This window comes from Uloborus diversus, chromosome 6, assembly GCF_026930045.1.
Source record: "Uloborus diversus isolate 005 chromosome 6, Udiv.v.3.1, whole genome shotgun sequence".
NCBI lineage: Eukaryota > Metazoa > Arthropoda > Arachnida > Araneae > Uloboridae > Uloborus > Uloborus diversus.
The window spans coordinates 14,085,281-14,157,369 of record NC_072736.1 but is presented as its reverse complement, the minus strand read 5'-3'; the positions used below and the strand labels follow the sequence as shown (position 1 = coordinate 14,157,369).

The window sequence follows — 72,089 nt, the reverse complement described above, 5'->3', positions numbered from 1 at the left end:
TCATCAAGTGTAAGTGATTTTATTGACTATTTTGTTGTATTTTTAAGCGATTTCATGCCATTTTAACGTGTTCCTTGTTTTTTTCTTTCCTTGAATGATCTTAAAAATATGAATAGTTCAGAGCTTTTGGTGATAAAAATTCGTATGCATTTTGATTTATTTCTTTAGTATAGTAAACGAAGTACTAACAAGTATTGATTTCCATTTATGAATTTGAGCATCTTACTGCCATACTGTTGTTTCAAGTACTTTAAAGTTTATTCTTAGCATTATTTCAATTCTGGCATAAGAACAATTAATGATTTTGCAACAGTTTTTGAATAAATTGCAAAACTTATACAATTTTAAGGAATTTGACTAAATAATATTAATAATAATAACAAATATATATTGATGTAAAGAGAGAGAGAGAGAGAAGGCTGATAGAGTCTTGTGAAAAAAAAATTGTGCCCCCCCCCCTAAAAATATTTTCTGCTTGCGCCCGTTATGCATATTACAGTTTAGTTCAATATATAATTTTTTAAACTTTTTTTTAGACCCAGAAATCACAGTATCCACCAGCTTATGGTTTTTGGAACCCCTCACGCTGGCTTTTATCAGTATCACGGGCCTTGCCGTGCTGTTTGCAGTCCTTTGCGTAGGATTCTGGCTCTGCAAATCGAGGCAGCGATATCGAGAGAAGCTGGAGAGACGCAACTCCATCAGGGCGTCCATAAGGTCCAACCGATCACTGACCGGTTTCTCGGAGTTGGGGTACAAGAGGCGACTCGAGAGGGCCTTCGAGACCGAATCCGCACCCAAAACGCCCCAGCTCAAAATGAACGGAAGCCTGGACTCCGTCGAGAAGACTGCTTCGAGGTTCAGCTGCTCGATGGATGAGAGTTATGAGAATACCGTGGGAGATGCCAGCTCTGCGAGGGTTCCCAATGGAGATTTCTCTGCCTTCGTTGGAGGGTATGGCTACTTTTGTTTGTTCATTCCAGGTCTAGTAAGAGATAAAGTCTATGAAAAGTAGAGGGATTGAGGGACACTTATGAATCCAATGTAATCAGGGGCCCGATTAAGATATCAGGGAACCGAATGCCAAAACATTTTTTGGGGTCTCTTGCATTCTAACTTCACAATTTTAGCCACTGACTGATTGACCATTCAGGGCTCCTTAATAGCAGATATGCTAGGCCAAAGCCTAGTCAGTAATCAGGCCTTGAATGTACTCTAATATATATATATATATATTTATTTGAGAAGAAAATTGATGATTAAACATCAATGAGCGACCAGATATTTGAAAAAATGTGGAATGTTTAATAGAAATCTTTTATCAATTATTTGATGTGGGTGATGACAATCAGTCTTGAGTTTCAAGTTCTATAATTAATTAACTCTGATTTTTTTTTTTTTTTTGCAGAAAACAAATTGTCAACTCATAAAAATGCTTCTATATTTGTACTGAATAACCAGCTGTAAATTAAATGTTCACTATTATTTTTAACACCTTTACAAGCTTATTGAATGCATTGAAAATCAGAAATACGCCTCAAGAAAAGTCGAGCAAATTTTCATTCTTAGTATTTTAGATTACAACTTTGAAGGGTTGAAAATTTCTTTAAATAAAATACTTGATTTTAATTGAATAAGTACCTTTGTGCTGAAAAATTGGGATAAAATCTATTTTACCATACATTTGACTTATTTATTTTAAATACAAAATATCAAATATTCTAACTGTTAAGCTAATGAAAAATACCATGGTACATCTGGTGACCCCATTTGCATGCATCTATCAGAGTCTTCCCACCTGGAAAAATCTGGCAAATGTTTCTGGTAAAAAATAAAACATATCTACTCTTTTTACTGAAAATATTTTTATAATATATTTCAAAGGAAAAACTTTAAAACACTTTTCAACACTAGCTGTTATTTTCTTGCAGATACTCCCACGATGCCCAGCACGAAAACAGAACTGCCAACCTAATGGTCCACCCGACGTTCGACCTGACTTACGAGAACCAGTGTTTCGTGGACCGCTCTGCATCGCGAAACTCCCACGAGATATCTCGCGATTGGAGTTCCTCGACTGGCTCCACTCTGGACATGAAGAGGTCGTTGGAGCGAGAAACGAAGGGAGGACAGGCTTACGTGGGACCCTATCAGCACAGCCCGTCGCTCGCCTCTACGTCAGAGTCAAACGACGAGAGCACTCGCAGCAGTTGCAGGCAACCCCCACTAGAGACCGCCATGTGAAGTGCATTTACTCAAAGTCAATCTATGTTCCTAGGAAAGGCTGTAAATAACATTCGAGCTTGTATTCGTCTTTCACACAAAGGTTGTGTTTGAATAAGCCAACCGGTTAGCCCGGGCTCGGCGCACTCTGAGTGAAAGTATTTTAATAGAGCCACTGGTTGTATCTCAAGCCGTTCTAATTCAGTGGTTGATCAACGGGTTGTCCGCTGAGGTACCGCAGGAGAAGACCGGTTGTGAGACCATGTGGTATTTTATGCCAATCAAAAGTCAACAGCTTGAATCAAAGTTCTGAAAGAATGTTCATGTGCATTTGTCTGCTCAAGCAACACCGATTTAACCATAAGGGGTTGACAAAGCAACCAACATCAAAACTTAGTTACTGATGTCATTAAAAGTCATGTAACCAACGTCATGGGTTAACCGGTCATCCTATTTGAACACCACCAAAGACAATTCTTCAAAATTATTCGTTCAATCAGGGGAATGATCATGTGTGGTGCAAGAACTATGAAATATAGTGACCCTGACCCACTTAGATAAATAGAACAGGATGCGGTATTGTGGTAATAAAGCTAATACTCAATGGAAATGAAGCACAAATCGTGAGAAAAAAATATTGCAAATAGCCCTTTTTAATGACAGCTACAGTGGAGCTCGTACATCAGTTCAAAAATACTCAACAGCAAAGTACCGAGTGTTCTTGTGTCATAAAATGAACTCCACCATAGCCTTGAAATAGCTATTAGTAGTATTTTGTTCCCTATGTATGCTTTGTTCAAGTCTATTATTTGCTTTATTCACATTTTAACTCAAAGAATCGTAATCTTTCTAAAGTTTGACTTCAACAACAGTATTAAAGTTCCTTTGATTTTCAATAATCATGACTTATTTACATTTGTTCAACAAGCATGTTGAATTTTCTGCATTTTATATGTTATCCATGTAGAAATATGAAAGGTTTGTCAAACGGGTAATTCCACAGAGTTGACTGTACTATGTTTTCTAGTTACACTGGTTTACTTCTGAGTTAATACTTTTGTTTCTAGTTAAAAGATCTCAAAAAACTATACAATATTTATTTTGTTAGATAAAATAAGGGAGATTTCATTGCTGAACAAATAGTTCTTTTACACTTGTGCCGTAGCATGAACTTTACTCCATACCACTTTAACATTTCATTCCCCTATGTTTATCGTGATGATATTTAAACTTCACATGCATTGTCATCTATGAGATTTAAAGTTCATCCTGTTTTAAACAAAATACTTAAGTCTCTGCTGAAGCAACTACGACGAAAATGCAAAACCTGAAAAAGGACACGACAGATGTATAAGTCACCACTATATCATCAGTATTTTGTCTCATCATTCATAAAAGGTGCCAATGAATCAAACGGACTTCATAATGCTTCATATTCATTTGAAATGAACTTTTGATAATATTTTTATATATATTTATTTATATTGTAATAGGCAACTATGTTTTATGAAGATGTGCCTGTGATGATGTAACTTACAGGAAGTCATATACTATTGAACGTGAATGAAGTATTTTATACCAAAAGTGCCTAATTCCTTTCTTATGCTCAAAATAATTTAAGACTGATTTATTTGATTTTTAGAAGTAGCTCAATTGTGTTTTTCTGGAGAAGTGTTATGCATTTTATTTTGTGTGTTTGCCAAAATGCAAACTAGTTTACTGCATTCATTTTTTTAAGCATTGTATTATGTATTTTTAGTATTTTTAATAACATTTAATTTATCAATTAAAAAAAAAGAGTATATTAGTTAATAATGCATAAAAACACTTTATTTTACATTGAGAAGAGTACATGTTGATTTGAATTTTGAACTGATGTTTAAATGAATGTTTACTCCAATAAGTAAAATAAGCATCATGCATTTATTTCTTGTGCAATACTGATTCAAAATGAATTTTCATTCAAAAGCAATATCATTACTGCTAATATATTATAATTCCTTTTTCTGTCCCGGTTTAGTTCATTGTAATATATATTTTTATATGAAAATAAATGTAAATACCTGATGTTTTCATCTGTTTTTAGAATTTCAGTATTGCAAGGGGGGGGGGGTCTTAAAGTTAAATATCAGACAAAATTTAGTAACTTGAAACATTAAAAAAAAACATGCTGCACCACTTCACTAACAGCAAAATAAGAGGAATGAAAGAAACACGATGGAACTGCAATAGAGTAGAAAAATTGCAACATAACTCCCCATTACATTGAACTTTTTCTGCATCTGCTGTAGAATAACTAAACTTTGTTTTAACAGATAAGGCCAACAGTCTGTCAAAACTAAAAAGCATTTTTGGTCATTGTTTTCATGTAGACTAGTATTAGAAAAAATAAATAAGCAAACAATTGGGCAGCACTTTTCTTTAAATTGTTTTACGGACAACTTTTTGAGAAATTGAGGCAATGGGAAGAAAAAGGACGCGAGAGGACGTTTAAAAGTTTTGATTAAAACATGTTTAAAGTTGGATCTGAAAATAATTACTTACTACTGGTAACGTGGCAACTAAAGGCCTTGTTTTGGCCTCAGATAAAATAAAGGGTGTTTTTTTTAGAGGTATAGAACTTTAAATTGGCAACACTGTTTGATATGTGTGCCATTTTGATAGCTGTCACTTGTTTTATGTTCAGTTCGGTTTGCCATTTCATCATGAATAGACAACAAGGCGGTGCAACATTCCACACAGCGCGCGTCACAATTGATTTATTGAAAGAAACGTACGGTGAACGAATAATATCGCTTAATGGACCCGTGAATTGGCCTGCAAAATCATGCGATTTAACGCCGCTGGACTACTTTTTGTGGAGCTATGTGGAGTCTCTGGTCTGCACCGATAAGCCGCAGACGATTGACGCCTTGGAAGAGAACATTCGCCACCTTATTACTGAAATATGGCCTCTATTGCTGTAAAAAGTGAGAAAATTGGACTTTCTCTGAGGTTGCCATATGCCAAAAATCATATTTAAATAAAAATGGCAAAGAATCATCTTTCGAATGAAGCAACATTCATAGCAATTAACAACATTTAACTGTGTTCTATTTGAACCTAAAGTTCTCTACTAAAAAAAACACCCTTTACTTGGCCGGCCATATTTTAAAATACCCTACCTCCCACAGATAATTATTACTGGACTTCTTTTGACAAGTCGTTTCTATTTTGTCCTACTTAGTATGTAATGTAAAAGCCAATCCCAAGCTCTCACATAGTATTCCCTATCGCCAATGGACAAGAAAAATCACACATTCACTCCACATTTTTTGAAAACCATTGATGGTGAAAGTCCATTTTTTATAAATATTCATACAGGTACTTATCAAAATAATGGAAACACTCGGTAATATGTGTAAAAGGAATCGCTACTCTGTCATAAACGTTCTGTTAATAAAGGTTCCTTCTGTCTGTAATCATTCAAAATGGTGAATCCAGATAGTGATCGAGTTTTCTGGTCTCTTCTGCTGCTTTTGTTCACTTTTTAGACATTACAATCCGCTTTAATACCGGATGGTTTCTTTCACTAAGCTTCTTTCGCCCACTATTTTGCTTTGCCTAGCTTGTCTTACTGCGCTGTGTGTATGCTGTTTTGATTTTAGATACTGTACCTCTAGAAACGTCAAAAAATGAGATGTTAAGGTTATGCAACATTCACATTGCGTCTGCACATCCGTCACCGACATATACTTTTCTCCCCCAAACCAGTTTTCGGCCGCCGTTGCCATGACAACAAGCCGTATTATGTGGGACCCGTCAACGTGCCTAGAAGCCAGATATCTGACGGCTCTGACGTCCGTAGAGTTGGGAGTCGCATTTCATTGGTCTCCACGAGATGAGCGCGCTCTCGCTATTGGGTGAGAGTATCGACATGTGCTTTACGCGCGTTCGAATGTATGAATGCTTCCCACTGTTCGGAAAACGTAAGTGTGTCCGCTTGACGAGGCGAACGTGATGTGCGGACGCTGTTTGAATGTTGCATTACACTTGTTCCAACTAGACACGCTCCAAGAATTTGGTCTCTTGAAATTTAAGAGGTTCGACATTTCACACGCTTGAAAAAAAAAATCCAAGCCTTCCAGAACTTAAGCCACCATATATTACCAGAATGGGTACATTGCTACTTATAAAAAAAACATATCTAGTTTTATTCATTACTTACGAAGCACATTCAAAAATGTCACTTTTATTCACAGGTGTTTCCATAATTTTGATAACTACCTGTATGTGTACGTTACAGTAAAATTTCCTGAAGGGGATACAAAAATGCACATGACAAATGTTACAAAAGGGCCCCCTAAACTCGTAAAACTACAAGTGGATTAAGCGGCTACTGAACTTAAGGTATCCGACTGCGTCAAAATCGACATTTTCCATGAAATATTCGTAATTGTTTTTATGATTTCATTTTATAGTCTGATTCATTAGCTTTCCAAAACTGTCTCAGTTTTTACTCTATGGGACTTACAACTGGAGTTATAGCTGTATTATTACAGATTCGTACACTGAACTCCAGAGCGGAAGTTGCATTTAAACAAGTTTTCTGAAGAACAATATTTTTGAAGAAAGTTGTCTACTGTAACAATATCTCAAAAAGTTATTCGAGTATTGATGTGAAATTTTCTGAGATAGTTCTCTGTAATATGCTTGATGTTTTCCTCTAAAAGCTAAGCTGAATTTCATTATTAAGTAATATTTTCATGCAGATAAGTTTAAACAAAGGCGTTTGTTTACGAAAAAATACAGGTGTAGGAACTTTGTTCGGCTATATTTCAGTACGTTTTTTAAAAATAATAAAACTGTTAGAGCAAAACACACATTAATGTCATACAAATGTTACTACAAGGGTTTGTGTGTGATTAGAACTAAATTTTGTCCATAGCTGTTAGCGTAAGAGACTTTTTTTCGCTATTTTTCTTCAAATTTGTCCATTTTCTTAAAAAATTATATTTTAAAAGCTTGTTTTTACATTTTTTTCGTAGTTTTGAAACATATGTAGTTAAAAAATAACATTTAAAAAAATGTTCAGGTTATTTTTCAAAAAAATGTCTTCGAACGCAGTCGGGTACGCTGCCTCTTTAAACGAGGCAACTTAGTTGATTCAACTTTCGAACAGGCGGGGTAGTAATTAGGAATTTTTCTTTTTTTTTTACAAAATGTAGCAACAATTTCAATAAATATATAACCTTTACTTCGTCTTAAAAAACTATTACAAAAAATATTTACATGTTAAGAATAAGAAAAGAGATTATTATAATAATCATACAGAAATTATAAACATCGCTGTAAAATCATAGAAAAGTACAAAAACTAATCACAAAAGCTCATGTAAAAGATATCGTATAGAACTTTGTTTACTATTATCATGATTTTTTTTTTGAGAAAGGAAATGTGGACTCTGAAAAGTCTCTGAGGTTCAATTTTTCTGCGGACCAGTGGCAGGACCATCAGTTGAGAATCGCTGGTATAAGGGATACTGTCTACTTACTATATTAATATTTTAAATTGTAAAAAATATTTGTAACACAGTGTAAGAAATAAGCTTGAGTGAATGGAGAGGGAAAGCAAAACGTCAGCTTTCATATGTACAAAAAGTTTATTTAAAAGCAAGAAAAATTTGTTACACAACTTTTACAAGAAAATTGCATATTTTTCTTCATTACAGTTCAAATTTTATTGCAAATTGATTCATTCTTTAACATTAAATAAGTAAATGAAATGTACTTGCGAATTCATAGCATTTTTAATATCACCCATAAAATTTTCATTTAAAACAATCATGACAAATTCTTCACAAAAAGTTAAAATTTTAAAGTAAAATACTCCAAAGGAAAATTTGGCTAAAGAGCATGTTAGCAGCAAATTTTTATTAATAAATCAAAAGAATAATAATTTTGAATATTTTATGTACAATTATCTCTAATATTTAAATTATTTACAGGTTTAATGCTCAAATAACTCTTTGCTAAGATTGAAAAATATCAGTGTTTTATACATAATACACAAAAGCCCACAAGATATTTTACACTAAGAATTTCGATTTTTTAAATATTTTTACAACTTTTTTTTTTATCACACAATAGAATTATCCCTCTGACTGTTAGTCTTTAGTTTGTTTTTTAAACTCTTGCTTTGCTTCAACTTCTCTCTTAGTAGTTAAGATGAGATACATCTTTTGCTACTCTTTTTCTAATTTTACATTTTAATGGAACTTCCAATGTTATTAATGTAGATAATTTTAATGGAAATTTTCATATTATTTAATGGCCTGTTTTTATGAAATTATTTTACTTTTTAATAGGTTAATTTAATTGTCAGATTATTTTTCATTTTGATGAAATTTTTAGACTTGTTTTGTTAAAGTAAATTAAAAAGACAAAATGATATAAAGTATCACCAAACAAGTAGTTTCTGTGTATTTTTGAGCACACCTGGCAGCAATAAATAAAATGAAAAAGAATAGCCAAGATTAAAAATGCACCTATAACAGAAAAGTACATTTTATTTTTATCCAAGGAAAAAAAAAAAAATTCTTCCAGAATTGGGAGTTAAAACTATTGAAAGCTTTGTCTAATTTCTAAAAAAAAAGTTTACTTCAGAGCTTAGTTCCCACATAAATAATTTGAAATTACCATAAAGAACTATTAACAAAAAGGAGCCAAACTCTATGCAAATTAATCCCTGGTTGAAAAATACGTATTATCTGTTTGACCCACAATTTTTCCCCCCAAGATCATCATAAATAAGATTTGAGGGGGGGGGGTGGATAGATAAGAGCATTTTTTTAAATAGTAGTTTGAACTAAGAACTGCTCAAGTAAAAAATAAAACATGAAGGATTACACCATATAATACAATTTTAAAACTAAACTTACCTTTTAAAAGTGGCTTTTTTTTAACGGATGGAGTAATAACAATGCTAGTTATAAAAATATTTCATAAAAAGTCTCAATTATCAAGAGCCATTGATACATATATTACCTAAATAATGCTTGGTAATTTCTTGTTTTGATTGAGCTACTGGACATTGCTTGCTTTCAAAAAAATCTAAGTGATCAAAACACAAATTATTTTTGTAAACATTTAATTTATCTTTTGAAAGTTTTTTTTTTAATGTGTGGGGGAGGGATTATGTTCTTATAAACCACCTCCTAACATTTGCATGATAGAATACCTTAAATGCATACAGAAAAGCTCGATCATCTAAAAATGTAGGGTACTAATTTAAAAAAAAAAACCCGAATATTTTGGATAATTGCACAGTAGGGTGAGCCGAAAAAACTTTTTTTGGAAATCTTTTTGGATAGTGTGGAAAAGTTGCTATATGGGTGTTATCAATCTCAAAAAATTTTGCTAAATTTGCTTAATATTTGGCCTTGAAAAATTGGAAAAAAAGTGCAAAAATGTACTTAAAAAAAAAAAAAAAACAGGTGGCTCCAAAAAATAAGTTTATTTAAAACTAGTTCCAGCAAACAGTAGAAGTATCGTTCAGTGAATCAGTTGTAACACTCAAAGATGTTTACCCATTTCCTAGAATACTTAGCTGCGCCCCTTTAAGACTGAAACATGGAAAAAAAAAAGAAAAAGAATAATTTAAAAAGTATTTTTGAAATAAGAGATATGAAGAGTGGATCATTGGACCTTTTTGGTAAATTGGACGTTGGGGAAACGGCACTCTACAGTATTAAAATAAAACTGCTCTAGAGTTTGAAAAAAAAAAAAACATTGTCATTCGTTTCATCAAAGAAGAATTCTCATTGATAAAATTATTGGGTTTGTCTATCCTTCACAAATAAGGGCGACATATTCACTGCACAAAGGACAACACATCTAATTGCTTCGAAAACTATTTAAATAATAAAAATAACAGCCAGAGGGTTAATAAACATTAAATATTATGGGAAAACGTTTTCCTGTTCTTCAAAATAAGGTAAATTATTTTCAACACGAAATATTTAGCAAAACTGACTGCAGTGTTAATACTTGTCCCAGAAGTATCTTTCACTAAAAGATTTAAGGCCACTTCGAACTGCGTGAGGCACAATCTGAAAGTAATCCTATTGACGGTAAACTTAATTTGCTTTTTTATTGCTCCTTAAAATAGCACTAATGTAATTGTCCCCTATCTGAAGGAAGAGAGAAAAATCTTTCAACAAAGAGATTTGGCAAATGTTAAACAATTACTCAAACAAAGTTGACATGTTAAAAGACCTCATAAGGTTAACCCATTAGAATACGAAAACAATTCATTGAGCAATGATTCTATTCAGACAATTGAACACATGTTGGAGTATTAACTAAATGCAAAGTATAACACATATATTTACAAGTATTTCAGTTACATAATAAATTTAAATTGTGAAAAATCAATTGCAGTAAATCTAACCGAAGAACCATACCATAGTATAATAATAATGTAAACATCCAAATAGTAAGAGCATACTGAAACATGTTTCTGGATGCACAAATTATTTGCCCTTGTGTCCCTATTATTGTTATCGATATATGCCGTCTTGTAGCCTGGAGAAATTTTAAGAAAAATTGCCAAATTTACGAGATTTAGTGAGAGATAGACAGCATCTTTCACACGCTTTGCAGATGATGTCCTGTTATAAATAGAAAGGGAAGTCACGTGGTATCTTGCAATTTTCGCCAAATCTTCAAATTTGGCGACTTTTCTTAAAATTTTGGCAGACTTAAAAAGTTTATATCTCTATAATGGCATAAGAGAACAAATAGATTATGCATAAAAATATGTTTCACTACGCTTTTTCCAATTACTACCCCTATAATTCCCTCCCCCCCATTATTACACAATTCGTATGGTACCATGGTAAGGAGTTTCCAAAGGCAATAAGTTAGCAACAAAGAACTGAAAGGCAAAAAACGATTTTTCAACAAATTGAATTATCATATAACCATACTACTTTTTTGCACTTAAAAGCAAAACCAATAATCTTTAAGAACAATCCCATTATTAACATAATTTACTCTCAATTAATATTTAATCTGTTGTCTTTATGTTCTTATGCGTATGCCGCATATCATTATACACTGTGAACAAATATACTTGCATTATGAATACAAACAAATGCACAGATTATAAAACATTTTTCTTTAAATAAATTTCTAATATATGTGTTTAAATTTTTCATCTAGCAGTTTTAAGATATATACATTTCTGCAACCTTGCATAATTAAATAGCAAGCTGCAGGAGGGGGGGGGGAGATACAAAATATTTTTTCAATCGGATAACAAACTATAAATTATAACCACCACATTAGAGACACCAGGTATAATAAATGAATATAAAATTCATAAAGTATTTCCCTTATGCAAAATCTTTCATTATTCAATTTTTCACATATGCTTTTTAAAGTAATGATGTTCAAAAATCAAAAGCAATTTGATTGGTTAAGAAAATGAAAATAAAATTGAAAAGCATTCAAAACTAATTTCACTTTAGTACTAAATTGTTTATGAATTATGGGATATCATTGCGATACTCTGCTATTCCAATGGCGTTGTTTCCTTCAGTCAAAAGTAGTACTTTTTGTCACTGAAATTGATAGAATAAGCAAAAAAAAAAAAAAAAAAAAACATGAACCCAGAAAATACATTCATTTTCCCAACAGTTATCTTTTAATTAATTTTTTTAAATGTCCGATTTTTCAAACAAGGCGGGGTTTTGATGACGTCACAAATGATGCACTTTGCCGCATCTTTCTATCGCCGTTCCACGTTATGATAATCAAGAAGCGAATTAAAATTGCGCTCAACACTTGCTATCAACCATATCATTGCCAATACACGTGAGTAAAGATGCGAATTAAATATTTTGTTCTGTGAATGGCATTTCATCATCTGTGATGTAATCGGCAGAAGTATAAACAATGAAAGCACACCGATTTAAGTAATTTTTTAAAAATATTAAACTTAAACAAATTACATAAAAAATGGTCAGATCCTATGTTTTTAAGCATGCTCTTTCAGAAAAAAATACTGTTAAAATTTTGGAAACCACCCCATTATGAAAAGACATTAAAAAATCTTCAAAAGTAACATTAAAAAAAAAAAAAGCAAACATGTTTCCTATCAGGAGTACCTGTCAAATTATATTGCACTAAAACTCAAATATTTAAATAGTTAATAGCCGCGAGAGTAGTAGGATTTCAGGAGGTTCAATTAGAAAGCATGGAAAACAAACTTGTGACATAATCTCCCATTTTTTATAGGATAAGAATTGATCATCACACTAAATGTTGTTTTGAAAAGGGTTTGAGGAGGGGGGGGGGGGCTGATTTTGTTTTTCTGTTTGTTCATTATAGAGAGTACTCTAATTGAACAACTAAATCAAGAAACAATATTTCATAAATGGCATTTTAACATTAATTATTCCGAAAAATAAACAGCTTTGAAAACCTTGAGTATGATTTCATGGAAATGAGAAGGGAGTGGGGGTGACATGCTTCATGAAATGTCAAGAGTTGAAATGACTTTCTACTCTAAAAGTCATCTAACTCAGATATAGTTTTTTAGAGGGTAAGATTTAGAAACGTTGAATGCTTAACTAATTTCGATGTTGCAGAACAAAATTCAGAAGCCAATTTTTTTATGTTTAGGGTACTAAGGATTCAAATGTAGAGTTACTCATTTTGGTATTTATTTTCTCTCAATCAATAAAATGGCCCACTCTTCAAATGTTACGGAAAACCCCAAAGAACAAGATATCACCAAAAACCGCCTAAAATTAACCACCCTAAAAATTTCAGTGGTACCAGAAAAAGTAAAGTAAAATTTGCTGAGGATACCTATTATTTTATTAGATAGGAGCAATAAATGTATTGTAACACTATCACACACAAATACATAAATTATGTAATGAATTATAAAAGAATAATCTAAGTTTTAGTATTGTTAAATAAAAAAAAATAATAAAACAGGAAAAAATGAGTAAATTCCAAATCAAAAAGCAATGAGAAGTAGAAAATCCAATTTCATACAATACATGCTAAAGTTTACTGAAAAAAAAAGAGTAACTCCTTTTCAATGCTTGCAAGCTATTTAATTGCTACTCTTAACATGATCCGTTTTTGTTCTTTTTAAATTAATTTTATTTAAACAAAGCAAATAGCATACTTTATAAATTATCTAAATTTTGGAGGCCTACATTGCATTATAAAAGAAAGGGAAATAAATCACAGCAAATGTTAATATCATACTCTGTTAGACACTAATCACAAATTCCTCATCAGACTATGAATATCATAGCAAATTTTTTCCTAACGCACAAACTTGGCATCCGCTAACATACCAACATAATCATTCTCAGGCTGCGAATTATTATTGTCGATTTCTTGCCCGTTGTTTCTCTCGTTATGCACAACCATTATCAACTGGATTTAAAATATTATTTGAAAGAATGAACAAATTTTGGAATTATATAACTGCACTTTGATTTTTTTTATTAATCTTAAGAGCTAGGGGAACCAGAAGCATTTCCACTACAGAAGATGGCACAGTAAAGAAGCATCTTCAGTGACTGCATCTTAGTGTTAAAAACTGCATTAGCCAAAGAAGCCGCTTAAGTATTTGACGTTGTAATTCCCAAAGAAGCAGCTTTTTTGGTAACTGCATCTTAGTGCCAGAAGCTGCAGTTGCAAAAGAAGCAGCTTCACTGGTAACTGCAGCTAAAGTGTTGGAAGTTGTAACTGCCAAAGAAGCAGCTTCTTTGATGACGGCAGCTTAGCCTTGGAAAGCTGCATTTGCCAAAGTAGCAGCTTCTTTGGTGACTGCAGCTTAAGTGTTGGAAGCTGATGAGTGGCCACAGATGTTTAATACAAAGTAAGGTTCAACAATCTTTCAGTGTGATGAATTTTTGGAAACAGAAGTGACTGAGTTTCCAAGCTCTTCAATCTCAAGCGTTGAATTCCTTGGAAAGCCAAGTTATTGAATGCTAAGTATACAGCAATGCTTTTCTGAGAAATATGAACCCCCTCCTCCCATTATATTTTACTGTTTTCACATTTTTATTCAGACATATGCAACCTGACTGGGATGTTAAAGGTAACTATGTTATTTCAAATTTGCTTACACTTTCTCAATTAGAGAATAAGTAACTTCAATATTTTGTTAAGTCATAGTTTTTAAAATCTATTTTGATTGATAAATTGAGACAAAAATTAAAAATAGTTGTTTTATATTAGAAAGAATAGAAGATTTAAAGCTCTCTTTGTATGTTCGCCACTAAGCTCACAGCTGTCAATTCATGACATATAGACAGTCTATTAAACATGGACCAAAAGCAGAACTTTATAAGAGACAAAACTTCAATACAAATCAGATATTTTATAAATTGTTTTAATTTTTTGTCTTCTAATTTTTACAGTGCCGATATATTATTGAATTTTCTAGAATGCAAAGACTTAATTTGAAAGATAACCAGAAATCTTTTTATACCGCTACTCCTGAGAAATTCTTGAACTTTTCTAGAGCTTTTTTGAGTTGAGTTTTAAGACTCTTAAAAATTGATTTTAAACGTGTGTGAAGAAAAAAAACTTTTAAGTTCAGTTTAAGAGTAAAATTAAATTTAAACAAGAAAGTTGTGTTTATTGAAACAAAAATTAAATGCCATATTATATTTTAATACTGCATTGCGCATCTACATCGAAAAAAAAAAAAATATTCCCTAAGTACTATATTCTCAACAGTGCAAAAATTACAAAATATTTCAATATCAATGACTTAATAAAGGTTCGTCCTGCCCCCTTCCCTGTGGGCCTTGTAAGATGGTTATAATACAACACACATTTTAAATAAATCTTTCAAACCTGAAATGAACAAAAATATTGATTTATAATAAGTAGTCCATTGAGATGTAATTAAATAAATGAATCTATTGAAAAGAAAAAGAAAAAAAAATACAGCCCTATTTTTTCCTACAACAACTTTTGAAACTTTACAAATAGCTTTCACAAGCCTTCGCAGAAAGCATTGCATAACTTTACATATCTACATTTTATGTATAATATGCTCTTTTCCAAGCGAAGCTTAAATACAATCTATGTTACATCAAGGGCAGTGTATTGTACTTTGCAGGAGGAGAAAATAAAAGCAACAAAAAATGAGGTATCAGGTTGGGTTTGACTGTGTATCACACAATGCCCTAAATTCAATAAGAAATGTTTCAGAAAAAGTACTCATAAATCTAGGAAAACTGGACAACACAGATAAATATAGGATTTTTGCTTTTTAACAACAAAAAATAAACTTCTAGTCTCTTAATTTGTCTACCAACATTTTTTGTTCAAAAAGCTGAATAACCTGATGAGCATATAAAGATCAAATTTTCTTTTAGCTTCACATCACCATAATGACATATGAGTAAAGGTGCATATTCAAGAACTAAGTTGGGAACCCCTATGCTCATTAAATAAAAGAAGAAAAAGTAATTTTTAGTCAATAAAATGCATTTGAATTTCAAGCTGAAACAACACAATGTTTTACTGAAAGAAATTTAGAATTATTTCACTTGAAAAGTCCAAATTATTTGGAAAATATGTAATATCCATCCATTTTTTGGTGCATTTTTTTAATGAAACTTTTTCAAGCAAATTCAATTTTGTGCTTGGGGAGGGAAAAAAAGTAACAAAAAGTTTTTTTAAGGCATAATTTAATTGAAATTTTTACATATTTAAAAAAAATACACTCACAAATAAAAGTGAGTGATGGAAATAAATTGTTACTTTCAAGTAACCCTACCTATGTGTGAATCACCGATTGGAATAAAACTTAGCACATCGATGAAACACTTAAAAATATTGAATTTTTTTAAATCCGCAACAAGCACCTTTAACGGGGTGAAATTTGCCCCTAAATATGGGATAATTGGGAATTAGAAGGTACAATATATTCTTTTATTTTAAATTTTAATTAATAAATTGAAATAACGATTGAAAACTTGAAAAAACTAAACAAGCTAATGTTGACATGTTTCAGGATTTTTCTGAAAACACTATTTATAGGGGTAAACCATCCCTCGCAATCTTAGCCGTCGTGCGACCTATGAGCAATTCTATGTCGGAAAAAGCACCTTCTTGACATCACCATTTCAGATTTCAATTAAACTTGGGATGAAGGACACATATGACAAGATAAGTAATGCAGCCAATTTAGAGATTTCTTTTATGAAAATTGTCCAAAATATAAGCCAGTGAAAAAACTCAAAATTTGCGAAAAAGAAAAGTGTGTTCTTGCAAATGACTGTAATTTCTCAACTAATTATAGTAGAATGAAAATTCATAATATATTGTAAAGCTAAAAACTGGAGCTTTCTATTGATATATAACATGACCTCCTTACGATAAATTTCAGTTTTAGGATCATTCACCACGTTGCGAAAGATGGTTTACCCCTAATAATAGTATTTTCAGAAAAATCCTGGAACACATCAACTTTATTTCAGTTTTTTCAGATTGTCAACCATTATTTGAATTTTTTTAATTAAAATTTAAAATAAACAGAATATATTGTACCCTCTAATTCTCAATTATACAATATTTAGGGGTAAATTTCACCCCATTCAACGTGTTTGTTGCTGATAAAAAAAAATCAGGGGTTTAATTTTTTAAGTGTTTTATCAATGTGCAAAGTTTTATTCCAATCAGTGATTCACACTTGAGTAGGGCTACATTAGTATCAAGTCACACACTTAATGCCTTGGCTATCAAAATATATTGTAGCATTCATTGTATTCAAAAGTATACTTTTGAATTTGTATAATTAAAGATCTAAACATATACTGTAACAGCATTTATTTTGACGGGGCTTTAATTTTTGAGAGCCCATCGTAATGGTGAAAATTTAAGCTGAGCTGAATATTCTTTTAAATCATTATTTACTTATTTTTTGATTGAACAAAATACAAGAAACTTTTAGCCCCAAAATCACCGATATCTTTGTTTTCTTGAAAATTAGGGCTAGTGAAAATAAGTGCTTTTACAGCAGTAACAAAAATCACTAAACTGAAACATTTGTAATAACTAAGACAACGATTAAATCTCAAAAGTTATTCTTTTAACAAAAGTATTAATGCAATTTTCAAAGGAAAACCGTAAAATATTGGTTATTTAATGTACAACATATCTGCATTTCTTACTAACATGATTTTTAATCCCCCCCCCCTCCCGACGAAAAGAAAAACATTTAGCAATAAATTTACCTTTTCAATTTCAGGTTTTAATAAGCATAGGATTTTGTTTCTTTCTTTTTCAATTTAAAATCATGGGCAAGAAAAAAAAATCATTCCGTGTATTAAATTATTAGGGGGTCATAAAATCTGTTTGACACTTCATTGGAAAATATTAAAAATAATTTAGTGACACTGAATAGTACACATATTAATAGCAGTTGCACAAGAGTCACAAATGACCAGCTGATTTAAACCTCTGTCTGGCACCTGAATCGCCAAAGAAAGCCTTCTTCAAACAATAAGGCATCCAATGACAGTTTGTAGGTTCAAATTGGGTTCGACTGGTAGTTGAACTGAGGTTCGAATTGGATCGTGAATACGACCGTAAGTTCACAGAATGCAAGTTAATGGATTACTATTGCATGCTAGATATTCAAATTAGATGGTTCACGATATCAGTCAGTTACTTAACAATCCGTACCTAATTACCGTATTTTCCTGCGTATTATCCGCGGGCGGCCTATAATCCGCAGGTCCTAAAATCGGCCTGAAGAAAAAAAAAGCTTCGTATAATCCGTGGATAATACGTTGTAAAAGATAAAGTTTGAATTTAATATACCATTTGAGCAACTAAACTAAAAATGTGAAAAGGTAATTACTTTGAAGGCATAATCAAAATTAATCTGAAATATAATGATTTCTTCTTGAAATCTTGATTGTAGTATGCTAATTATTTGAAAAACAAAGAGTCAAGACAAAGGAGCAAATGGTCTAATCTTGTGCAAATGGCTTCCTAATGCACTGTAATCTTGCTTATTTTACATGACCTGAATCGCCAAGAGGAACATTCAAGCAACGTAAAATAACCGACATACAGGCAGGCAGCAAAGAAGAACATGCATGCTTCGTAAAACAAACAACATTCAGTCGGCGTACGGTCTCGATCGGTGAATCCTACTTTAAATATATTGAGGTTCAATGCGTTGGTTTTAAGGGGAAAAAAAATCACAGGTAATCCGCGGCTGCGTATAATCCGCACCTCACAAACTTTGCCTTTTTTAATCGACTTCAAAAAGGAGGCGGTTATCAGTTCATACCGTATGTATGTTTTTTTTTTTGTTTGTCCACTCATAGCGTCTCACCTAGTGAACCGATTTTGATGATTCTTTTTTTAATGGATAGAGGATGGCTCAACTTAGGTCCCATTACTTTGTTTGACCATATTTGTTCTTTAGAAAAAAAGTTATGGGCAAAAAACAGTAAATTTCCCTATTAAATGATTAAAATGATATTCTAGCAAAGTTCGCACTTGTCATCCGTGGATAACGGTAGCTCAGTGGTAGAATTCTCGTCTCCCACACGAGCAACCTGGGTTCAAATCCCGACTAGGACAAAGTGAATTTTACTAAAATTTCGTTTCTACTGTTTTCCGTATTTTCTCGAATATTCTATTAATTTCTGTATCTTTTCAAGTCTGGAAAGTTCCAGCACTTTTTCAAGTTGTATATAAGGAGATGTAACGTTCATTCGTGGTTCTGAATTAAGATCTCGAGTTGAGACTAACGAGTATTCGCTTCATTTGGCTTTCACATTTGTCTTCGCTATCTTCATCTACGCGACAATATGAAACTCATTGTTATAAAAGTTTGGTGCCATATAACTGTAACATTAATAGTAATTGTAATGATAATTTAGAATAAAGGCTTTTCTAAAGCAATACAGTGATATAGAGCCGCACTTCTTACTAGGTAACTTCTTACTTTTACTGAAATATCTACATTTACACTAAAAAGAATGAAATAAAAAAATTTTGAAAAAAAATTAGAACCGACTTCAAAATTGCTCTAAAAAGTGAAAAATAATTTTATTCTTTAAACACCATCGATAATACTTTTAAACATAATTTTTGAAGTTGGCGCAAAAACAAAAAGTAAAATCCATTGTAACCATGCTTCGTTCATATTTTTATCAAAAAATCATCCAAACTTAGGAACGAAACATTTATATCGTTACTCAAATATGCTGTCATCAATGCGTAATGCATGTGGTAGTGAAGAAACTGGACGTGGTTAAATTTATACTTGTAGTTGAGTTATGGCTGTGAATGGTTTTATCGATCGTTTTTGCGCCAACTTCAAAAATTATGTTTAAAAGTATTATCGATGGTGTTTAAAGAATAAAATTATTTTTCACTTTTTAGAGCAATTTTGAAGTCGGTTCTAATTTTTTTTCAAAATTTTTTTTAGCAGATAAGCGGTGGATTATACGCAGGAAAATACGGTAAGGCAAAATATGTAAGCCTACCGGGCAGCAGACTTAATTTTGAATTATATTGTGTGAATGCTGACAATGTACCCACACATAAATAGAACATTTAAAGAATGTGAGTAATATTAAAGCTTACTTCATATGGGCCCTTGTACACCACAAGTGCTATTAAAAAAAATGTGCTATAAAGGGAACCATTTTAAAAGTACGTAACAGAATCAGTTCTCTTTTTTAAAGGTAAAAGATCAACATGCTTAACAGAAGAACAATGTTGCCACGCCAATGCTTCAAACAGTAATTTTTTGGCTCAAAACTAGTTTTGAAAAAAGGTTTTACATACAAATAATCATGCTGTCAACTCAATTGCAATGCAATAAATTTGATTCAGTTAGAAATTTCCTAAAATGTAGCTGATTTAATAACTTTGCTCACGGAGTATTGCATAGTTTCAAAATGTAAATGGCCTAAAAATATCTGTAGAACAAAATACTCTTGCAGTGCACTGCATTACATGGCACAAGTAGGAGACTTTTTGTTCATATATTGCTGATGCCGTCAAAAAATTTCCAGATGACAAACAGTTTAATCTAAGCAATAGTTTCAGGAGAATTGCAAGTCAACAAATGTACAAACCTAAATAAAGTCCAAACATTATTTTATTCAATAATTTCAACAATAAAAACAATTTTAAAGAAATATCAAACACAGCATTATAAAAAACAACTAAGAATATGATAAAATATAATCAATAAATATCTTTGAAGCAAACATTTTCTCTTAGAAAAACTAATAAAATCCAAACAAAACAGCATGCTATATAATTTTAAAAAACTTTCACACTCTAAACATATATCATGACTGTATAAAAGTTTTTTAGTACATAAAATCGAAATACCGTTTAAAGACAAACACAGTAATGAGAAAATATTTTTAATCTTTAATTACACAATCACCAATAATACAATATCTTAATAATTGTTTATGTTTTATTTTGTATCATTTCATACAAATAACCCTAGCTCAATAATCTCTTCTTTATAGAGTTATTAGGCAGAAACAAAGCTCAAATTTGGTGTCAAATTATGGGTGTGATTGCTTTGACTGTAGTTATAGTTTTTGAAGCACTGAAATGGCAAATGATTTGTTTAGAATTTTAATAAATTAAAAGTTTGTTGTCGAAAATGTGAAAATTAACTTGAAAGTAAATCAAAGACATTTTATCATATTGCAGTGGCATTCTGCCTTGGGTCTCAGCCCACCCCACCATTTAAAAAAAATGCTTTTTGAAAACATATAATTTCCAGAAATAACCAACTTTTATTTTTGCAGTGAAACAAAAGTTTAAATTACAAATGCATTTTGTGTAAAATTTGCCCTAGATGCATATGTAACCGCCTTTTCCCCGCAATACTGTGCTCTATTTTCGTTGTAATTTGGCAGATTAAATATAATCTAAGATATATTGGGGGAAAGTTTCAGAATTAAAATACTATAGTCTTTCTCTAATTCTAAAAGATTTCATTATTGAAATTACTCACTAATTAGTTACTCTCATAATAGTTTAACCATTGGTTTTGAAGATGAAATCATAATTAAAATATTTCTCTGGTTGAAAATATGAATCTTATTCTTTTCCAAGCAAAAACTGTTATACGATAATAGTTTTTTAGTCCACAGCTCACATTTTCCACCGAAAAATTTCAAGAAAAAGAATTACTATTACACAAATAACATGGCTACTTAAATTTGAACTTTTTGCTTAAAATTTAATAAAAGTAGTTAAAAGTTTTAAAAACATATATGCAATATGCTAATTGTTTCTCACTTTTCTAACAATTATATTTCTAAGTCGTTATAATTTCCACTTGCTGAGTCGAAAAAAAAAAAGAATAAAAATAAATAAATAATAATAATAAAACATAGAAAGTTTTACAGAATAGAAGTATACTAGAATTCTAAACAAAATCACGTGCTCTGTTTTGTTTGCCAAGGGGGAAAAATAGAAAATATATAAAAGGGAGACATGCCCAAAATAAAAGAGGCCCTGAAAATATTGAATCTTATATATTTATCTATTGCTTGCCTCTTTTATTTTGGCTATCCTGTATATACCTCCAAAAGGTAACAAGGGGAAAATAAAGTTATAAATAAATAAACAATTAATAGTATGCACTAATGAAAAGAGAAGCAAAAAGAGATATGAACGACGCAGGTGGAACATCATCACAGCTGTTCTTTCTTTAAAAGTTTACCGTTTGAACAAATTTTAGGCTAACAAGAATGTTTTTTATCATCTATTAACGATGATAACTACATTTAAATAAACAGCTATTAACTTTTAATATGGAAGATTTTGGATAAAAGAATAATGAAGCATTGAAGAATTTCCAGTCAACTTCCGACAGAAGGCAGCAAGTTTCAACAAAAACCTTTTGCATTAAAATAATAAAGTCTCGATTTTCAATAAAATTAAACGTCAAGCAAGAAAGAGTTTTCAAAGACACATTCCTCTAATTTTGATTTTACTTTGTTTTTCATATTCATTTTTAAGTAATTTTGAGAGCAGGCATTCTTAAATAAACTTTCTTTACTATAGCATCAATAGAAACGTTCAAATGTATTTGATAGTCTGGAACAAACTCAGGATTAAAATTCTTCTTGCACTAATTTTAATTAAATCAGGTAACTTATAAGATTATCAGATGTCTTTTATTTATTGGGCATGTCCAGATGAACTAAAAGGAAAAGGACGCAGTTGCTGCTTCCACCAAAATATAAAACATTTTAAACATAACAAAAAAAGAACAAAAAATTTCTGCAATTTTATCAAACAATAAGTGGATGGTGGATTTTAAAACTTTGAAAACTCAAAGCAGAATAGACACCTTCATGCTAATAAGTCAAAATCTGCAACATGAGAAACTAGAGAAATCTCTGCTGTCATGCAGGCCTATGAATCATGATGCCACAAAGTTTCTACCATGACTATTTGGGATCTCCTCCCAATTCAATAACTTGATTCGAAAACACCGGTGGCAGACATTTTGAGTGACTTAAGCTGCTCACAGACTTGAAAAATTGGGTCAACCGCTCTAGGCTGATTTTGGAGGTTTTTGTACCTGATAGAAAAGATCAATAATTTAAGGTAAAAACTTGGATTTCGACTCGAGAATCAGGCTAGCAATTTTTTTTTTTAAAGGCAATTAGAATTTTACTACTGCTATTCTGTTCTCAGCGCTACACAATAAGAACCGTTGGTGAAAGTGAATTAAGTGAAATGAATCAATACTAATCTTCGTAAACTATTATTCAGAAAATATATTTTTTTAAATACAAAGTTTATTTTTTTTTCATAGTATGTGAATTTCATGAAGCCCCCCCCCCCCCCCCCACTCACCATGAAAGAGGTTCAATTTAGGAACTGGCAATTCTTCTTGCATTTTGAGCTGCATAAGCCCTTGCTTTGTTTAAAATATTCCTGTTTCCACTTAAACTTTTAAAAAGGAAACTATAAAAATGGATGACTCATGAATGTTTCTCTTTCTAAAACGTTAAAAAATAATTTTAGAAAGAGGTATTTAAAAAAACTTAAGGATTTTTTTTTTTTTTTTTTTTACTTTTCAAAATGCAGGAAAGCAACTTGAAGATAAAAACAAGAAATGAAAACACCAAAAACATCAAATCAAAATGTGCTCGAGCGAACAGAAAAATGCTACGTACATGCTTTTAAATCGCACCGCTTTAATTTACCACCAAATTCGGGCCTTAATCAAACAGATGAGAAGCACATGCAAACACTTCAGAAACATAGGCACAATAATTCACTGCCGAAGAGCTAAACCCAAAACTTGGTGAAGGTCGCCACCTCTGCAGCCTTGTGTGAATATCACCTTTCCTATTAATGGACCTAAGATGGAAAGTCACAGGGAGTTTCACTTATTTGGTTCGTTTCAATGAATCTCTCCGGAGAAGATTCATTGCTTCGAGAAGGCTTTCGGGTTTCCGTTTCTGCCACCAATGGATTAAATAGAGGTTCCTACTTAAAAGTTAGGCTATACATTTGATATACTTAGGGATTGTCCTGAAATAAAGAAACAATAATGAGAATACAGTGAAAACTTTGTTATTCATAACAAGAATTTGTTTTACACAACCACAAATTACTTTTGAGCATGTTTTTAACCCCTTCCCGCTCGCTCCCGTGTCTATGCCATCCTGGGGTTTAGACCTCCATTTCTCGCTCCCGTGATAGCGCCGTGCTGGGGTGTGCAATATTAACGCGACGAAACTATTAAAACCAATTCATTTATTTTGCCCAGAATACATTTTATTTCTCTCTTTATACACTAGATGGCAGCATCAATCCATTTTAAATGTAATTGCAGTGATAAAGAAAGGAAGTTTGGTTCTAACTTACCAGATTGTGACGTTGGCCTCTGTATCTCAAGCTTTGAAATTGACCACACAAGAAAAATTTACTCATCTTTACTTATATTACACAAAATATTAATAAAACTATTTTTTAATGTATAAAAGACACGTTTTTAAAATTTTCACTGCTTGTTTGGCTTGCTTGTTGGCTTTTCATAAAATGTTAAATTTTTTTAAAATTTCAATCTAAAAAATATTGAAAATGAAAAAATGAATGCACATGTTGTACATACACTTATTTTTATATAATTTTCTTAAATAAAAAAAAAGACTTTTCTGACCGTTTTCTTGAAAATTATCCGATTGTTAAGGGGTTAAACCAAGGTGCATACACTATTTGAAGGGTTCAAGCATTTTCGGGGAGAGCAAGCAAAAGTCCTTGCTGCGGGCGGCAACTTCAGGGGGGAGGGGGAGATAAATTCATTCTATTTTTCTTTTTTTTTTGGAAACTAGATATAAAACTTGAATATTGATTGGCTAGGGCGGGAGCTTCAAGTTCTTGCCTTGGTTTGGAAAAATCATACATGCAGTGCTGCTTTCAAGGACTTCTTCACAGTCTTCAGAGCACAAATTAAGGGTAAAAACTAGTTTACACGGATAAAAAAATCCCCTTTTTTTTGTGTTTTAAAATCTTAGTAAAACAATTCAAGAATATTTTGCCAAAATTTCAATGCAAAATTATTATTAGTTCTGATGGTCATTTTGCAACGTTTTTTCAACTCAAACGCGTTTTTTACAAAAAGACCTATTTTTTCAACTGGTGGGATTCTAGCTCAAAAAGTTATTCACCAATCTTTCTGAAAATTTGAGCGAATATTCTTTATTCAATTACAATCTATATCAAAGGGAGTGCGGGAAATTATAGACCTGTGAGTCTAACTTCGGTGATTTGCAAAATTTTTGAAACATTGATGAAAATTAAGATAGTAAATTTTATAGAGACTAATAATCTATTGACTAGTTTTCAGTACGGTTTTAGGAAAGGTAAATCTTGTGCAACTAATTTATTACATTTCTATGACCATAGGCGGATTTACGGGGGTGCCAGGGGGTGCACCGCACCCCCAAAATTTTTGGTTGGGTTTTCAAAAAAAAATAATTTAGTATATTTCACCCAGAAACGCAGTTGGGGGGAAAAATTCATAGCTGCTATACTAGTAAATTTACTTGAATCCAGTGTATCACCACACTTCACTAGTGCAAAAAAAAACATAACTGTGTTTTCATATTAAGAATTAAAGTAATTTTATCCATTTGGAAAAAAAAACCTAATAAATAATTTCATGCAAATAAAGAAACTTCTCAAACAATTTATTCTTCAGTGCTGTGTTATTGTATAGAATAATTGCCTATTCTGTAATTGGGTATTAATTCGTATATCAATACCAATTCTTCTATTTTGAAACAACTACGGCTAATAAAGTCCAAAAAAAAAAACATGACTGTTGCAACAAATTTTATCAATGAAATCTACTCCGAAATCAACTAAAAACCAACATTTTTAAGGTAAATTTTCAAAAATGTTTGAAGGAGGACTCTCGGACATTTTGCTGTAGTCAGGGCCCGATTAAGACATCGAGGGGCCCTAGGTCAAATACATTTTGGGGGCCCCCTGTATTTAAACTTCATAACTTTAGCCATTTGCTGAAACAATTTTAGCCATTTGAGGGACCTAGGCCACAGCCTAGTTGGCCTGTTCAGTAATCAAGCTCTGCCTGCCATGCTGCATCCAGGGGGAGGGGGCACAAGACCGGTGACCCTCCCCACAAAATGCTGTGTTGATGTTTTTAAAAAAATATTCTTTATTATTGAATGGAAGAAAAGATCTCATTTTGGGAAAATGCAGTTACTTGAAGAAAAAAAAAGAATGTTGGGGAAAAAAATCTTAAAACGAATTGTGTGCTCCCCCCCCCCTCTCCTCGCACAATCCTCTTTCTTTTCATATCTCCTCCCCCTTTTTTTTTCTTTTTTTTTTAATTTCGTTTTCATTTTTTCCAATAGTCCTCAAAATTTTTCTTCCCTGAAGCCTCTCTGCAACCAAAGTTATTACAGAGCATCTCAAATTTCGTTTGTTGGGCTTCACTTTCGCAAAATTTCCAAGAAAGATCCTCTAATCACCTAAAAGCATTGAAAATCATTTAAAATTGCCTATTGCCTTTTTGGAGCTTCAGTTTTAAAAAACTGCAGTGTCCCTAACGTTACCAAATATGGTCTTACACTCATGTGTTTAAGATTTTAATTTTGGAAAATATTCGAACAATGGCCTCCGACCTCCTTTCTCTAATATTATCAAAAGATTGTTAATATTTTGGTTTTGAAAACTACTATTTCGTAATATTTAGTGGGAGAATCCTTTTTTTAAAAATACCATGGAGTATTCCATAAGAACTTCATTTTTAGGACTTCAATTTCGAAAATTTTCCAGGGGAGAGCTCCAGAACACCTCATCCGGTAACAGCATCAAAACTTGTCCACCATAGCGCTTTTGGAACTTCAATTATGAAAAATTAAAGAGGTAGTTTGTGTGGGGGGGGGGGGACGTATTTCTATCTGTTTTTCAAAAAATCGACTGGAGACAGTCCATAAGTATCATTCCTAACCCAAACTATAAATATGGACTATAATCACATTTATAAGACTTAAATTTTTAAAAATAGCCTTGGAGCCCCATGTACCTTTCTTGCCCCTAAAATATCACCAAGAACTGTAAAACTGCATTTTCAAAACTACTATTGCAATTTTTTTCTGGGACTTGAATGCCCTTCCCAACCAGAAGCTGGATTCACCCATTGCTTCTAACAACATCGACTTTCGTTGAAGAATTTGTGCAGTTTGAAATGTTAAGAATTGCCAATCCCCTAATATTACTAAATATGGTTTGCATCGCGTTTTTTAGACTTAAAAGTGCGTTCCGCCCTAAAATTACTTTCTGATTTCGCCACTGCCTTGTTATTCCGGGAATACCCCCCCCCCCCCTCCAGATCCCCGTTATTGTTGCACCCCCAATACTTTCGGCCTAAATCCGCCTATGTCTATGACAAAGTTACCATGGCTTTGGACAATAAGAAGCCTGTAGATGTTGTTTACATTGATTTTCAAAAAGCTTTCGATAAGGTACCGCATGTTGCTCTACTTAGCAAATTAGCTGATATAGGAATAGAGGGAAAACTTTCATTTGGGTAAAAAATTGGCTGACCGGAAGGAAACAAAGAGCAGTTGTAAGGGGAAATTATTCTAATTGGGGTGAGGTCTTAAGCGGGGTTCCTCAAGGATCAGTGTTAGGGCCTGTTTTGTTCATTGTCTTTATGAACGATATTCACAAAAATATTTCTGGGAACATGAATTGTTTTGCTGATGATGTCAAAGTTATGGGGACTGTAGAAAATGAAGAACAAGCAAATCAGCTGCAAGAGGATCTAGATCATATTACGGAGTGGGCTGATAAATGGGGTATGGCTGTTAATGTTGGGAAATGTCAAGTGCTACATTTAGGGCATGGAAATAAGTGTACAAGTTATTATTTGCAAGGTTCAGTCATTAGTCAGGCAGACAAAGTTACTGATCTGGGGGTCCTAATAAGTCAGGATTTAAAGTTTAGCCAACAGTGCAGCATTGCTAGCAACAAAGCCAATAAGATGCTTGGGTTTATCAATAGATCTATTTCAAATAAATCTAAAGAAGTTCTTCTGCCCTTATATAGAAGTTTGGTAAGACCCCATTTGGAGTATGCTGTTCAGTTTTGGTCTCCTTATCTTAAGAAAGACATTAATGTATTGGAAAGGGTTCAAAGGCGGGCTACAAAGCTAATAAGTGGACTTTCCCACTTAGATTATGATTCCAGGCTTAGAAGGCTAAAAATGTACAGTCTTGAGCAAAGAAGAGACCGAGGGGACATGATTCAGCTGTTTAAATTTATTAAAACGAAAGATGTTACGGGGTTAAAGTTTAGCACTGAAAACAGGACAAGGGGTCATTGTTTTAAGCTATTTAAATCTCAGGCTAACATGGATATTAGGAAAAATTATTATTTTAGCAGGGTAGTGGAACCTTGGAACAGCTTACCGGAAGAGGTGGTAATGAGCAAAGGAGTAGACAGTTTTAAGAGGGCCATTGATCTTCACTGGGGATTGTAAATTGACTAGGACCAGTCTAGCTGGGCCCAGAGCCTGTTGCTGGTCGTCACTTTTGTATTTGTATATGAGCCTAACTCTGGGTCGATATTATTATTACAAAATATTTTTTAGTACAAAAAATGAGGGGGAAAATGGTAGAAAAACATGACATTGTAATCAAACACCTCAAAAACATGCAATGTTCTGCTTTTTTGACAACAATTAGGTTTATTTTCTTAAAAAATATGTTGTTAATGAAAAAAAAAATTAATGATTACAGATAAAAATTGTGACTTCGGTAATGCCCACCAGCAACAAGCTCTGATGGCGACTGTCCATGGAAAGCAGCTTTTAACTCCACTATCTATGGCGGAAATGACTTGAAAAAATTACCAAGTGTACATCAAAACATGACTAAAATATCCTCTAAGTTTGAATAAATTCTGATTCTTTCTTCCCGTTAAAAAATTCATAAAAACACTAAAAGTGTAGCCTCCTAAAATGGTTTGCCCCTTAAAGATGTGGCACAAATGGTAAAAAAGAAATCAAGTTCAAGCACAAGCTATAAAGTCAAAAAGATGCATTAAAAACTTTACAGTATTGTTTCAAACTCAATACTGTAAATTATCTTAAGACTATAAATTTAATAGATTTATTTGCTAAGACAAAACAGAGAAAATGAATTTTAAACCTCATAAATTAATATATATTTTGAAGCATTACAAATTTTTGTTATCCATTTTAGGTTTTAAGATACAACATGAATTTAAATGGTATTTAAAAGGAAAATTAAAAAAAGAAAAAAAAAAGGTTCATTTCAAAACCAGCTCAATTCAAAATATTTTTTATAGGTAAATAAATAATACTGTTAATTTAAAAAAGAAAACAGAATGAATTAGTACACCAATGGTTATTCAAACAAAGATTAATTCCTTTGTAAATATTAAGTGGGCAGAGCATGAAATGTTTTCTATCCCTCTAGTAAAAATTCAAAAAAAATGGTCGAGTTGGTTTTGATATGAAACACTCAAATAACAAGCATGTTTTACCTTTACTGTTTGAACGATATTTTTCAGCGGGTCCCCAAATTCTGACAGTTCCATCGTCTGAGGCACTCGCTAGCATGCTAGGGTAGGTGGGATTCCAAGAAACACAATTGACAGTGCGTGTGTGGCCTAAGAGCACGGCTATAGGCATTTCTCTTTTGATGTGCCAGATGTAAACTTTATTGTCTGAAAAAAGCAAAATATTGAAATATTTCAGTAATATAAAAATAATTTTTGATACAGTCAACTCCCGATTGTCCGAGAGTCGATCAAGAATCAGGAATTGTTGGCCTTTAAAGGTGGACAAACGGATGTGGAATGGTAAGTTCGGGAGAAATGAAGCAATGGAAACTGAATTTCAATTTAAATAACATTTTATTCAAAACATGTGTAAAATGTAACTAGGCAAAAACAATCAAACATTTACAAAAAGCACATCCCCTATTGACAATTCAAATATAATAATACCCCCCCCCCCCCAACAAACAAATGTCACAGAGAAATATCACAAGATTCAGTTACTTAAAAAAACATCAACAGTTCTAAAACGTTCCTAATATTTTTTTAAAAGTTACCCTACTCCATGCCACAACGATGGTAGCTGTCCAGAAAACTATTTAAATAATCATACCACTGGAAGTCCATACTTTAAACTTGGCACACATAACAACGAAGGCAACATCCATCTGTGGGATGTTCAGACGAGTTGAAAACGTCCACTCGTGGACAGGAGACCAAAGTCCATGGTCAATCAATCCCAGGCACACCCATGCCACGGAAGAGGCATCACAAGAAATTATTTGCCCAGCTTCAAGCAAAACGGGAACATTTCCCTATCAGAGGCTACCTCACCATATAGTGAATTCAATCCAGTCCGACCGGCTCCGTAATCGAGTATATGCCAGACGAACCTTCCGGCCCTGTTAGGTTACTTAAAAAAACATCAACTCTTCAAATTTATATTTCTAAAAAACTCCTTCGTTACTTGTAGGGTACTGTTTTAGAACATCCTGCACTTTTAGCAGGCTGTCAAATCTTGTTACTACATATCTCAAAACCTCCACGTCCTCTGCGTGGATAAATCAATCTATTGAGCACACATGCTTCAATCAAAACATACCGTCTGCAGAACGGAACCAAATCATAAGAGAACGATTGATTGATTTACTTTCTATTTAAACCATCTCAGTTACTCCCTAGCAATGACGTGACGTCGTCAAAATTTACATCTGTTGCATCTGAAAGCAACTTACAGTTAATCCTTTTAACTGTTGCTATTTCTTAAATTTACTTTCTTGACTGCTACCAGCAGAAAGATCCTCAACTCTTGAGGCCTGACGTCACGTCCGCCGATGGGTGGAACACGTGATTGACTTGCTGGGTGTTTAGTCACTTGGGGATTTCTATACGCTCGAAGTTTACGCACGCCGGCTTTTCAACGACATTTAAAACAGGAATGTATTTCTAGGATAGTTTGAGTGAACAAGTAAGTTCTAAGCTTCTATTCTAGCTTTTTATGAATATCACCAAGAACCAAAATAAATGGCTTTTGCCAACAGGAACAGGCATTTTCGCAGCAAACTGCTAATACCAATGGTTCCCCCCCCCCCCTGAAAAACTGTAAACTTAAACTCTGTTGCTTTTGTTTTATTTATTTATTTGCTAATATAGTTATTTATTGTGCTTTCTTCATAGTACATACTTTTGTTTCGATGTTAAGTTCTGTTGTGCAAAAATACAACAAAATTTAACTGTACTATTTTCAGTTTGCAGAAAGTATTATGCGTCAATACAGCAGGGTTGCTAACCTTTAAGGACCAATTTGAGGAGCATCTGTGGTGATTTTGAGGAGTAATTTGAAATTTTGCGGAGCAGTTCGGTATTCTGTATAAAAATCAATAAAAATAACTATAGCCACTTAACTAAAATTGCTTTAGAGCTTAAACCTCATAATTATTCTTAAATTCATAAAACAGCTTTAAACACTATTTCAATCTTTGGGTATAATCATCTTCAACTTCCCATATTAACATGTTTGACATGATAATAGCAAAATATAAGCTTGAAAACATTCCGCAGGGAAATGCGGAGTAAAATAACTTTTTTGCGGAGTCGCATTCGCCATTTTTTTGCGAAACAATTTTGCAAAATGCGGCGCAGTTGGCAACCCTGATACAGCCAAATTTTTGAGGAAGAACCAGATTTACTTTATTTGTCCCTTATTCTACCTTTTTTCTGGTTTATCCGCAATTTTTATTATCCCCGGCACTTGTGTCACCCAATTCCACGGATAATCAGAAGTTTAACATATTACTACTTGATCAAAAATGCATGTATGGACCATTACATTAAAACATGCATATGTTGTCCCTTTTTGCTAAGATTTTACACATGTCAATTGCTTTAACTAGATGCCCCCCCCCCTTCACACATTAACTAGGACAGTTTTAGCTCATTTTCAGGAATTTGTCCATTATTAAATTAGGGACCGACCATCCCGAGAAATATTTTAAAAGTGTATTATACTATACACTTTTAAAATATTTCTTATTACAAAAATAACCTTTCGTATAACATATCCGTGCCTCAGAGCAACAGTAGATATCTTAGTGTTATACCTGGGGTTAAATGTCTTAGAGTTGCGCTGATGCGATGATATGTAACATTAATTTTATGATTCAACTTTTCATAACTTTTGGTGATTTTTAAAATAATTAAAACTCTTGCTTATCTTTACACTTAAATATTATTTGAGGTACATTATAAGTGATGTAAAATACCCAGGTATTTATTTTTAGGGGTAAATACCCAGGGTATTTACCCGGGTATTTAGTTTAAAAATTTATATTCAAATAAAATACTTTTCTGTGTGTATTCCACTATGTATATATACAGGGTCTATTCCAAAAGTAATGCATTTTTTTAAAAGTAATTTATTGAACCGATTTGCACAAACACTTAAAATTTTTCAAAGTAATGTCCTTGGGCTTCTGCACATTTCTTCTATCATCTCTGCTATGACTGGTAAGTGCCCTGAAAGGTGTTTTTGGGGACCTCTACAAAGGTCTTTGTCACGGCTGATTGGATCTCTTCTAGGGATGAAAAATGGGTTCATTTCAGGCGTGCCTTAATCCGAGAGAACAAAAAGAAGTCTGTTGGTAGCAAAGTCAGGACTATAGGATGCTGGGACAGTGTTTTCACCTGGTGTTTAGCCAGGAACTCTCGGATTCGCAGCGCATTATAACAAGGTGCTTGGGCACAAACTTGCCCAGGGTTCGAAAATATCCGATATTTTGATATATATTGGATATTTCGATATATATCCAATATTTTCAATTAGCACAAATTAATGTCTTCAGAATAGTAAATGCATCCTCAAATCACGTTTTTTTTCTTATATTATAATTACAATATGTTGATTTAAAATTCAGGTTTCTTTCATTATTTATATCTACTATTTCATTTTACATTTGTATCAATAATAATGGAGTTAAATTAGCAATAGCTGTTTTACTCATTTTTCTTCTGTTAACTACTTTTACAGTTATATGGTTCAGAAATAAATAATATGCATTAGTCGGTGCACAGTCATAAGACATTTTCCTTTTTTCTGAGCAATGTTTAACATTTAATTAGGCACTTTTAATAATTAAAATTGTTACATTACTAATAATTTTATGAATATAAAATACAAGTAAAAAAGGAACTTTATATTACTTTGCCATATTAATCATGCATTAATATATCATAAAAATATTATAGTACATAGTAGTATATATAGTAAGTAACTTTTTGGTTATTTTTAATAATAAATGAACAATATTTCTATGATTAATATACTTTTAAATTGAAAATACCGTAGTTGAAAAAATAAATATCGAAAATATCAAAATATCATGATATTTTCAAAATAAATGTCGGATATATATCGTGATACATATCATGATATATATTTGCGAATCCTGAACTTTCCTCACTTTTCTCATCGCTAAATCTTGAGTAATGCAAAATACAGAAGTAGACGACATGTTCAGTTCATTTGCAACCATCTTGATAGTCAATAGAGGGTCAAAGTCGAACAGTTGAGGAACATGAGCCACATTGTTGTCAGTATTGCTGGTCGACGGCCTCCCAGAGTGTTGTTCATCTTGAACCTCTTCCCAGTCCACTCTAGAGCTCTTTAACCACCTCAAAACTTGTGAATAGGACAAAGAAGAGTCCCCGTAAGCCTAACGAATCATTTTGTTTGTCTCCTCAAGAGATTTTGCTGGTTAAGCAACAAAACTTAATCGCGTACCATTTCCCCCCTCACACGGTTGATGCGCAGAGGTTAAAATTAACTTACGTTCAGTCACTTCCACAGCTCGGAGAACCCTGAGGCTGGTTTTCCAGAAAACCTTAGAGTCCCCCCCCCTCACCTAAACCAAATAGTTCGAATATACTCCGACCAATAAAAGCGGCCTGGAAAAAACCATTGCATTACTTTCAGAACACACCTTGTATAACCAACCATATACAAAACAATAAATTTTTGCGCAAAAAATTGTATTTTGATCACATATTTAAAGAATTATTAAGTGAAACAACTTAGCAATCTAATACATTCACATTAAATCTGTTGGATATGCCTAATCAATGTTGATAGCCAAATTTCAGATATAAAAAGCATTCTACAAAAAGTAGAAAGCTAAACTGGTTACAGAAAAACGCAAACATCTCAAATCATGACATTGAAAAGAAAGATTTTTTGGCTCACACGATATGTTTCTTTTATAATTTCATCAAGTCTTTGAATAAAAAATATTCAAAACTGTGTAATACGTATGTATGTATCAGTTTTACCAATTATTTCATATTTAGATTTTAAAAAAAATTCCCATTCACATTTTGCATTTTTTTTTTGTAAAATACCCAGTTTTTGGGTATTTACCCAGGCCTTGGGTAAATACCCAAAAAATATTTACCTACCCACTGGGTATTTACCCGATCCACATCACTAATTATAACAGAAGTTTTACACTAATGAAAAAGTTCCTTAATATTGCAGACTATTTAGGGGGGGTTTGAATCTGTGTCGCAGACTGCTGAAAAAATTCTGCTCATGGGCTAGTACCAAACTCGATATGTATACATTTAATGACATTCATAAAATTTTAGCCCAAAAATAATTATAGCTTGCAGAATAAAATTAGAACGTGAAGATTATTCAATAATTTCCAAATCAAAAAATATTAGTCACTACATTTTTCATATAACTGTAATTGTATTAAAGCATTAAATACCTTCACTACCACTTGCTATAAAAACTTGATTAACACCACCAAAACAAGAATGAATCGTGTAATAGCCTTGTGTAACTCCTTGAAATTTACGTACTAGAACTTTGTCTTCGATGTCCCAGAGATGAACACCCTGAAAGAATGTACAATAAGATATGCACTGGTTGAAAATAAATCAAATAATCCAACATTAAGAAAATTACAGAAACGGGAGGGGGAGAGAACATAGCGGGGCATACACAGTATTGGAAATTAAAAAAAAGTAACATTTTAATTATTTTAACAACATTTTTCGATGTTTGCAATTTTGCATAGTTTGCTTCTGATTTCTATATAAATAACTATATAACTATACAAACGCTTTTAATAATGATTAATTGATTTCAAACGTCAAAATAAGCAGTAAAAATGACTTTTAAAATCAAGTTGGCAATAAAATATACTTCTGACATAGTTCTATATGTTTCTAGAACCTCGTCCGTTATTGCTCATCACATCACACCCGAGTGTCCCCTGTTCCTATCACAGTAGTGACTTGCCCAGATTAAGGACCCTCGGGAAGTGTCAGTTATTGCTTGATATTCAAACGTCGACCTGTGTTGTTTCTACGTTGATCAATATTTTTGTGCTACTTGGGCCAGAGAGTGACACTGGCTGTTGGCATAAAATATTATTTTATTTTTATTCTCGGTCCACAGCCGATAATTTAAAGAAAATATTTTAAAGTTAATTGTTACCTACTTTAAGCCCAGTCTGGTAAAAGTAGAATTCAACTAGTTGGTGCTAACACTTCAATCGACAATTCCCCCACGCCATAATTAATGGCGACTGTTTACTAAAACCATTGAAGATTGCATGTCTCGATGTGTCGATCATGGGCGGATTTATGGGGGGGCAGAGGGGGGCAATGCCCCCCAGTTTTGGGAGGACTTTATGTAGTAACAACCTATCCTCCAAAAATTTTTTAAAAAATCATTTTTTTCTTTGACTAGTTTAGAAAGGCATGGGTGGATTTATAGGAGGGGGGGCAATGGCCCCCAGTTTTGGGAGGACTCAAAATAGTAACAACACATCTTCAAAAATCTTAAAACAAAGAATATATTATTATTTTCTTTTTTTAAGGGGTTACAGTACCTCAAAAATGATGAAACAATCAAAAAAATTTTTATTGCTTATTTCAAAACTAAAAACTATTCTGAACACAGGGAAAAAGTTTCATTGCTTTAGTTCAAATATTTAAAAAGTTATGAGTAGTTTTAGGCCATGCTCGCTATGTGTTCTTATGCAAAAGAAAAACTTTAAACTGCTTTTTCTCGATGATGGTATTTTTGTGTTTTCATGTCGTTAGAATCCCTAAGGATTTTTTCTATTTAAAGATACAGCTTTAAAGTAATACTTTTTGCAATTGGGATAACATATTTGACAAAACTGTGCATTGGATAAGCATTTTATAAATTACTCAAATGCTTAGAGCGTGTTAAACCTTTAAAAACCAATTAAAAAAAAACTTTGATTTTTTACATAATTAATCAATGAAAATTTTCTAATAAACTCATAAGCAAATGAATTCACAGATTTTTAGAGATGATTATAGTGATCGTTTAGCAAAAAAAAAATTTTTAATTAGTGCAAAAATAAAAAATCCTTAAAGATTTCAAAAAATTGAAATTTTTTTTCATTTTTTAAAAATTAGGCAATATTTTTAAATTTTGAAAATAAATTATTGATTAAGAAATAAGTATGCATGTTATGGTTTCAAAAAAATATAAAATTTACTTAAATTTCAAAAAAATGTTTGAAATGTACTGTGACCCCTTAAATAGTTCAATGAAAATGAAGAAAATAGCGAATGTCCTTTTCTGATGGGAGAAAAGAAAAAAAAAAAGAACATTAAGTACAAATAGTACAGCTTTCACTAGGGTGCTGAAAATATGCCTACATTCATTATTTTGGACTGAAAACCGGGGAAGAAACCCCTGAACTCCCTAAAATTGGAGATATTCAATATCCCACTTAAAAGGGAGCCCTGCGTCACTCTCTTGGTACCAGTCACCTCTCTTAAAGCCAATTCAAAAAGGACAGCATGAAAACACACATTAATGAAAACGACACAAAAAAAAAAAAAAATGAAAAAAAAAAAAACCAACTTCAAAATTGCTCTAAAAAGTGAAAAATAATTTTATTCTTTAAACACCATCGATAATACTTTTAAACATAATTTTTGAAGTTGGCCCAAAACGAGTGAAAATTAAGTGAATTTAAAGAACATTACCAGTGTAACCATGTTCCGTTCATATTTTTTTCTGAAAATCATCCAAAGTTAGAAACGAAACATGTATATCGTTGCTCAAATACGCTGTCATCAATGCATAATGTATGTGGTTAGTGAAGAAACTAGGCCTGGTTAAATTTATAGTTGTAGTTGAGTTATGGCTGTGAATGATTTTATCTATCGTTTTTGCGCCAACTTTAAAAATTATGTTTAAAAGCATTATCGATGGTGTTTAAAGAATAAAATTATTTTTCACTTTTTAGAGCAATTTCAAAGTTGGTTCTAATTTTTTTTTTTCAAAATTTTTTTATTTAATTCTTTTTAGTGTAAATGTATTTCAGAAATATTAAGAAGTTACCATAACGAAACTTTCTTATTTTTTTCATAAAAGTGCTCCATACTAAAAGAAAAAAACTAAAAACACGCCTTGAACTTTAAGCGATTGACACTAGCAAGTTATCGTTGTTCCTCCCTGGAATTCATTTGTGTGTTAATTTAATTATAACCATTCAAATATTACGTTTTTCCTAACTAATTAACATTTTACAGCCCAGTTGCTTTTTATGCAATACTGTATCTCCTTACTTAGCCCAGATCATCTGTTATTGGCATACATGAAAACGATAAAAATACTGCTATAGTTGAAGCAAACCTAACCTAGTAGCATTGTGAAGGCTAAGCAGATCCTAATCACTGCATAAACCTCACTTCGACGTTAGGTTTACCCCCACTATAGAGCAATGGCACTGAAGAAACTTGATGCTTACTTCAGAGAAGCCTTCATTCAAAATTATCACCACAATTACTATTAATATTATTGTTGTATGGCACCAAATTTTTTGAAACAATGGGCTTTATATTTGATCATATAATAGGGAAATCGCATGAAATTTACTGTTTTTTGACCATAACTTTTTTTCTAAAGAATAAATATGGTCAAACAAAGTAATGGGACCTAAGTTGAGCCATCCCCTATCCATTAAAAGAAGAATCATCAAAATTGGTTCACTAGGTGAGACGCTGTGAGTGGACAAACAAAAAAAAAAAAAAAACATACATACGGTATGAACTAAAATGTTGCTCAAAAAAAAAAAAAAAAAATCCTGCCCCCCCAGGAACTCAGTCCTAAATCCGCCTATGGTGTCGATTCAGAAAAAGTTGAGTTGTCACCTGATTGATTTCAATTAATTCCACTTGTTCGCTCGTGCCATGGAGAGGAGTACGAATATTCGCGGCAGTGGAATAAACAAATGAGCGATAGTTGCAGTAGAAGTTAGTGTGGTGACGTCATCAAGGCATGCAATCTCATTGGCTGATGAAACATATATATTGAGGCGAGTGGCAACACTCTCTCGCTTCTCTCTTCACTTTTCAACGATCCCCAGTTTTGTTTTGATCGTGAAGCCTAGTTCGGCTCACGTGTGGGGGGCTTTTCCCCGCGGTGCTAGCAGGGTTTTTTAGTGGTGTGTAAATGGTGATGAATATTCACCTTGCTTTTCAAGTATTGAAATTTTCCAAGTCCTGGAATTAGAATGAGTTCAGGTGAAGAAACACTTGTGTTGTGTCCGGCCAATTGATATTGCCGGGGAAGTGAGTTCTGAGAATTCTACCGAATATGTTCGCCGAATCTTCGAACTGTCTAACGTTTCCTACCTGCTAAGGGCGTTCCTGAAGTGTGATCCGGGAGACTTTTTGTGTTCCTGGATGAGGATCCTTCGGACTGGTCAGTGACTACATCGACAGATTGGTGACATTTTTCTTTTACTTATTGGAACCACTTTTGTTGTGATATTTTGGGGGTGTTCTTTTATGGGGATATTGTATTATAGTTCTAGTCATATTCAATAAATGTATTTTTCTGAAACATGTTTTTTGCTTGTCTCCAACTTGACATTACACGGCCAGTTAATGTTAGCTTAGTTTAAATCTCTTAAACTTTGGATTTTTAAACTTAACTTTAGTTATGCCAACACTAGAGAGGCATTGAGGAAAAGGGTTCGCGTCTCTCGCTCTGGATAACCAACGTCTCCTCCAAAGTAAGAAAATTATATTTGCAGTTAAGTATAAAAAGTTTCATTAATTAAAAATATTTTTTTTCATTTGCATTTTACTCCAGCTTTCTTTGCTACTAATTGTGTTATTTAAGTTATTTAATGTTGGATGCGGAGCTTATGGCGGGTGCGAAGCATGCATTAAACCCCCCCCCCTTGAGAATATATTCCGATGCGCTTCTTACTCTCAAAAATGCGGTATTATTTATTTAAATAGAAAAAAAAGTGTTTAATATTTACATACAACTGAAATTGATGTAGAAGTTCATAAAGTTGTATGAAATTCAATGCTATGACTATGAAAGTCACTAAATGCTTATGTTTCTCTAACAGTAAAGATAATCTGAAACAGTACAAGAACTAAGCACATTTTTTATTGATTTAAAGCGGTTAGTGCCCTTACAGCTTCTGGTGATAACCAGGAGCTGACTTTGTGTGCAACGTGCACAGAGAACAGAGCCTTCTAATGGTAAATACAGTGAACATTTGACCATGTCAAAAAAAACTAATTTCATTGCAAAATAAGCAGTAGCACACTTTTATCTACTTCAGACAGTATTTTGTTAAGTTATAGAATTGTTCTCCAACAATTTCAATCCCATAAATCCACATAAACAATTTGTGAAGGAATCTTTTCTTTGAACAACATACATTTAATTTTGTATTTAAGAATTTCCTACTCTATTATTTTTGCCTTGTATCATTCTGTTTATATATAGTATCTGGACGACCGAGCCTTGCACGGCTTTTAAAGACTTATTTTTTGTCAACTCCTGTTTTTCTCAGGTTCAATATTTTTTCAAATATACTTGAAAAGCATCACGCTAACAAAATATTAAGGTTCTCGTCAGTCGTTGGATATGCTTCCGAAAAACGAGAGATATACTACAGAGCTGCCAACTGCTACAAAAAAATTGTAGTTTCTATGAATTACAACCTTGAACTATGAAGCTAGGAAAACGTGCCCAAAAATTACAATTTTCTTCTCTTTTTTAACCCTAAAAAAATTTCAATCAAAATTGTCCATATTATTAATCATTTAGATAATAATACCTTTGTGCTAACTAATATTCCAAATCTTTGTTTTAAAAATAAACAAAAAGGATTTATCATACTAAAAATGATAAAAAAATTTCAAAACAAATACAAACTTGTCCTAAATGTATCAGGAAATCCCGAAAGTAACCTTTCCATCGGTTATACCCCCTCCCCTGTTTTAACAGAAAGTAAGATCATTCTGTAATCCAGTATATCCTTGTAATTTCTGCCGATCTTTTGCGACTCCCTTAAAACACACACTACCACATTTTCAGCTCTGCTCCTCAGAACGTTTTCAGAATTTTAGTTCCCCCTCCCCCCATGTGCAGGTTCTCTTTTCTAAAAAAGTAAAAGTAAAGCAAACAATATTACACATAAACAAAATCATGCAAAAATTTTTGCCAGTTCCAGGGATTCATTCCTTCCACCTTGTCGTGACATTTTGATGCTAAGGCCCCTTGTGCTACAAATGTTCATATGTGTTACAAAAAGAACTTATTTGGAACAAACAAATCTGGAACGTACAATAAAAATGAACTCCAAGTTGACACCACATGGAAAGCACGTTTTTTAAAAATTGTCGCGAGAATAAACTTAGAAATAACCCGATATGAAAGCCACTGTGAAAAATATCGATAATTGCCCCCCCCCCCTTAAGTTTGGTTTTGAAAATACGGGAGAAGGTGCTTTCTGGATTTTACTTACGTTACTTATTCATTACGTCTGCTACATTTATCATGAAACACGTCTTTTACCCCCCCTTCCCTCAAAACTAGTGATGTGCCAGATCGTTAAAAAAGTAGATCCGTGGATATGTATACGGATCCGGATCATTTGTGTCAAGATCTGCAGATACGGATCTCATTTTTTTTTAAACCTAATTCAACTAGCCAAGTGTAAAATTTGTTACGGAAGATATTCCCATCAGAATAATAACACTCTTCAAAAAATGTCATCTACGGCAAAAATATAATCAAGACTATAATTTACCCTTTAAAAAAATCTCTGTTAAAATTGAGGGAGACTTGGAAGGAACGGGTCAGCGCTGCATTAATGCTTGGATAGAATGTCAAAAATTATTTCTAGCTTGCTCGGTAGATGTAGGATACCGGAGTAAGAGTGCAAAGTTGCTATTGGAAAGGCTAGAAATAATTTTTAGCATTTTATTTCAGCATAAATGCAGTGTTGACCCATTAAAACCAATTTTCTCCGCCCCACGGAATAACAGAGCCGGGAACAACTTTACAAACTCTAAATAGAGAATTTAGTCTTACTTTTTTTGAAGGGTGCGGAGAAAAACCAAAATAAAGAATAACAGAAACCCCAAATCAATAACAAAAACTAATATTAGATAAACATTAAAAAAAAAAAAAAAAAAACATGTCCCAGAGGGTCGACCTCATATTAAGATGGATTTCATGGGTCAGAAAAGACTTTGTTAACGAATATGAACTGACAGCGGATAGAAATTTTAAATCATTGAGCTTTTTTTCCTTATCTTCCAACTATAAAATCGCTACCAATCACGCGTATAAAGTCTTTGAATTGTATTTAAAATTTACTGAACAAGATTATAGCACCAATTGGTATACAAATTGGAAGTTCCAAATAAATATCAAAAGCAGAAAACTTTTAAGTTTTTACTACCATAATTCTGAAAAACGCCAAGTCGGTTTTTATTAATATCTCCGATAATTAAAGTGCCACAAAAACGAGGCCAAGCTAAGAACACTTTCAGTCAAGTCACCTTTTGAACGAAAAAAGAACTATCAAAAACAATTTATCTGTTTAGGAACTATGATGCCACAAATAGACACACAGATACATTTTAAAAATTTATTACCCTTTCCTTTTTTGTGACGGTGGGTACAAAATGGCGTCTGAAATGATATCTTTTAATTTCAATATAGGGAATAAAACCTAATTTATACGGAATTTTAGTCTTTTATCCTAATATTTGAGAATTTTTAGAATAGAAAAGATCCGTTTAAGATCCATCAGAAAATAATGGATACGGATACAGATCTTTATTCTCCCTCGGATATATGTGGATACAGATACGGATATCTGGAACATCACTACTCAAAACTCTACTACGAATTTACATTTCCAAAAGTTGGCAGCTCTGGATATACATGTGTGTGTGTAAACACTTCATCAGCATTATAATCATTTCAACTGTAAGAAGCCTACTACTGAACATAGGCCTCCTCTTCCCCACCTAAGGAAGCTCTGGTAGCTGGTTGCATATCAATATTTAATGCATGGTATTGCCAAAAAGTAGTTTCTATGACGACAATAAATATGAAAAAATTGCTAGGATTGAAAATGCGTCGCGACCTTTTTGTAACTCAAGTAGTCTAGTACCAAACAAAGAAGATTCTGAATGCAATTAAATAAACATTTTGCATTAAACTATCTGTTACATTTTTGATTCCACTATACAATTCTCCTGTCATTAATCAAAAGATTTTGAACTTTGAGTCAATTTTACTATGGTGAAATTGGTTTTTAACCCAATACTTCCTTCCATATTATGTTACGATTCACGATTTCATCAAAATCTAGATTTTCATTTGGAATAAGTACTTTAGTGTAATTGGTCACTTTACGCCAGAAAATGCTACATACAGCATGCTATCCAGGAAGTGAATCAGAAAGGAATTTCAGCACAACTGCTCACACCAACCAAATTTTACCTTCTGCTCAACAAATGTCACTATATATGACAAATGAGCTTAATTTGAACCTATAAACAATATAAATCCAAGGAGGTCGCTCAAACATCATTCCCACTGACCTGAGTTGCAACGTTCAGCAAAGCCATCCTGCCAGTTTCATCACAGGTGAAAGACATGACGGAATGACCCTCTTGTAAACTGGAAATAAAATTGAAGAATTTTATGAAATAAAAGGCCATTTCTGTTTGAGAAATTCAACATTTCAGTTAAGAGTGAAGATGCTCTTTTAGAGATGAGCAAATTTATTTGAAGCTCCCCCCCCCCTATTAAAAAAAGCACCCACAAACTACTTTTTATTCATTGTGAACAAAAACATCAAACATCATTTAAAGGAATATTTTACAAGAATTTTTTTGTATTTGCAAACTGCTCCTAGTTCTGTTTCAGTATTATAAACTCAAATTCAGTTGTATTTCTGTAATGCATCATTAATGTATCTTTCCCTCCCTCCTTCCAGTTAAAAACTAAATAAAAAAATTGCCAAACAGAACACAATTGCTACCAGATATCAAAGATATTCTAAATTTAAAGTACCCTTTATGAACTACACAATAGTATAACAAAAATGGTTTATATTTTTAATAAATTCACAACTATGAAAAGATTTTTCATCTAAGATGATTATAGCATCAGTTAGTACTAGTAATGTAATCAGTAGAAGTTTACACAAAATATTAACAGCTAGAATAATTATATTTAGTTTAATAAATTTTTATCATTAATTCTCAGAGGAAATAATGCAGGGTGGCGACAGGAACTGGAAAAAAAAGTTCCCTGCTTTCCCTGATTAAGTTCACCAAATTTCCCTGGTTTACGTTACCAATGACAATGGTTCCCTTTCTTTGCCCTACCTGAAAAGCATTGCAATTTAAATAAAATGCAGTGTTTAAAACGGTTTAAGCTGTTAATTAAAAATATATTTTGAAACGACGCTCCATTTTTTTTTTTTTTTTTTTTGGTAAAAATAGCATATTAAATTATCGACAGAGAAATATTGTAGGAAATCAAAAACAAATACTTAACTTCCAGGAACCAGTTAACATAAGAATTCTAAGAAATTATTCAAACCATTTGTTAAGACATATCTAATCACGATAAAACTAAAAAATTTAATTGGAAATAATTTTGAACTGAATTTTCAAGCAGTATAATTGTTGCTAAAAAAAATAACAGGTGATAGTTAAAGTATAGAAGTAATGTGGTTTTACTTACGTAAATAATACTGCCGTGTGCAGGTAAACTGAAGTATCGGCAGAAATTAGTTTTCAAGATATTTGAAGAAATGTGTGGTGGATTCAGTAGTAACATAAGGAAAATGTTGAAATTAGATTTTTTTTTCGCGCTTTTTTTCAGCGGAAACCAAATAAGCGAGTATGTACAATAAAGATAATGTACAATAGATGAGAAAAATGCAAAAAAAAGAAAGAAAAATGTGCAGTTACTGCCCAAGATCTGCACACAGCAGAATCAACATATTTATGTAAAACAAATTTAAATCTTACAACAACCGGTCATATTGAGCTATTTTCTAATCAAGGACTTAGGTTTTAATGAATGAATACAGCATTTTAACCATTAAAAAATAATAAACATATTTACTTATGTTCACTACTCAATTTCAAATGATTTCATGAGTTGTCGGAAAAAAATCTTAGATTACTTTAGTAAAAAACAACATTGAAATGCAAAAACAGTTATCAGAGTTCATACTCGATTTGGATGAAAAAAATCCATGACTTTTCCAAGACTTTTTCATGATTTCATAAAAATTTTCATGACCTTGTTACATGAAGACAATAGTACTATTTAATATCAAACTTGCAAATTTTTGGAAATGAGCACTAGCAGAACTTCTACTTGAATGCCACTACCTCATCGAATCACTTACTTGTGATTGAAAAAATATCAGCATACACCTAAAAAACCGCCCAAGTTGGTGCTACATGCAATATTTTTGGATGTGATAACCAGACTGTCTGATATATTGCATGTAAACTATTCTTATTCGTCTTCATACAAATTTAAATAAAATAAAAATGCAGTGAATAGAATATAATGATGCTTAAAGGCATTTTTTTTAATAAAGAGGCAAGATGATAATAACTGCGACAAAGGTTGAATGAGTAATTAAATTAAAGTTTCAATAAATTTGCTTCAAAAGTTGCCCTTTAATGTCAATAGTGCATTTATCATCCTCATAACTTGACAGTATTTTGATTCTTTAAAGCAAAGCCACATTCTTTAGTTAATTCATGTTTCTAGTTTCTACACCAGATAATAAAAAAAAAAAATCAGTAGGTAGTAAATAAATCTTCTGATTTAAATGTACTTGTTTACTTATTTGCACATTTTCAGATACATACATTAGTTTAAATTAATAGGTTCAGAAATTCTAGAAAATAGTGTTTGATTCCTGACTATTGAAAGTAGCTTTGGATTGCATGGATTAGTTTTGCGTGCCGAATGTTGGGCAGAATATTAGAATTTTTTAAAACCTTCAACAAATAAAGATAAACTTTGATAAATTTAATTATAAAGATTATACGAGTGATGGAAACGAACTCTGATGCAATGGAATCGCGTTTTTTGGGTGGGCGAAATCAAGAACGTGCAAGTTCGTTACTACAGAATATAAAAAGCATTGAAAATAATGGTAAATTCAAAATGAGTGATGTCAAAGCACTAAAATAACATTGCAAAAAAAGAAAAATAATAATAAAATAAATGACGAGCGGCTACAACAGAAGTGGATGCAATGAGATTTTAAAATTCAGATTTGTTTTCAGGATAGTTCAGTTTTCCAGTTTTAACAATTTTTATGTGCGATACTGTTAAATCACTCAAGATTTCAAATGCTCTTTTAGCTATTGTTTCTTTAACTTTTCTCAGGACATTTTTCCATGACCTAAAATAAATTTCCATGACTTTGTATGAAAATTTCAATTTTCCATGACTTTTCCAGGTCTGAAATTTGATTATCTTTTTTCCATGACTTTCCAGGATTTCCATGACCCGTACGAACCCTGAGTTATTAATTTCAAAATTTATGTGTACATGGTTTTAAAATAAAAGAGTTTTAAAGTCTGAAAAAAAAAAAACCTCCGTGTAATCTGAAGTGACAGTGAATAATACCATGGCAAAAAAGCAAATTTGATTTTCAGTCAAAATTCAATTTTAGCAATTAAATTAAAAATGCCAAGCGATAACTTTTATGTTTTTTCAGCATTAATTTAAAAAACAAAGATTTTTTTCTTGAAATTGTGATAACAGTATGATAATTACTTCAAGACAAAGAGCAAAGGCAAAAGAGCCAAGTCATTAATGACGGCTTCCTCTTTGCCTGCAGGGTTGTTCATTTTACGTAGCATGGAATGTGTGAAAGGAAAATTCAAGCTAGGTAAAATAAACAACTTTACAGACACAGCTACAATCTTACGAAGCTCAACCTTAGATTGAATACTTTGACCTTGAGGAAAAAAGATGCACAAATATGCGGCACTGTATAATCACACCTCATTAATTTTACTTTTTTAAAACAAATAACTGGCGGAAAATTCATAGGGAATCAAAGTAATTCATTTTGCAAGGGAAAAAAAATTCATTTGATGAATTTTCCCTGATTTTTTGTTATTTTTTCAAAATTCCCTGATTTCTCCCTGAGTGATAAAGTTCCAGGCTTTTCCCTGATCTCCCTGATCTGTCGCCACCCTGTAATGTTAATGTTTGATCAAATTGATTGCCTTTATAATAACAGCTCCATGTAAATGGTTGGTTCAATTTTTTTTTTGGCCCGAGAGCCCTCTGATTGGACATGCTGTGCCAAACGATTGTCAGGTGTTGCATACGTAAAAGCTTGTTCATGTTAACTGAAATCCATATAGAGTAAAAACCCTCTAATGCGAACACTAATCGAGCAAACTTTTTTTTGTCCGCAAAAGAGGGGTGTCTGCAGGACAGGGGTTGAATGTTATTTGCCTTGAAATGGGGGAATTAAAAATTTTCCACATAAAAGGGGTGTCTGTTGGAGGGGTTTTATTGTATCGTGTCAAGGTGATAAAGCCAAAACATGAAAATAATATACTTAATATTACATGTGAGAAAAATGTAAAATTACTAACATATTAGCATCTGTCATTTCTTCGAAATTATATGCTCTGATACGGTGGTGTGTGTCTGCGGCAAGAACAGTTTTGCCATCTTTCCTGCACCACAGGCACTGCACACGAACACCTTCCCAAGAGTCTAAGATGCTGCCATCTAAGTCCTACAGAAAATCAAATTTTAAAGAAATGCAACTATCAACCGCATACTTTTATGCATTCATAATGGAAATACAGTGAAGCACCGTTTTTACGTTTTTGAAGGGACTGTATGAAAAGAGCGTATAAATGAAAAAACGTATAATTGATAAAAACGTAAAAAGAGAAACATATAAACAGTGCTCCATTGTACGTACACAAATTACAGTCATTTTCCACATCAAATGTGCAGCTCTTCAAAAACAATCAGAAAAAGGTATAAGTGGAGAATGTTTAAAGGTGAGTATACTTAATATATATATATATATATATATATATATATATATATATATATATATATATATATATATATATATATATATATATTCACTGTTAAATTGAAATTTTGAAGAACTTGCATTCATATCTTTTAAGAATGTCCCCAAATCTCTCACAAATTATAAAAAGAGAAACTTTTAATTCTTCATTGACATATTTTAACAGATTTTATGCAGGGTGAATTAATCATGCAAATAGCATTGTGTGCCAAAATTAAGGATGAGTGACTTTTTGAATGTTATACCATTTAAATAAGTTTTTAGTCATTTTGTAACTCCACTATTACACACATTTCACACAAATTAAGAATAAATGCGCAGAGTTGCTTACACATTGGTAAAATTGTCCCCTTGTACCACCGCACACAAATTTCTTCCCATCCTTATGCCATGCACAAGTTGTTAGGCTATCTTCAGGTGAATGGTTCATTTTTACCCTTAGACTTCCAATCTGAAATTGAAACTCTGAAATCAGTCAGACAAAAAGGGCACTGGTTGAGATTTTCTTAATTAAATTGAATTTCAACACTTAACATTGTCTTTAATATTATAACGAATTGAACTTTCAAGATAACAGAAAGAATATCGTTCAACATAATCTCAGAAGAAAAAATTCGCAATTTCTCAACCTGAAACAAATATCACGATTTTAGAAATAAATTATTATGACCATTCTGATTATATATATATATATGTATATATATATATATATATATATATATATATATATATATATATATATATATATATATATATATCAGAATGGTCATAATTTATTTCTAAAATCCTGATATTTGTTTCAGGATTTTAGAATATATATATATATATATATATTCTATATAGAACTATATATATATATATATATATATATATATATATATATATATATATAATCAGAATGGTCATAATAATTTATTTCTAAAATCCTGATATTTGTTTCAGGTTGAGAAATTGCGAATTTTTTCTTATATATATATTTCTTATATATGTATATATATATATATATATATATATATATATATATATATATAAAATAAGCAAGCCAAATTCCAAATATTAAACAAATTATAAAAAATAATGATGATAAAAAGGAAAATTGCAAATAGCTATTAAATAGGAAAAGATAAAGTATGAATCCAGAGCTCATCAGCCGTGGAGGAATCATTAAATATGGTCAAAAGACCAAAATTTTTTAAACTATGAACTAAAAGAGAATGTTTAAGCTCCAGTACATGCAATATAGAGTAACATTGGACAAACGCACCACACGCTAAACTATTAACAATAAACAAGAGCTCAAACCTAAAACTAAAAGCATAGGGTTTCGCCTCGACTTCAATAGTTTTCACTTTTATTATTATTATTATAATATATATATATATATATATATATATATATATATAATAGTTAATTTATAAAAATGAAAAAATTACGTTTTTAATTTTAAATTGAGCTTTGAATAAATTTGAAAAAAAAGAAGGAAAAAAGAATTAAGGGGGGGGGGGGAAACAATTTAAAAACATTGGACAATAACAAGCACAGCCTTTTCAGTTAATCAAAAATACACCCAACTCTAAACATAGACACAACAATTCATTTCATTAAAAATATCGCATTTTTATGAGCTAAAATACTCGAACTATTTATGCAGGAATTATCGCAATTATAATGAAGAATAGTGAACAAAACACATTTAATGGCTACAAAAAGTACATATACAGACATAAACAGGAACACAAATTACAAATGTAAGAAAAACCATCTTTACAGTTTGGTGTCTAGGGTGGTCTTAAAACTATAACATCTTTCACTCTTGTCTTACAGTTTGCTTACCTGTTCCTTCTACTTGTCGCAGTTTTGGGGTACGATTACCGTTAAGAGTTCGTGGAGCCCTTGGCCCACATTTATGATACAGTGGAACCTGTCTAAATGACCAGCTTTTGTTCTGGTAAAAATCATAGTTAAATGTAGGGAGTTGCTTAATGCACAGAAATAGTTAATATTATCAGGTCCCGCACTAGGGATTTCGAAATCAGGGGTGCCCATCCCCCCCCAAGCTTAATGGCACAAATCCCCCCCCCCCAAATTATCCTCAACTCTCTCCACCCCCCTTTTCTTTTCCGCTCTTACTTTTCATTTTATTTATTTATTTTTTAAAATAATTTTTTTTATTTTTAATATTTTTTATTTATTTATTCTTTTAAATATGTTTCATTTATTTTTGTATTTAATTATTTTTAATTATTAATATTTTATTAGAAAATTTCTGTGCTATGCCAATGACACACACACACACAAACTAAATACATGAAATAAAAAATAAACAAAATAAAATAAAATACTAATTTAAATTAAAAATAAATCAATAAATAAATAAAAAGCAATTTTAAAAATCCCCCCTTCCTCAAAATTTTGATGGCGCAACTTGCGCCATAATCCCCCCTTGTGAGCACCCCTGTTTCAAATTCCTAAAAAAAAAAGAAAACCAAATTTTAAAACCCTTAACCAAATTTCTAATTTTAGCCAAAAGTTAATTTCAACAAATTTTAATGGTGAATTTTTTTCCTTAGAAAACTTCAATTAACAAAGTACGATTCAATTAAATATGCAGTGCAAATGTTACTTACATTTTAAATATGTAGTCAGGGGTGCAAATGGACTCAAAATAAACTGCCAAGTAAAATTAAATGTGAATACAATAATTGATAAAAGCTTTGTACAAACCTCAATATTCCAAACCCACAAATCTGATGAATCATCTGGGCCACATGCAATGAGATATGTATCGTCAGGACTCCAAGCTAAGAAGGAAACGCCGCCAGGATGACCTTCAAATGTTCTTCGATGATTTAATTCCAATGTGTCCTATTTAAACAAATGATTCAAAGGAAATTACAACATTTTCAGCCAATGAAATACAATTTTGCCTAATTTATTGCATCAGAAATGACTTTTTAATATTGTGATTACAAATTACAAAACAAATTTAATTTCAGGAGGTTTTGACTTTCTAGTTCATATTTTCACTATCTTCTCATTCAACTTAAGTTAAAATTTAATCATTCTAAGTATATCAGCCAGTTTATTTGAAATTTGATCTTGTTGAGCAAAAAAATCTTGAAACCAAACCAAGAAGAGATACCATTGGGAAAAGAGGAAAGGCGAGTTGACAAAGCTGAGTGATAAAACACCACATTTTGTTTATTTGAATGATTGCCACAACATATTGAAAAATATTGAAATACAATATTTTTTCAAATTACTGTGTTGCAAAAATATTATAATGCAATATTTTTTTTAAAAATGTACACTTTGAAGTAAGAATTTTTCATTAGTTTTCAGAACAAAGAAAATATCCCCAACTCTCCACATCTTTGGTGACAACAATGACACAGGTTAATTTTCAATGAGGCTATAAAAAGATATATTTTTGTTATGACTTTATGTAAAACAACAATAACGTTAACAATCTGCGCATTATTTCCTCAATCGTTTGTTTTTGGCAACTTTTGTTTCTGGCATTATTTATGTTTGGTAATTTTCAGCAATGTGAGTTAGTTTCAAATCATTTCGCATTTTTTAGTATATTGGGCTTCAAAAGATATGGGAAGGCACAATGCTGCACACTGCTGAAAAGGTTGTTACAAGGTCATAGTACATAGTATAGGGCTGGGTAAAGTAGAAATTTAAACACTGCCGACCTTACACCCTAATGTTACAATGCATTAATATGTTAAAAGACACTAGTACTTGAAGTTTAAATAGAAATAATACAAAATTATCATTCATCAAAAAAAAAAAAAAAATGCAATCGCCGAATTTATGCCATACTTCTTGATATATCCACCATTCAGCCCTAACATGCCGTATTATAAAAATCAGACAAATGTTATAAGAAATAGATCTTGAAAAACAAACACAATTATTCACTACTCACAGGATTGACGTCCCAAATGATAATTGTAGTGTCTTTAGACCCAGTGGCCAATTTTCTACCGTCATTTGAGAAACGGCAAAACCAGACCTCGTCACAGTGATCTTTGAGAACTTGCACCGTCTCGCATGGGAACTGTTCCCTACAACAGTAATCATTAAAATATTTCAATTAATGCATCAAATTATTTAAACATTAATTTGGAAAGATTTGAAGACAAGGAATACTTACTTTGTACATGTGTGATCTATAAGTAGAGAAACATTCTCCAAGTTGCTCTCCGCCTTGGAATTGTGATAAGGACACCTGTCTTTCTGAAGTTCAACTGCTTGATGTAGTAACGTTTGCAACCGTCTGGGTGGTAACATAACCGAAGGAGGTAAAAATGCTGAAAACAGAAGAAATTTTATCAGCATGCGATATCCAATCCTCTTAAATGAAAGCTAAAGCATAACGTTATATGCTTCATTCTCTAAAGAAGAAAATTAACAATAAATCTTTTTTGGGGCCTAATTACTACTAGGGCCGATTGGGTTCCAACCTAGGGAAGGGAGCAGGGACTACAAATTCAGAGGCATCATAAAAATAATTTTTTAATTTTTCTCATATAAGCAAAAATCTATTCCGTCAAAATATTTAATACACTAGTGTAAGAAATTAAAAGAATTTTCAGATTTAGTCAATTATTTCCAGAACTACTGGACTGATTTCAAAGAAATTTGGTATGTACATACATCAAAACAATACAAACCAAATAGCCATCTAAAACTTAAAATACACACGCATGGTCATAAAAAATACTCGTTATAGTCTGATGGTATAAAACAGCGGTTGCAAAATTGAACAAAAAAAAAAAAAAAGGGATACTAGGGGATATGATCCCCTGTAACAGACATATAGGCCTCGCAGTGTGATTCCTTACTTGAAATGAAGCAGTTTACGGGATCCTGGAGCAATTGTTTCCACACGTTCAGCAACGCTGTTCTCAGGCTATGGATGGTCCCCTGAGAGATGTTGCTATTGTTCTCCCGAGTGCGTCCCAGATATGCTCTATAGGATTGGAGTCTAGAGATCTGCTTGGCCAATCCATCCTGTGAATATCCTCCCGTTCAGGAAATTCGTCGACCAGAAGAGCTCTATGTGATCTTGTGTAAACATCCATTAAAATTAATTCAGGGCTAACAGCGCCCCTCAAGAGGTGGGTGTAGGGCTCCAAGACCACATCCCTATACCTCACAACTGTAACAGAGCCTCTCTCAAAGACATGGAGGGGCGTGCAGCCATCCAACATGATGCCTGCTCAGACCATCAAATCTCCTCATCCATAATGGTCGATTTCGTGCTTATTGGAGGGCAGATAGTGGGTTCCTGCTTCTATCCAATGAACATAGGACAATGATAGTCTGTTAAGCTGAACTGGGAGCCACTACCTGCCCTCCAATAACCGCGAAATCGACCATTATGACGGTGGTGGTTTGATGGTCTTAACAGGCATCATGTTGGGTGGCCGCACACTCCTCCATGTCTATGAGAGAGGCTTTTTGACAGTTGCAAGGAATAGAGATGTGGTCTTGGGGCCCTATGCTCACCTCTTAAGAGGCACTGTTAGTCCTGAGGTAATTTTAATGGATGTTAACCCAAGGCCACATAGAGCTCTTCTGGTCGGTGAATGTCAGGAAGGGGAGGATATTCACTGGAGGGTTTAGCCAAGCAGATCTCTAGACTCCAATCTTATAGAGCATGTCTTGGACGCACTCGGGAGAGCAATAGCAACTCCCAACATCTCTCAGGGGACCATCCATAGTCTGAGAACAGCGTTGTTGAACGAGTGGAAACAATTGCTCCAGGATCCCGTAAACTGCTTCATTTCAAGTAAGGAGTCACACTGCGAGGCCTATATGCCTGTTACAAGGGATCATATCCCCTACTATCCCATTTTTTTGTTCAATTTTGCAACTGCTGTTTTATACCATTCGGCTATAACGAGTGTTTTTTATGACCATACTTGCGTATTTTAAACTTTAGATGGCTATTTGATTTGTATTGTTTCAATGTATGTACCTACCATATTTCTTTCAAATCGGTCTAGTAGTTTCTGAAAATAATTGACCAAATCTGAAAATTCTTAATTTCTTACACCAGTGGAGTCAATCTACAAAGTGATTTTTAAGTTTTTATAAAATTAATAAAAAAGGTACCTGAAAAATAAGCAATTTATAAACACTAATAAATGTTAGGAAAATTCTTTGTTTATATGAATAAATATACCTTGAAGCTTTTCCATGAGTTTTTGTCTTGAATGTGTTCCTTTTCCGTCCCAATGAGACATACGTCTCAATTCTTCACCTGTGCTGCACATCATGTAACTAAAAAGGTAATAAAATAAGCTTGAATTATATAAAAATGTTTGAAATTTCATGCACAGTGTAATACAGTTTCAAAAAATAATTTCTTAGTAAAGGTTCAAATCTTTCTATTATTATTACACCCTGGAATGGATTGGACAACCCACACACCCACATATCTTCCTTCTTGTAATACAATACAAAGAAGCCATCAAGAGAGATTTGTCAAAAGGACGTAGAATGGAAGAGTGATGGCCATCTAGGCACAAGCTCTTGTATGTAAAAAGTTCATTGTTTTGCCTGAAAACACAGGGAGCAGTCAGGTATATCAGCAATGCCTGTATGGTGGAGGTAGTCATATCCATTGGAAATTCTAACATTAGCAAAAAAAAAAACCTACCAAGGAAGGTCCACGAGGACAGGGTTGTAAAAAAGGCGAGTGCACATCTGAGCAAATGTTATTTTTATTCATTTACTTTTTTTTTTTAAGTTTTAGAAGTCAAATTACCAATAGTACAAAAGTATTCTCATATTGAAATTTGTTCATAGCTTATTTTACTATTGTATAAATTATAAATCAGTTAAAAATTCGAAAATTTTCCTATTTTAAAAATCCACTTTCTCACTTCACTTTCATATCTTGCAATTTTTTGTTCTGTGCATTAATTTCTTTTAGCTTTAAGATTAAAATAAGAAAAAATATTAAGACATGTACTAGAACGCATAAACATAAATGAAAAGACATGCAAGTAAGTCGATCAAATCAGATATCTAATGCTACAAAAACAGCAGCCTAGTTCTAAAAAATCAATGCCTAGAAGAGTAAAACACACAAAAACAAATGTGAAGACCAGCAATGAGCTCGGGGCTCAGCTAGGCTGGCCCAAGTCCATTTATTGCTCCCCAATGAAAGTCAATGGACCTCTTAAAGCTATTTCTCCCCCTCGTTCATTCCAGCCTCTTTCGGTAAGCTGTTTCAGGTGCCCACAAACCTACTAAAGTAGTAATTTTTCCTAATTTCCAGGTTATCCTGAGATTTGAATAGCTTAAAAAAATGACCCCTCGTCCTGCTTTCCGTGCAAAAATTTAACCCATAAACGTATTTCATTTTGACAATTTTAAAACACTGAATCATATCCCTCCGACTCTTCTTTGTTCCAGGCTATACATATTAAGCTTTTAAACACTGGCATCATTATCCAAATCTAAAAGTCCCCTTACTAGTCTAGAAACTCTTCTTTGAAGCCTTTCCAATAAAGAAATATCTTTCTTGAAATTAAGGAGACCAAAACCGAACAGCATACTCCAAATGTAGTCTTACCAAACTTCTATATAAAGGCAAAAACTTCTTAAATCAAACTCCTCTTCTCCCTCCCCCCCCCCTACACAAACACATACACAATACACTACACAAAACAGAGAAAATCATTCATGTGTGGCAGCATGTGAGAAATGCTGCGGGAAAGAAGAACTTTTAAAATGCAATACAGGCAAGCCTTTAAAAGCCACTGATTTAATATGACACAAGCACTTCCTGCAATCGCTGACTGTGAGTGTAATCCTAGTCAGGGGTAAAAAAAATTTTTAAAATAAAGTCACAAGTCCGAAAGAAAAGTATTACAAAATTTCACTGGTTCGTACATACTTTTAATGGTCTAATCCTGTCCTGGTTTTAAACAATGGAAAAATTAAAGAAATATTACACAATTAAGCAAAACAATATTGACTTCATAAATAGATTAACTCAGCCCTTTTTAACAATTTCTGAGTGACTGGGGAAAGAAACAGCAAGGCCATTTTTCAGAAACATCACCACTGGTCAGAGAATTTAGTCAACGAAATTTTATCTCATTTGTTGCTTTGGGAGGGTGTAAATAGGGTGGGGCCAAAACAATATGTTGTAACGTTTCACTGGTCCCATGGGCCAGTAAAATTTATATTCTGCTGGTTCAATGAATGTTTTTGTGATCCCAGGCCAGCAGATCTGTTATTTTTTATTTTAATTCTTCCCCGATAATTATTTATTAAGTTCTGAGAAGGAACATGTTTAGTTTGTTTTAGCTTTATATGATTGTAAAGATGTTAGGTTTGAAATATGCATTAAAAGTTACCTAGTTTAAGATTCGCCACAAGAGTCTTTTTTATGAATTTCTTCCTGTAGTTGAAACTTTTATGTATCCTTGATAAGTATTTTTTTTTCCTCTCAAGGAGGGAAGAATGTAAGTTAGTTAAATTGAAATGGTAGCAACTCTTGGAGGCCCAAAAAAAAAAAAAAATGATTTTTTTCCGCACTTCACATCTATCAAAATTAATTTTTGCATAAATATATATATGCAGTTTAACTTCAATTTAATGATATATTTAACTGGTCCGGATTTGTCTGCATTGAATGTCTCTGTTTCTCAATTTAACGATATCCTTAATTTAACGATAACTTTTTCCAGTCCCTTGACAATGGTAAATCAGGGTTATACTGTACAGTGAAACCTGCACATAACGATAACCTGTCTATAACAATCTTTTTTTTGGCCCCAGCAAATTGTCAGCATGAATAATCAAACTGTCTATGATGATAACCTGTCTATTACGATATTTTTTGCAGGTGTCAACAGTATCGTTGTAGACAGGTTTTACTGTATATAGATTTTTTTTACTTCAACATGGCTGAGAAATTTTCAAGGTTCTCTTACCTACTTAGCTCATGTACTCTGTTAGTATTAAACCTTAAAGGTGTAAGTTCATGTCTTAGACATTGTAATGCTTCTAAAACATGTCCGTCTTCAAGATATTCAAGATATTTTTGCTCCAGTAATAAAAATTTCATCTCCTGAAAAATAATTTTGAGAAGGTTCAATGAAAGTACATAGAAAACAGGGCTCAATAAAGAAAATATCTGGTTTCAACATGCTTACAACAAGGGAATGATGACTTTCTAGAAGTGGTTTCAAGTCCCCCAGATCTGTTTCTGCCTGTAGACAACACAAAAATTCCATTCAAAATTAAAATCCTTTTGAACACTTTTTAAGTGTTACTTTAAAACTATTTAACAGCACAAAATACATAAATGGACCCAAATGAGGGCAATGAAATGCAAATTGCAGCTGAAAAAAAAAAAAAAAAAGATTAAAAAAAAAAAAACAAAAAAAAACAAGATTGAATTTATGTAGTTTTACCTTTGTCCAATCACCATCCATGACATGGGCCTGAAATTTGGCTGCAGAAGGATGATCCAATCGACAACCCGATTCTTTCATCAACTGTTCTGCTGTACGGCTAGAAAAACAAAGAAAGGTGTAACGCCTTGTGAATAATTTTTAATTTATTAATCAAAAGTTAATTTGAGGAAAACTAATTTTCACACAGTAACATGACAACCAAACCAAATATGATATACTAAAAATTCAGTTTTTTAAAAACTTACAAAATGGAAGCAAATTTTTAAAAACTAAAATAAAGTAAAGAGACAGGTATTTCAGGTTTGATTTCATTGTACTTTGATCCCTAATTCTTTATTGAGATGGGAGAGAAAAACACAATCGAAGTGATTTGAAAGGTTTGTGGAGGATTGAATGGAAAACTTTTATAACCCAATCCCAATTTTTGGGAGTTTTTCATTACCTTCATGATCAATTTTCAAATATGTTATATTTTCAAGACTTCAGTGACTATAAAACACTCTGTTAAAAGAGAAAACACGTTCCATTATCAACCTCTTTTCATTCAATGGCTGGAAAAAATTGTTTATTCTTGTACCAGGAATTGAAGAAACATTTTGGGGACATTTTTCTTGCAGAGCTATGAAATTTATTTCCTCAGCTATAGCCATGGGTGCCACTATAAAAATTGGCCAGGACTGAAAAGCGAGTGGCTCCATTTTGCGACACCAAAATGTTAGCGCTTAGTTTGTTTGATGTTTTAGACATATATAATGGTAATTTTTGATGCTGTAATTATATAGTAAAACCAAATTGTAAGATTAAGTAAAAATTAAAACCTAAATAAAAAAATAACATATCATTGTCCAAGATTTTTAGGAGGTAAAAGCAGAAAAAGAACTTAATAATAAAATGCAATAAAAAAACTTACTATTTGCTAATGCAGAAAAAAGCTTCAGATTTTATAGTTCATGTTACATAAATAGTTCATATTTCATACAAAGAAATAGTAATTAAAAAAAAAAAATCAGGTATGAGATTCTTGGCTATAAGATGCATTGTGAAAAACTTTAATAAAATTTTCCAGATTAAGATAAGAATGGTTGAAATCAACAGAATGGGTGACTTATTTAATTATTTTTTGGGGAAAAAAAAACAGCTTATCTTTTTAACTTTAGCAGATGGACCAGTTTTTTGTCCTCAGAAGATGAATAAGACCTTTTTGAGAGTGAGAGATTCAAAAGTAAAGATTTGTTCATCTATAAAAATCATTTTGAACAAGGAAAAAAAAATCCAATGGCCGAAATTTTTGAAAAGACGGAATTCCGTCCCTTGCATGGAAGTGTGGCGACCATGGCTATAGCATAAAATACATCTTACTACAGTAAGAGACCCCAATTTCGGAATCCAAAAATCTGGAACACTTGAAATCCAGAACTTTTTCCTTAAATATTCATGAAAAAAATGATAAAAAATGAAAAAAAAAAGTTTTTTTCTTTTAGTTTTGAAAGTTTAAAACTGTTCACTTTCGGAAATTACTTGTTGAAAACATAGTACTTTCAGTTCAGCTTTTTAAAAAACATTTCTTGATGTTATTATGATCATCCTAAACTGCTTAACTGTTTGCTATAATTGTGCAGTAATCTTTTAACATCCAGTTTTGGTGAACGATAATTCTTTGATCGAAAAATAAAAGAAATTTAGTGCAAGCATACATCGAAGCAAGGAGAAATGTGACAAATACTACATGACAGCACAGTTTTCACTATTTTTTGAATCCAAAGTCTGGAAAATTCGGAAAGGTCATGCATGGCCTCAAGCATTTTGAATTTGGGGTCACATATTGTACTCCTGTAGTATGAATTTTGGCAAATGCAAATAGGTCTTTTGGACTAAATATCCGATTGTGATGTAAATGCTGCAGATCCGCTTTTGTAGCTAAATATTTTATAGTAGGGGAAGGTGGGGCACCTTGGGACACCATAAATTTCAGCTTTAATCTCTTTATAGTAAATAAAAGTAAGGTTTCAAACAAATCCTTGGAAGGAAGTCTGTGTCGGACCTGCCTCCAGAGACCCCATAGCATCTACAGCCTTGAAATTTTATACAAAGTTACTTGGAGCCCCGGGGGTGTGCACCTGAAAGTTTTATTTTTTAAAATTCGAATGTTTTTTTGTACTTAATTTTTTAAGCTCAAATTTTGCGTAAATTGCCAATTATTGCCTATTAAAGGGCTGAAAAGTTACTTGCATACATTAATATCATATATCGTTGGAAAGGGTAGAATCTTCCACGTTCTACTCAATTTGTTTCAATGCTCCAACTTAAATACGGCGGAAGTTATTTGCGTTTTTAACTTTTATAGGCTTAGCTAAAATTTAGGCACTACTTTCTCTATTAAAGCTATCAGCAAAAAGCAAAGAAATTGTCCCACAGATTTCTTTTTGACACCAATGGAAAGAGCGCCTCTTTTTACTCCAGCTCTAACTCGACCTATGGTCAAAAAAATAAGCTTCTATCTCCAAAAGAAAAAAAGTTACAAGCAGTTAAAAATTAAGTTTGAATAATTTCATCTCCATTAAAATTATTGATGTTTTATTTGGCGTTGCCATAGTTAAGTATTTTCGATTCGCATGTTTCCTCTTTCTTGTTCCCAAACTTTAAAGGTTTCGATTTTAACGGAAAATCTTAGGCTCAACTCCATTCAAGCCCCTAGATAAAGAGCAAAATATATTACTAGAGGCCACAAATATGAAAGAGATTTTTCAAACGAACAAAACTGCAGTGATGCAACGCTCAGGAGCCTCTTAGCCCTTACGGCAAGTTGGTACAAGTTATTTTGAAACACGGGGTAGGGGTGCTTTTTGATCCAAAGAGAGCTCAAAATGCATTTTTAATCTGTTTCTTGACTATTTAAATCTTTGCAAATCAAATATGATTGCAAAGCAATCTTTGGGGGTTGGTGAGCATCAGCGAGCAGGGGGCAGAGCCCCCTAGTTTTGTAAACAGAAATTAGTTCTCTTAGGACTTCATCGATGACAGCAGAATCTACTTTTCAGGGTACTTTGAAATTCCTTACATTAACAGGAAAAGACGGATCTAATTTTCTTTGTTTTGAGAGGTTCAGAGTTACATTAATAGATGGTTTCATTATTGACATTTTTAAGTAGGAAATGAAATAATTTCAATCAGAGCATGTGGGAATTAAAACATGTCCTTTCATAATAATTTAAAGGTTAAAAAATGCGTTGTGCTGCTAAGTCTTAACCATTAAAAAGTTGATATATACAGTAGCCCCTTGTTATATCGCTCATTCGGATATATCCCTCTTTTTTGGGGTCTCCCGAAACATTAAAGCCTAAAATAAGAAAGAAAAACTTTGCCTTAAGTTTGAAACCATGTCTGAAAACATATGGTATTGCTCAGAGGTCTCTTTCTTCTTTATTTTGTCAATGAACAAAAAGAAACTATTCTTCTGAATTCACTGGAAAAGTAGGAGCAATTAATGTCATCTAAATGTACATACCCACACAGTATATTTCAGTTTAAGATAGTCTAAACTACTTGACATCTTCTTTTGTATTGACACATTGCCTTTACAATGAGTGAAAGACATCAAGCAGGTGTCATACTAGTAGGGAAAAGAATTGTGCTTGGTTGCACAAACTGGGATTTGCATAAAAGAAAGGAAGAATGATTTCAACGGGTAAGAGTTTTCTGACAAACAGTGTGGCTACTTTTACTTTTCACATGCTTTCTACAGCAAGTCAAACGGATTAGAAAGTCTATTGGAAATAAGAGAGTATTGGAATGCTCACTCTTATTTTGCTGTAGCTCAGAAAGATCGTCTTCATTCGCCATTTGATGTTTTTAACTTTCTGATGGTGAAAATTTATTTAAATTTAAATCTTGTTTAAATTTTAATAGGGGTGATAGTACACTCGTTAACTACATCCAAACCATTAAAAAATCATGTCAAAAAGAACGAATGCTAATTTACTTGTGCATTGGACTTATGACTATTTTTAATGACCTCCATTATATTGCGCTTTCGGATATATCATTCTTTTTCTTTCTTCCCCGAAAAGCGTGATATAACGAGGAGTTACTGTAATAACAATCTAAGTAGAGCAGGTTGGGGGACACTGTCCCAAGCTGCTCCACCAATGTGTAGTACAGAAAAAGCCTATTACATTGTACTTAATAAATCTAACAAGAGTAGCCATTTTCTCAATTTTAGTTCATTTAGAACTAAAATTGAGAAAATGGCTACTCTTTTACAAAAAAATTATTTTTCTTTCTAGATAAAGTATTAAAATATTATTTGATACTCTTTTGAGGATAAGAGGAGGGAGATATTTTTTTCTATGGAAAGTTAGAATTTTCTGTTTGCCAATAAATTCGACAAATTAGATTTTTTTTTTCACCGAGCTTACGATTTTATTATATTTGGTGCAATGGAAAACATTTAACATGGTCCCTGCAATTTGAAGCAAACCATAAGTCGGGACCAGTTTCAAAATATTTATGGGCTGACCACAGAAAATAAAAAAAACAGCTTGAAGAAAAAGAAAAAATATTGTAATCATAAAAAACTACCATTCAAATTTCAGCAAAATTAAAAATAGTGCGCATAAATGATCTGTCCCCAAAACAAGTGCTAATGAAATCTCGCTAGCATGTCAACCTTTAGATTGGCCTGTCATCACAATTATACAATGACTTATATCTTACATTAAAATTAGTTTTAGTAAATTAATTAATGATTTGATTTTGTTTAACTAGATTAAATTATCTTTTCTAGTTATGGACTAAGACAACGCAAAATCACTAGAAAAAATAGCTCCAGAGAAAATAAAGTGCTCTTCAGTCAGGGCAGGCCAGATTAGATCCTATGCAGGGGTCTGTCCAGGATTTTTCACAGGGTCCGTTTTTTGTGAAAAAACAAATAATTTTGTGAAAAATGAATTAATTTTGTGAAAAATCAAAAAATTTCGCAAAAAAAAAAAAAAAAAAAAAAAAAAAAAAATTTGTTAAAACGAAATTTTAGAATTTAGAGATGGCACAAACTGCATCAATTAAACTTAAAGTTGAGTGCTTTCCTCTTCTACGTCGAGAAAATCATTCTGGATTTTTTTTCTGATATTTGGCGGGGGGGGGGGGCATCGCTCTTTCAAGTATCAATATTTATCTACCATTCTGCATTATGTTAAATTATACTAGATATATTTCTGTACAGTACTTAAAATAATTGTAACAAAAATATAAAAATAAAATAAAATTCAGAATAGGGTTCAGCATTCAACTTTTTGACTCAAGACACTCTTAAAAAGCACAGAATTTCGTTTAAAACTTATAAATTCCGTGATTTTAACAAAAATAAAAAGATATTTCAATTGTTTACCTCTTAACAAAGCGTAATAATCATTAAAAATTCGAAATATCGGATTCCCATAGCGGATGCAAAGAGATCGCAATTCTCAAAGTGAAGGCATCAAAAGTATAAAAACGGCTTGTAAAAGAAATATTTTTGATAAAATTATTTTTAAATTGCATTTTAGAGTCCTATGATTAACATATCAATAATATCTGTGGACACAGTTGACCCAAAAAATAAAATAAAATCAACCATCTATTTAGCATTTTAATTTTTGACTCATAACAGAAAATGGAATTTTGCTGTAAAAACTTGAAATGAGAGTTCTAACAGAAATAAAGAGACTTTTCATTCATTTGAATCCTAATAAAGCGAAGTTAGCTTGAAAAAAGAACAAAATATGATTCTCATATTGGATGTTAAAAGATTGCATTTTTCAAAATGTAGACATCTAAAGAAAAAAAAAACTGTAATTAAAAGAGTTTATTTAAAGTTAATCATCCTTGTCAGCATCGAAAAATCAAAACCCATATAATTTTCTCCCAAAATAACAATTAAACATCGCACCGCATCGTAAAAACGCAAATATTGACAAGCTGGCAAAATGATGAGAATATTTTCTAATCAAGTCATTATAAAGGTTCAACGCCAGACGCTAAGTGGTGATAATTTTGAAGTTGGTAACACTATCTGAAGCGATCATATTTTTTTCTCACCCTTACTATCCTTTTGCAGTTCTAAGTTCATTTCGCAGATATATATTATTATTGTTTATTAAATCATGAACGGAGAAAAGTGTTTACCAATGCCTTTTAAGAAAAGTTTACAAAAACACCGCTGCTAATTAGCTGTGATAAAACAAACAACCATTATATTTATTTGGCAGTAGCAATTATTTATTGCTTGCAGGAGCATCCCAAGAGTGGCCGATTTTTTTTTTTTTTTTTTTTCAAAATTAGCCGATTTTGTATAAGCTGATCCCTCTAATTTGACTTAAAAAAAGGTTCCAAAAATTATCGGTTTATACACAGAAATATGCGTTATTTTGCTTTCAGATTTGCTCTTTCAATATACAATTTGACAGATCCGATCTTGTTTATCAGAATTTTGTGAAGGGTCCGTTTTGTTAGATCGGGATTTTGTGAAAGGTCCGTTTTGTTTGATCGGAATTTTGTGAAAGGTCCGTTTTGGTTCATCGGATTTTTGTGAAGGGTCCGTTAACGGACCCAAATATCCTCTGGCCAGACCCCTGCTATGTTTTTTTTTTTTTTCTTGACACACACAAGATGTATGGTGAATTTAACTCATGAATGTATTTGCTTGTTTTCTAATGAGAAAACAAAGATACAATTTTTGTAGAAAGTTAAGACATGAGTTGTTGCACTTTCAGTGGTTACCTAAAACAATCTCATAATTTCTAAAAAAATTGCATGAAAATATCTACCTCCCTTTAGTCTATAATAATAATTTACCGCCAATAGAATTTGTAGTTAACAGGTTTCCAAAAAAGTTTGTGAGGGGTCCTTCACTAAAGCTTTTGGAGCTTTTTTTCTTTTGATATAATATTTTTTTTAAATCAAATATTCAACTTACATAGGTATAAGCATAGTGATGTAAAATACCCGGGTATTTATTTTTAGGGGTAAATACCCAGGGTATATACCCGGGTATTTATTTCAAAAATTTATATTCAACTAAAATACTTTTCTGTATGTATTCCACTATGTATATATATAACCATCCATATACAAAATAATAAATTTTTGCCCAAAATTGTACTTTGATCACATATTTAAAGAATTATTTGTGAAACAACTTACCAATCAAATATGATATTCACATTAAATGTGTTGGATATGCCTAATCAATGTTGATAGTTAAATTTCAGATATAAAAAGCCATTCTACAAAAAGTAAAAAGCTTAACTGGTTACAAAAAAAAAAAAAAAAGAACATCAATTTTTTTAAGGTCCTAATCTTTTATGACCCAGTAATATGTATGTCCCTGCATGAGATCAAAACGTCGCTCAATTCATTATTACTATTTATTTACCTATATCTTTTACAGAAATTTCCTCCAAACCTAGTTCAAGTGTTCACGTGTATTCTGCAAATAATTTTTTCATTAAGCCTTAGATTTCATTAAGCCTTTAATTAAAAAAAATTATAATACATAAAGTTTTATATTTTTAATCATTCCTTTTTTGGTTTATGTAAAAAAAAAAATCATCACCTTTTGATACCACCTAAATTTTTTTTTGCAAAATGCGCAATTTCTAGAGGATTTACCCTGCCTTCGGATAAATACCGAAAAGAAAATATTTATCTTCCCACCCTACATCACTAATTGGGTGTATTAAAAATAGTTTGAATAAATTTTCATCATGTTTTTTTTCTTATTAATGTGAAAACTGTTTCTATATTTGCTACATTCTGTTTCTATATTGCAGTTTAAGTTATCATTTAAACAGCAATAAAATAAATAAATAACATCATAGTTTTAATAACTTCTCTGTTTATTCTTCCAAGTTCATCATTGAATTGCTAATACTTCTCCAATTATGACATTGAAACGAAAGATTCATTGGTTCACGATATGTTTCTTTCATAATTTCATCAAGTCTTTCAATTAAAAATATTATAAGCTGTGTAATACATATGTATGTATCAGTTTTACCAATTATTTCATATTTAGATTTTGAAAAAAAAATTCCCATTCACCTTTTGCATTTTTTTGTAAAATACGCAGTTTTTGGGTATTTACCCAGGCCTTGGGTAAATACCCAAAAAATATTTACCTACCCACTGGGTATTTACCCGATCCACATCACTATATAAGCATCACATTATAACACAAAAATGATTGAGGGTAAGACACAATTTGAATGTTTTAAGTTAGGAAATTTTAGCTTTAAAGAACAGCAATTTAGAACAATAGATTAAATAAAATTATAGAAGTACATAAATTAAGCTGAGGAACTACACATTTCTTAAAAATCAGTATTTCCCCAACACAAGCAAAGACATTTTATACATATTTTCCTTTTTACAATTTTCAAACTCTATAAATGAAAAAGAAGAAAACAATTCAAAATTCAGCAACAAGACAGGAAATAAAATTAATGTGTTTTACATTTTCATAATTAGTTGATATTCACAATGTTTCGACTTTTTATTAAGTTATGATGAATTAGTTCTTAAAATCCATTTCTTTTCATGACATAAAAAAAAGTAAAGAAGTCACAAAATAACACCTAGTCATATTACAAATAGCAGCAATTGGCATGTGATAGAAGATTTCAAATATGAAATAAGAAACTGAAAACTTTTCACAGCATGATAGTATTACAGTGAAAAATACAGAAAATTCAGTTTTTCTTAGATTCAGCCAGATCTTTGTTTGGTTCTTGACACGTGAAGTTTCATGTCTCATTGTGAAACTTTAAAGTTGCAGGAAAGATTATAAAGCTTTTAACTTTATTTCTTAATTCAATCAATAACAATAAAGCTTAAGTAATTATAGATTGCTTTTAAATAACTATTAAAATATTTAAGGGTCCTAATTCTAGAAAACTATGCTTCTAGAAAACATGTATTTAACCTCCCATCAAACACATTCTAATATTCTTAGAAAAACGTAAGTATCCCAAATCATTTTAATAGAAGATTCACAAAAAAGTCAAAACATTTCAAACTAAAACGAAAGTATTGTACCAAAATTGAGCATTTTTTCTTGATGAACAAAAGTTATGTAATAACTATAATTAAGGATCACTAACTACACTACAACAGTAGCACAGAATAAATTCAATGGAAGCAATATAATTTGTAGTTTAAAAGGATAACTTAAGAATTGATAGCAACACATCTGAGTAGTTAATTGCAATCCCAACTATTAAAATTAATTTCATTTGTAGAATGTGCCTCAGATAAAAAAAAGATCGTCAAAATTCCAAAGATTGCTATGGAAGCACTGCAGAAAGAGAAAATGAAATATAAAAATCATCTGATGCGACACGTTCGAAAATTCTTCAGAAAATAACGGAGTTATTCTTGAGAGAACTTTCTGAGATCTGAGATGAGGTTTAAAATTGTGTACGTAAACAATCGATAAACGATCGAACAATGCATGCATTGTACAAAGCTTTAAATATCGTTGTTGTTGTGTTCACAGTAAAACGCGGAAAGAAAAATGAAATTACACATGGTGCAAGAAACGAATTCGAACATAAAATATATTGTAAACATTCTACGAAACACAAGTGTGACGCACGATAGTTCGATTTCAAGCAATGCAAACGAAAGCTATAATTTAAGTCCTGTTTTTTTTTACGGTGATAAAGGGAATGGAAATAAACTGTGCTGTTTAGAGGTAGTTAATTATTAATGTAAATTAATAGACATCAAGCTTACTTTAAACCCAGACCACGGAGATGCTGGCCAATTAGACGTATTATGTCCTGATCTGTTTGGGATCTTATCTTTGAGGATATCGTCTTATGAACCTCTCCATTAATTTCACCACTGTCTTCCAAGGAACAACTACCGTTTTGCAAGTCATTACTAGTTGAAGCAGATTCACCATTGTGACAACCATTACTGGCTTGCATGTTAGTACTGACTGCAGAAAGGCGCTGCTTTTTTAAGGGTGGGGGAGATACTCCACCGTCGTCGGAATCTGCACTCGATGCCAGGCTTGCTTGAAATGCGACTTTTTTGAATCCACTTTAATTTCGTTTTCAAATACTTCAAACGATATCCATTAAGGTATCATTAAATACCTCATTCGCAGAACTCACTAGTCCTCGTACGCCACCATCAACTTTTGTAAACATAGCCAATAGCGAAATCTCAGCTGTAGCTTCTCTCGCAAAATCTGACGTCACAGCTGAGAATTGTGGGATACACAGTAATGAACCAATGAGCGGCCCGCAATAACTAGTTTTCGTGTTCAATGTCACATTTTTGCTTTTCTTCCGAATAAATTATTCAAGGTAGGGAAAAAAGTAAATAAATATCAAACTTGCGAAGCTGTTGTTAGGTTACTGCCAAAAGTTCTCTAAAGTGAATTAAATTGCAATTCAAGGAGTAATATAGGCTGAAAATTTAGCTTACGAAAGACACTAATTGTCGATTGCTGACACGTTTTGATGACATTCTAGATTTGAAGTACGCCACCTAGGGATAAAAAAGAGAAACAAGATAGAGCTGATGATACATGAAATACACCGCCAGCTCAGTCATTTCCAGCCGAGGACTGCAGTTTCGTGCTTATTAGCACTCATCAGCCCGGCATAGGAAAGTGACTGAGCTGGAGATGGAAAAACCTCTTAAGAAAGCCAAGAGTGCAAAACAAACTGGTAGCTAATATGGAATTAGCAGACCAGACGAGTGACCGAAGCAATGGTTCGGTTCAACTCGAAGATTGAACGCTGATGTTTCGTTATGAGATAATCACATCAGTGAACGAATACAATCCAGAGAAAAGGCAGTTCGTTATTAAAATTTTAAAAACTAATTTTTCAGATGAATTGAAAAGAAAAACTTCCTTCCATACAATTATGAAATAGAAACTACTGAAATGTTTCTGTTTGGTCACAGGGACGCTAGTAAAGGTTTAAAACGTCTTCAATTCTTGGGTTGCGAGTAATTGTTTCATTTAAACAAAAAACAAGGAAAGACAAAGTTGGATCGGCCAGAATCAAAAGGTAAACATATTTAAAACATTGGCATACAATAGAGTTCAGTATTATCCAATGATAAGGTTCTGTGATGGAATAGGTGTCGTCCAATATTGGAAGCAAAGGATGGCCAATGTTTGATAGAGTTGGATCCGCCATTATCGAAAGACAAACTTATTTGCAACACTGGCAGGTACTCATACCTAACGTTTTGACAATGTTGTCGTGCTGTATTGACGAATACTATAACCAGAGGTTGTCGAAGAATGTGCCGCAGATGGAGGTAAGGAATCAGGGATGCCGTGAAGTGTCCACGATATCAAAAGGTAGATCCGTATTTTTCTAAAATATAGAAATAAAGCAAAATCAAAAGCCCACTGTGTTACTTTTTAAACACAAAAAGAATTTCTAAAGTGAAAAAAAAAGGTAATAAAAATAAGAAGGGAAAAAAAAAAACATTCAGCGCACAACATCTAGAATCCAACCCGCCCTGGCAATCATTTGAACTTTGACAACTCAAATTATATTTTTCGCAATCGCGAATTTCTATCGGAGCCAACTCGTTGGATTTCTTGTTTCCACAAATGGTTCCCATCGCAATCATAACAGCGAAAATCAATTATTTGAATTCAAGACGTCAAAATTCAAATTAATGCAAGGGACTGGATGTTATATGTCATTGCGCTGGATGATGGATGTTGTTTGCAGGATGCTGTTTTTATCTCAAAAAGGATTATGTAAATTCGAGAGAGTCCGGTATAAATAAAGCCGATTTCGGGGAATATAATAGACGAGGAGCTGGAGGAGTGCGCCCCACCCAGGAGGACACCCGCGCGCGGAGGCCGGGGTGGACCTCAAAAGCATAGGACGCTATTCTTCACGCTCAAGTGAAAACAATAAAAGCAATCATGATTGCTTAGGAAGGAAATGTTCAAAGTATATAATGAAAATACAACTGACAGGAAATGCAAGGAAATTAAATTCTATAGATAACACAAAAACAGAATTGAACATTACAACCGACCAGGGGTGCAAATTCCCTCAGAGCCGGAGCACTTGGATTTCAGCCGCATTACCAGTGGCGTTCATAGCACCCCCGCAACGTTCGCGGCGCAAGAGGTTTCGAAGGTGCACGACACTCAACATGATCCAACATCGACTTACAGTAAAACCCCTCCTAACGGACACCCCTCAGATGCAGACAATTTTTGACTCCCAGATTCCAAGGCAAATAACCTTATTAAATCCTTGTCCTGCGGACACCTCTCTATTGCGAACCAAAAAAAAAAAAAAAAAGTTGTCCCGTTGGTGTCCGCAGTAGAGGGATTTTACTGTAAAAGCTTTGTTATTCATTAAAAGCCTGTCGGCCAGTTCCGTTCATCTGACCGCTTTCGATGTTCCTGTGACTTTTCAGATTACCATGACGATGAGATTATGCCTAGTTCGTTGTTTTCAGTATTTATTTCGAGAGATCAATTTTCGTCCTCATGGTTACAAATCGCATGCTATTATTCAAGGTTTAACTAAAACAGATTTTGCATTTAAAAACTTGTTTTTTTTTAAATTTTTTTAATATGTGTGTGTGTGTGTATGATGATCACGTTTTTTCAGAAAAAACATCTATACAGATGAATTTATTGGCAAAACTTTATCTAAATACAAAATTTCCAGATAATTAATTCCCATCATTTAACATTGATAAGAAATAAAATACTCTAACGGTATACGCTGTAAATATAATCTTTATATGCAAAGTGGTCATAATATGTATATCTGTATTACCGCATCGTAATTACCATTTCTTTGCTATATAGAAAATTACTAGTCATGATATGACGAGTGCGAATTTCTTACGGGTACGCTAAAAGTCCGTAACCTTTGTGAAATAAACCTGGAATCTTTCTGAATAATTCAGAAACCTTGCAACACTGCACATTTCTAGGTATTGCTATTTCCCATTGTTTCTGTCTCATCAATCAGGAGCAGTCACAGCAGAGCTGAAGGGAAAATACCTCATATGCAAGCTGAGTATATCTTCACACAGATAGCTAAAAAGATTTTATCTTATATGTATTAACTACTTCACGGTAACCTGATCAGTGAATGAACAATTAAACCCTTTTTTTTTTCAGAAAAAATTGTTAATAATTAGTATTCTGTTTAAGACATTAAAAAACATCTTTAATGACATGTGCTATTTATAGTCTTCTATACTATACATTTCTGTGCGCGTCTGTCTGTGTGTATGTCTGTAATCCTATTTATTCCGGACTGGCTATGTCCACCAAGTCAATACTGGTACCGTTAGATGCAGGACATCCAGGGGCAGCTATTCTGCTCTGTGTTACCCCTCTAAACCCTAAAATTTGGTAATGTATCGTAAAGCGACAGGCGGTAAGGGACGGAGCACCCTTTATACACCGCCGAAGGTAGGGTTTATGGCCAGCCGCCGCAGGCAGTTAGGATTTGGCGAAGACCCCGTCTCTCTCTCTCTCTCTCTGTGAGTCTGTAAACCTATCTCCTCCGGACTGCCCAACTCTACCAGGTCAATACTGCTGGTACAGTTGAATACAACGGTACGTCCAGAGGTAGCTCTCGGACCTTGTCGCACCTTCTTCACCGCACCGAAGATATGAATCGACTAGCAAAAATACCCGGCGTTGCCTGGGTCAGTAATAATTATTAGAAAAAATCGTTACTTGCTTTTGTTTTCTGTTTTGAGTGAAAGAATTCAAAACACATCTTTTTGACGTGATTAAAAATCGAGTTTCTTCCTTACCCATAAAACTAAAATAGCAATAAGTATAAAGAACAAAGTAGTATTGATTTAGAAACGAATGCACTATATTTAAGCATATACAAATTTAAAAAACATGAAATTAATCTTCTCATATTTAAAAAGATTAATTTGTTGATACTTTTTTTTTAACATGGAGTCTAAAACCTTCTCTATATGGCTAATGAAGTACGAAGTGATTAAAAAAAAGTAGCTGCGCTCGTAATCCCCTTATACTTGCTTTAGTTATTTCGGGAAATTTCAATCATTGTGGCTCTTGGTGCGATTTTACCGAATTTGCGAAAGTCGTTTCGGGTTACCTTCGATGATGCTCCCCCATTCTTTCCTTACTTTGTAAAACGATATGATATTAATTTTCGTTACAGAGATGTCGTCGCCAGATGCTGAGATATTTTTGGTCACCATAAAATGGCGCTAAACAGTTTCATCCGAAATGTTACCAAAATAAGTAATACAATTTGGTGATTGTTTGAAATTGTGCAAAAAGGAAAATTAATGAAAGTTTTTGTGCTGCTTATGGATTTGCCTAATTTAGTTGCTGGATTATTTAACACAGTAAAAAAGTCACACAGTCTTTTGAAAATTCTTTGATTGGCGATATTTTGTTTACATGGTGAAAGCTGAGAAACATTATGACGTAGTCTTCGGCTTCAAAAACAGCAACGTTGAAAAAACTGCCAAATGCATCAGCTACGGAAATCTTTCTGCAAAAATTTTGGCGATCTGCTGGTTGTTTGGATAATGAGTAAGTGTTCAATCAGCATAAATAATAATAAAAACCATTAATTACATTAAAGTTCCGTTTAAGTGGAAAATCATCAGCCAAATCATGTATTATTTGCCAATCTTGTGCAAAAATCTTACTTCAAGATTTGACTTGAGAAAAGCCTTGAACAGTCACGAAAAGCAGTGATAGTCAACAATACAACAATTGCCGCTATCGACAGGGAGTTGAGATGATACACTAAATACTGTATTGAGTTGAGGAAAGCCTTCGAACATGGATCTAAAAAGCTCATAACTCGTTTTTTATTCTACCTAGAAATTTCGAACAGGTGCCATCTTCAGCAGAAAAATCAGAGCTTTCGATGGACATATAATGTAAATATGTGCAAGTATTTTTTCATCCCAATATTAGAGAATTTATACAAAAATTGTGTTTTATTGCCCCCCTAAGGTGGTTTTGCCCCCCATAACGGGACGAAAACTACCCTATGTGTTATTCTGATGCATAAGCTATATTATTGTAAAGTTTCATCAAAATCCGTTCAGTAGTTTTTGCGTGAAAGAGTAACAAACATCCATACATCCATCCATACATCCATACATACATCCATACAGACAAACTTTCGCATATATAATATTAGTAAGATAAAAATACTATTAAAATCATCAATTTTCACCCACCGCAAACGGCATTGAGCAACCGCAGGCGGCGAACAGGAGTAGGCGAGCGAAGCGATCAGGGTAGTGGAACTTTCAAAACTTTGATTGCTCTGAATTTGTTTGGGTAATTTAAATTTTAAAAA

At 32.6% G+C, this 72,089-nt stretch overlaps 2 protein-coding genes across 2 annotated transcripts in view; one reads left to right on the top strand and one right to left on the bottom strand.

Annotated features, from left to right (window-relative positions):
- The window catches only part of LOC129224231 (protein bark beetle-like), a 162,217-nt gene extending 159,021 nt beyond the window's left edge, over positions 1-3,196 (top strand). The window contains exons 15-16 of the mRNA XM_054858652.1: positions 537-954; positions 1,932-3,196. Coding sequence (XP_054714627.1) covers positions 537-954; positions 1,932-2,244 — 731 coding nt within the window. The 3' untranslated portion in view covers positions 2,245-3,196. The remainder of the gene's footprint in view (positions 1-536; positions 955-1,931) is intronic.
- A 19,944-nt stretch (positions 3,197-23,140) lies between these two features.
- On the bottom strand, positions 23,141-66,884 carry LOC129223823 (WD repeat-containing protein 26-like). Its single transcript, XM_054858182.1, has 14 exons — positions 66,496-66,884; positions 56,725-56,824; positions 56,464-56,520; positions 56,242-56,378; positions 53,475-53,572; positions 51,438-51,594; positions 51,210-51,348; positions 49,997-50,137; positions 47,604-47,723; positions 46,815-46,960; positions 42,756-42,834; positions 34,598-34,727; positions 29,319-29,501; positions 23,141-23,807 (listed from the first exon to the last, which is right to left on the bottom strand). Exons 1-14 carry the CDS (start codon positions 66,690-66,692, stop codon positions 23,779-23,781), a joined length of 1,713 nt encoding a protein of 570 aa, XP_054714157.1. The 5' UTR covers positions 66,693-66,884; the 3' UTR covers positions 23,141-23,778.
- Between the last annotated feature and the right edge of the window lie 5,205 nt (positions 66,885-72,089).

Coding starts and splice junctions, on each gene's coding strand:
- LOC129223823 (XM_054858182.1), bottom strand. CDS start 66,692: ATGCAAGCCAGTAATGGTTGTCACAATGGTGAATCTGCTTCAACTAGT. Junction 50,138..51,209: donor TCATTTGGGACGTCAATCCT/GTGAGTAGTGAA, acceptor TTGTTTAAATAG/GACACATTGGAATTAAATCA. Junction 42,835..46,814: donor GAAATGACAGATGCTAATAT/GTTAGTAATTTT, acceptor TTTTATTTCCAG/TTTACAAGAGGGTCATTCCG.